This window comes from Bos grunniens, chromosome 3 (genome assembly GCF_055505025.1).
Source record: "Bos grunniens cultivar Pamir isolate PY7600 chromosome 3, Bosgru_T2T1.0, whole genome shotgun sequence".
In the NCBI taxonomy this organism is placed as follows: Eukaryota; Metazoa; Chordata; class Mammalia; order Artiodactyla; family Bovidae; genus Bos; species Bos grunniens.
The window spans coordinates 80692158-80764246 of NC_141167.1; the positions used below are offsets into that span (position 1 = coordinate 80692158).

The 72089-nt window shown below is 36.8% G+C and overlaps 1 long non-coding RNA gene across 1 annotated transcript; it reads left to right on the forward strand.

The window, feature by feature from the left end:
* The first annotated feature begins 4205 nt into the window (after positions 1-4205).
* On the forward strand, positions 4206-59699 carry LOC147375917 (uncharacterized). Its single transcript, XR_015161420.1, has 4 exons — positions 4206-4458; positions 4570-4640; positions 18749-18811; positions 59600-59699. It is a non-coding gene; the product is annotated as an uncharacterized LOC147375917 (long non-coding RNA).
* Positions 59700-72089: the final 12390 nt, after the last annotated feature.

A 72089-nucleotide genomic window follows, 5' to 3' on the forward strand; every position in this document is an offset into this window, starting at 1 on the left:
TCTAAACATCCAGCTATTTAAATCCCTGCCCCACCAGATTCCCTGGAGCACAGAGTGCCTCACTCCACCCTGAACTCCCTCAGGGGTTGTTGAAGGTCAACAGCTATAGCAGCACAGGGTTCAATTTCCATAGTTCAGTTCAGTTCAGTCACTCAGTCATGTCCAACTCTTGTGACCCCATGAATTGCAGCACACCAGGCCTCCCTGTCCATCACCAACTCCCGGAGTTAACTCAGACTCATGTCTTTGGAGTCGGTGATGCCATCCAGCCATCTCATCCTCTGTCATCCCCTTCTCCTCCTGCTCCCAGTCCCTCCCAACATCAGAGCCTTTTCCAATGAATCAACTCTTCACAATAGGTGGCCAAAGTATTGGAGTTTCAGCTTTAGCATCAGTCCTTCCAAAGAACACCCAGGACTGATCTCCTTTAGAATGGACTTGTTGGATCTCCTTGCAGTCTAAGGGACTCTCAAGAGTCTTCTCCAACACCACAGTTCAAAAGCATCAATTCTTCGGCACTCAGCTTTCTTCACAGTCCAACTCTCACATCCATACATGACCACAGGAAAAACCATAGCCTTGACTAGATGGACCTTTGTTGCCAAAGTAATGTCTCTGCTTTTTAATATACTATCTAGGTTGGTCATAACTTTCCTTCCAAGGAGTAAGCATCTTTAAATTTCATGGCTACAGTCACCACCTGCAGTGATTTTGAAGCCCCAAAAAAAAAGTCTGACACTGTTTCCACTGTTTCTCCATCTATTTCCCATGGAGTGATGGGACCAGATGCTATGATCTTCATTTTCTGAATGTTGAGCTTTAAGCCAACTTTTTCACTCTCCTCTTTCATCAAGAGGCTTTTTAGTTCCCCTTCACTTTCTGCCATAAGAGTAGTGTCATCTGCATATCTGAGGTTATTGATATTTCTCCCGGAAATCTTGATTCTAGCTTGTGCTTCCATAGAGGCAGATGCAAATAATTTTGTTGTTCAGTCATTGGCAATGCTCTTGGTAAGTGCCAATTTGTAGTTGAGAAGATCATCAAATCAATTAAAAGACAAAGCTAAACTTGTTCTTGATGGTGTGTTCTTCTCATTATACACCTCTGCTTTGAATTGCTGAAATTTTTACTACCAACCTACCAGGCGTTCTGCTATAATAACTGTGCAAGACATTGAATGTTTACTATATTTACAGTATTATGCTAGGGATTTCCCTAGTGGCCCAGTGGTTAAGACTTTGCCTTCTAATGCAGGGGTTGTGGATTCAATCCCTGGTCAGGGAGTTAAGATCCCATAGGCCTCAGGGCCAAAAAACCAAAATATACAATGAAAATAATATTGTAACAAACTGAATAAAGAATTTAAAAATGGTCCATATTAAAAAAAGAAAAAAAACTTGAAAAAGCTAAGTATTATGATATGTCTTAATATAGATTAGTATAACTAATACTTAATCTTCTAAATAGGTTTTACGATCATCATTTTCCAAATGAGAAACTAAGTGAAATGTTAAGTAGCTTTTCTAACTCAAAGAACTAGCAAGTGGCAGAGCCAGCGTAGGGGAAAAAAATTGCCCCACCAAAATGTCTCTTTGGCATGTGGATTATTTTGGGCTGAAATAAAAAAAACAATCAAGGCCCTAAAGACTCAGGAATAAGCTTTGACCTTCCCCTTAGCTGCTGAAAGAATGTAGATAGAAGACCCATTCAAGGAAGGGAGGCATCTCCATAGGTAACTATTATATGAGCAAGGTGCAATTGAGAGAGAGGAACCTAGCAAAGATCATTTATTAAAATTCTTTTTGTGTCCCATTGTCTCTACCTGACCCAGCAAACATTTGTTTACTAAACATTCGTTTTTCCATCTCCATATTAATGTTCATAAAATTATTTGGGCCTCATTTTGAACTTAAGTGGGCTCTCTTTTGGCCAGTACAATATGGCAGAAGCAATGCTATATAGTTTCTGGGACCACCTTCAATCTTTTGGATTGCCTCCAGAAGAGGAAGGCAATTGACACAGAAAAGAATTTTAATAAATGGTCTTTTCTAGGTTTCTCACTGTTGATTGTACCCCCTTCCTCATATATTTTCTTGTCTTTAGCTGTAGATAATATTTAAAGTGAGGAATATCAGTCACTTAGGTGAGTTACTCAGTTTTCCTAGGTCTCTCTCAGGTATACATATTACTAAGCTTTTGTTTGATTTTTCTCCTGTTAGGCTAGTTTATGTCCATCTAATTCTTAGACCAGCCAGGAAAAACTAAAAGTGCAGAACAAAATTCTTCCCCAATACCAGGATATTAAACATAGACCCATCTAGCTACAAAGGAAACCTTAACAGCCTCATCAAACATTCTCTTCTCTGGTTAACCTATCTTTTCAGTTCTCAAACCTTCAGGGACCTGCAGCCATTGTTTTCCTACTTACAATATGAAGACTGTTTTAAATATGTTATCAAAACTCTATCTTTCATATATGTATGTTGTGTCTGATTAAAAATGTTCATAAAGTTATTTGGCTCTCATTTTGAACATAAGCAGGCTCTCCTTTGGCCAATAGAACATGATAGAAGCAGCGCTGTACCAATTTCTGGAACCACCTTTTATCTTTTGAGCCTCTCTTTGGGAGTTATGAATTAACACATAACAATTCCAAAATACCTTGCGACCATCATCCCAAACAAGTCATCAGAAGGCATTCCATTCAATAATTCCAACTGAGTCCAGACTTCCTGATATCCTGAAGCCCAGGCTTGAGATTGATATTAAAGCTATCTTGGACCCTCTGTTTGAATGTGGAATTCCACCAAGTGACCTAAGTTCAGAACTTTAAGTTAAATAGAAAACTACCTAGCTAAGCTCTGTCCACTGACATCCACAATTGTGAGATATCATAAACTGACATCCAGAATTGTGAGATATCATAAACTCAACTTGATTTGGTCGAGAAGTTTGAGCTCTATGCTATAGTGGTATAATACTTTTGAAAGGTATCCCTGGGATAGTTAATTTTGCATGGGGAAGGAAAGTAATTTACTGAAAGGGTCAGTTAATACAGGTTCTTATTAAGAGTTTGTGATCCTTCTTCATCATTCCAAAAGTAATGGTTAGTGATGTAACATTATTCCCATACGTTTAACAAAGACCCCTAGGAAACTTAGTTTCTTAATATTTTTTGTTGTGCTTTTGATTTTAGTTTTGCTTTGTTTTTAATACATTTAAACTCTTGGAAAGGATTCAAATATGGAGACTTCAATTGAAGAGTAACTCCAAAATTCCTTATAGGAGACAATCAAGGCAAAAGAATACAAAATAAGAAAAATGGGACAAAACATTATACAGTGGGATACTTCCCACATTATGTGATTTTCAATAGTTAATTTTTATCATTTAATTTTAACTTTTTTATGAAAAGCATCCATTGGCAATCATATTAATTTTAGCAATTTTGTCTTTAAGTAATATTTTCAAGATTGAAAGTATTTGTTTCTTCATATTAAAAATATAGTAGGAAAATTTTTCACTGACATACTGCCATTGCTTTTGCAGACTTATTTCTTAAGTTCTATTACATATGTATAAAATGTGCAAGAAGGCAAGAAAAATCAAGGGAAAGTCAGAGCTTCAGAAATCCCATCTGTGCTAAAATATTTAGAATGTCAGTTGTAATGAGCCAAAGTCAAAGTAATTAAGTACAAATGGAGTAAATCAGAACTGTTCATTATCGGTATGTTACTTCCCACCCAAACTTTCTTTAGAGCTGCTTTAAATTTTCTATTTATGTGTAGTTTATGAAATTGTGATTTCTGATTGCTCAGTTTCCATCAGATACATATTCAGGTGCATAATTATTACACTTAAGGAGAATTTATGCAAAATGTATTAAAGTGAAAGAGATTCATAATTTATTCAAAATAATAATTATTTTAATAAAATTAAAATAGGTTTTGGCATCAATTCCAGTGCACCAGGGGTGGGGCTGGAGTTGGGGGGTGGGGTTTCCCCACACCAAAAAAACAATTCTCAGGACTGCAGCTGCCAATATTACAGTTTAACTCAATCCTGACACTATTATATAGAATGAGATCATAAAGGGGAAGTTCTCATGCCCTGGAACAGAGGAAGAAGAAAAATTCCTCTTCTTCCTGGCAAGGACTCAGAAAATGAAAATCATGGACTCTGTTCACTGTCCACTCCCAGCCTCCTTTGATGTTGTTGTTGTTGGTGGTTAATCACTCAGGCTCAGTTGTGTCTAACTCTTTTGCAACCTCATGGAATGTAGCCTGCTAGGCTCCTCTGTCCATGGAATTTCCCAGGCAAGAATACTTGAGTGGGTTGTCATTTCCTCCTTCAGGGGATCTTCCCAACCCAGGGATGGAACCTCTGTCTTCTGCATAGGCAATTGAGTTCTTTACTGCTGAGCTGCCGGGCTTCCCCGAACCTGCTTTCCTCCTCCGTGTAAGTATTCTCATTCTCTTTCCCTGAGGGAACTTGCAAATTTCTATTCTTTACTGATCTAAAATAAATCCATCTTTGCTGGAGAAATATCTAGTAGTCTGTTGGTTTCAGATCAACATTTTGGTGGCCCATACACAGACCAGAGAAGACTCCTGAGGACTCCAACTCTGCTGAGCAAACAGGTGAGGTACCACAGTCCAACCCTTTGTCACTGACTAGTTTTCTCATGGAGGCTGAAGTTTGAAGGTTTGTCATCCTCCTGGATCCTATCTCTTGCAAACGTTTTCCATCTGAAGCTCTCCAGGCTTTATTTGGGATCTATTTAAAGTTTTTGTCCTTCCAGTTAAAGCCTTGTTTTATATGCAAGTAGGTTTCCCAGGTGGTGCCAGTGGTAAAGAACCTGCCTCCAGATGCAAGGAACATAAGGGAAGTGGGTTCAATCCCTGGCTCGGGAAGATCCTCTGGAAGAACTCATGGCAACTCACTCCAGTAGTCTCACCTGGAGAATCCCATGGACAGAAGGGCCTGGCAGGCTACAGTCCATAGAGTAGCAAAGAGTCAGATACAACTGAAGCTGCTTAGCATGCATTTGCAGTTTCTGATTTGGCACTTCTGTCAGATTTGAGATCAGACTGTTTGAGTGAAACGGCCAGCCTTCACCTATTCTCTTTGGAACAGGGGCTGCTTCTCATGAAGGTGGCTAGGTTTCGACCCATTCTTTCAGAAATGGGGCTGTTTCTCTGAAACAGTGCCGGGGGTCTCTTGGAATACTGGCTAAAAAAAAAAAACAAAATCTGCCCTGGTCCCAAGCTGCCTCTTTAAGACTGAATGAGGTTGGCTCACAAGCTATTTGAATTGTCATCAGTGCAATAAACTATATAAGCTGCCTAAAACTTGTTCTTTACTCTAGAGGAAAAGTCTCTAGAAAATCCCAATTACCTAAGTATTTTGAAGGCGCCCCAACCTTACAGGGACTCCAGCCAACATTATAATATTTAAAAACCACAACCTTCCTCTTGTGCATTTCTAACTAAAGGGACTGACTTGACCAAAGGCAATTTAGAATACCAGTGGCCATTATGGGGACTTTTTGAAGTCTCCAAATTTAATTTCTTTAAAACTGAATTAGATTAAAATAGCTCAAAAATGTCTAGGACTGAGTAGAATGCTTATTTCAATTGGTATTTTGAGGCTAAGAAATGTAATCAGAAGTCTAAAATTGCCCCTCTGTAAAATAAGATTTCAAGATTAAATGGAACAAGCAGATGATTAAAGACAGATAAAATGGCTCCAAAGCCTCAGGTTCTTCTACCTGGCTTCTTTGTCTCAGGCTCCAACTTTGGCACCATCTTGTCTCTGTCCCTGGGCTCCTCAAGGCCAGACTCTACCTCCAATGTCATCTCCCTTCCCTTCTCTACTGCCTACACCTCCACTATACGGTCAAAGTCCCCATGTTAATTCCCTCACCAAACTTTCTCTTTCCTCCAAAACTTTTCCCACACCATTTTCCTCTGAACTTGTCAGAACCTGTCCCTTTAAAATTAGGATTTATGAGGATACAGAGGCTAAATAAACTCTCAATTTCTTATACTACCTGGACTAAAGCTGAAGTATGAACCATGGTCAAAAACTTTCCCAAAGGAACAAAAGATCCTCAAAGACTTGCTAAGGAATTTAATTATTCGAATTTAACCTGGTTTCCTGACTTATATAATTCATGTGCTTTTCGGTGAAGGCCAGGCCAAACAGTGAATGAAAATTCCCAATTAGGAAAGTCCTCAACACTTTCTAGAATTACAGCTGATAGACCAGCACACTAACTTTTTATATGATTGGGCTTGGGCAATCACCAGGTAGCTTCATAGAACAAATCCTAAGCTTCTCCAAAGACTGATTGGAACAGAATTCAGGCTTGTACTTAATAGTCTGATGAACCTGTTCATGAATATTACAATTGACTTCAGATTCAGTTGTTGATTCCACTCAAGTAGCTTTTAAATCTGTGTTTATTAATGGGCTGGACTGGGTCCTTTAATCTCTAGTTAAAAGGGCCAGGATGAAATGTGAAAATATGTCCACACCAGATTTAGTTAACCTGGCAAATCAGCCTTCTTGTAATGTAGGTAGGCATCCTCTAAGGACGACCAGCAAAATTCTTAATCTTCAACTCCAGCAATTGAAGGCTTCTAGATGAAACCTTTGACATCTTTTAATCAGCTGTGATGGTACCAGAGCTGATTCTGGAAACACTGATCACTTGTCCCTATCTAATCAGGTACTACTTTCCTTATGAGAAAAATCATCAACTGACGTTGGCAAATTTTACAGCACACTTACCATCAAAATTCAAATAGACCCCTCAAAACCTCTTCTAAGAAATAATCAATACCCTGTAAGTAAAGAAGGCCTTCAAGACACAAAGCTGATTATAGAAGATTACAAAGCTCAGGCTCTCATTGTCCCTTTTAACCCCTGTGATGCTCCCATTTTACCAATGAGAAAACCTAAGAACTGAGGGTGGGAATTTGCCCAGGTTCTCTGAGTAATAAACAATATTGGATATCACACTGATACCCTGTTGTTCTAATCCTAATATATTGTTATCATCCAGTCCTATTGAAAGTAAATTCTTCACTGTAACTGATTTTTGCAGCACATTCTTTGGTATTCCACTTGGTGAGGCTATCAATACATATTTACCTTAACTTGGGAAGGAAAATAATTGACCTGGGCTGTAATGCCTCAGGGTTATACTGAGAGCCCTTATTTCTCATAAATCCTGAAGGCTGGTCTGGATGATGTAAAGTTCCCTGGAGAGTCTGCTCTTACATGGGCTTGTATTTTAGTCAAAGACAAAACGAAGTATTTATATTGACAGCATATATGATTTTGGAGCAGCTTCTGATTTTGGAATGTTGTGGAAGTGACTTGGCCTCCATATTTTCACTGAAAATAAAGTTTAAAATGGTCCTATTTCAGGAAATATTGAATGTAATACTTTTATATGCCACTCTAGCTATTATTTGAGATTCCAGGGCATTCTGCACTTAACTTTGAAAGTTAGGGGAAATCACATTGCTGATAATTCTGGAAGGATTGTGACCTTTAAAGGTGCCAACAGCAGGCCAAAGTTCTATCCTAGTCTAAAAAGATAATTCCTCAAATGCTAATTTAGAAAAAGCAGCTAAAGAAGTCCAACAATGGGCCTCAGAAAAGAGAAAATAAGATTGGAACTCCAACAGTTGTTGGTTTGAGAAAAGAGAAGCTCCAGTTTGGACCATATAACATCCTGGTCCTGCCAGAGACTCTAAAATTCCTGTTTCTCACCACTGTACGTGCATTAAGCCATTGGTCTACTGACAAAACGAAAGCCTTCATGAATCAATATTGGTGGGAAAACATTAACAAGGCTGTAAAAATTGCTTACCTCACTTGTCCAAAATACAACCCAGGGAAGCCTGTTTGTACTGCTCCCAGACACTTTAAGCTGCTTGAAGGGCCATTTGAAATCTGGCAAATGGGTTTCATACATCTTCCTTCATCCAAGGAATATAAATGTGTTTTTTGTCATGCTCAGTATGTTTTCACTGGGCCTAAAGACTTCCCTAATAGCAGTCTCGGAGAAGGCACCCCACTCCAGTACTCTTGCCTGGAAAATCCTATGGATGGAGGAGCCTGGTAGGCTGCAGTCCATGGGGTCGCTAAGAGTCGGACACAACTGAGTGACTTCACTTCCTCTTTTCACTTTCATGCATTGGGGAAGGAAATGGCAACCCACTCCAGTGTTCTTGCCTGGAGAATCCCAGGGACGGGGGAGCCTGGCGGGCTGCCGTCTATGGGGTTGCATAGAGTCGGACACGACTGAAGTGACTTAGCATAGCATAGCAATAGCAGTTTACTAATTGCCTCTTCTGTGGCCAAAGTTCTTTTGAAGTTATAACTCAGGGAACTCAAACAGGGGCTCTGTAACAATCCAGAGGGGTGGGATGGGGAGAGAAGTGGGAAGGAGGTTCAAGATGGAGAGGACATATATATACCTATGGCTGATTCATGTTGATGTTTGACAGAAAACAACAAAATTCTATAAAGCAATTATCTTTCGGTTAAAAGAAAATTTTTTAAAAAATTCATCCCTACCTGGGCAACTTCCCTTGAATTCCATAGTGATTGAGAAACCCATTTTACTAGCCAGATGCTTCAACAAGTCTGAGCTCTTTGGCAGTTTTGGCAACACTTTCACTGCGCCTGCCACCCTCAATCTTCTGGTTTAGCTGAATGCACTAGCAGCATTATTAAGATTCAATTGGAAAAATTTATAGAGGTCCTCCAAATAGCTTGGCCAAAAGCATTGCCCTTGTTCCTTCCTAAATATCAGACCCACCCCTTTTAGAACTCATAAACTCTTACTCTTTGAGATAGTTAAAGATACCCAATGCACTTGTCTTCTGCTTCTTTTGACTATAACTGATTTTTTTTTTTTTTAAGAGAGAGACAGAGATTCAAATAAACAAAAGCCTAATTGCTTCTATTAAAAATAGCCATGTTTTGGTAGATCAGTCCTTTTACAGTGGGCCTTCCGGGACAAAGAGCTTAAGCATCAAACTTTGCAAACTGTATATTTCACCTATTGGAAAACTCCAAAAGAACTTCCTTGCTTCTCATGGAAAAGATCTATATCAAGTACTACTAATCAACATTTGTGTTGCCAACTCCAAGGGATAGACTCTTGGATTCATCTGACGTACATAAAGAAAGTGATGAACCTTGACTACACCTGCACGCAACCTGGTGACCTGAAAGTAAAGATTTCACCGACTATCTTTCTACCTAAAACTGAAGCAGACAACATGAAGATGAGATAGGTTTCCTAAAATATCCAACCAGACCTGTTAGAAACTTGTTACCAAATCTTTGATGATGATATAACACTTCAGATGATCTCCAGTGTTTATAATCTTGACAATATATAAACTTTAGATTTAAAAACATACTTGAGAATTCTCCCTCCTACTCCTCCTTGTTACTCAAATATGACCCTACTAGGTTTCCAAGCTGTACATTTCCCCTCCAATGTAGACATTATACCCAGGACAGCAAGGAGATCCCGGATCAATCCTAAAGGAAATCAACCCTGAATGTTCATTGGAAGGACTGATGATGAAGCTGAAGCTCCAATTCCAATAATTTGGCCATCTGATGGGAAGAACCAACTCATTGGAAAAGACCCTGATGCTGGGAAAGATTGAAGTCAGTAGGAGAAGGGGATGGCAGAGGATGAGATGGTAGGATGGCATCACCGACTCAATGGACATGAGTTTGAACCAACTCTGGGAGATAGTGAAGGACACGGAGTTTGGCATGCTGTAGTCCATGGGGTTGCAAAGAGTCGGACACAACTGAATGACTGAACAACAACAAATACGCAGGAAAAGACTTTCTTAACATTGAGGGGAAAAAAGCTGTTAAAACTAGAAAACTCCACACTTGATTGACAAGAATGCTTTCAGAGAAAGAGCTTGGTCAAAAGAGGGAAATGTAAAAATGAACAAATAGAAACCTAATTAAGAAAATTTGGGAGACCAGAATGGGGAGCTCTCACACTCTGTGACAATAGCTGAGCTCAACAGGAAGAAGAAAGGTTCCTCCTTTTTCCCAGCAAGGACTCAGCCAATGAAAAGCCATGGGCTCTTTGTTTATATAACCTTCCCAACTTCATTTTCATCTCTGTAAAAAGTGTTCTTTTTCCCTTGTCACAAGGGGGATTTGCACACACCTCACAATGGTTGTAGACGCTGAATTGCAATTCTCTGTTGATCCCAAATAAACTCATCTTTGCTGAAGAAATATGTGGCAGTCTATTTGTTTCAGGTCAACACTATCTACCCACATAGCATCACATTCCACAGGTTAAGGGTTCAGTCCTACAAGACTGTCCCCTACTTCCTCCCAACCCTACTTCAATGACAATCACAAGCTCAGGTTGTTGCCTCTGCTTATTATTGACTGGCTTATAAATCAGAGACCTCCAAGACCTCTTCCTTGAATTTGATTACCTGGCTATAGCTCTTATAGAACTCAGAGAATCATTTTATTATTAGTTTACCAGTTTATTATAAAATGATATAACTCACAATTGGGCTTCCCAGGTGGCACTCGTGGTAAAGAACCTGCCTGCCAATGCAGGAGACTAAGAGAAAAGCACTCAATCCCTGGGTGAGAAAGATTCCCTGGAGGAAGGCATAGCAACCTACTCCAATATTCTTGCCTGGAGAATCCCATGGACAGAGGAGGCTGGCAGACTACAGTAATGGGATGCAAGAGTCAGACACGACTTAGCAACTAAACCACCTCCACTACACAAACTCCAGGAAAAAAAGACATTAGGGCAGATAGAAACATAAAACAAACAAACAAACAAAAAAACCTTTAATCAATATTTACTGATAGACATGTATATTATTAGACTTAAGGCAAGTACTTTTTGCTTACAATTATATTTTATATTTTCAAGAAATGCCCAATTATAATTTACATGTGGAAAAATGATGGGAAGGCCTGTCTATCATCATAGAAAAAAATATTTGTAAGGCCACATAGTTATTTTTTTTTGTTTTGTATAGCATACTGTTAAAGAGAAAACCCACAGACTCAGAATACATCATTCATGCTACACTTCATGATACCAAATCTAGATTTAATACCCAACCTAGCTGCAGTTTTGACCTTGTCCAGAAAAAATAATGTGTGTATATTTGTGCTCAATAGCTGTCATGTCTGACTGTTTGTGATCCCATGGACTGGAGCTCCCTAGGCTCCTCTGTCCATGGGATTTCCCAAGCAAGAATATTAGGGTAGGTTGCCCTTTCCTCTCCGGGAGATCTTCTTGACCCAGGCATCAAACTCTCTCTTGTGTATCTTGCATTGGCAGGTGGATTCTTTACCACTGTGCTACTGGAGAAGCCAGAAATAATAATGTTAATCAACTATCTGGGGAATTCTAAAGGGAGGCAATCTACATGATAAAATCCATGCCATCCTTCCCCAACTCACTGCCCCCAAAAGATGCCCTGGCCTAAAAACAAGTGTTTCTTTCACTTTGCTAATAGAAAGCTTCCCCTACCCTTCTTCTTAAAAAATAACCAAAAACAAAATAACCCCAAACTCTCTCATTTTGTACAAGCCCTTGGAGTTTTCTTCCAGTTGCTAAATGGGATGCTGACTGCTTCATGAATCACTTGACAAAGCCAATCAGATCTTCAAATTTACTTGGTTGAATTTTTATTTGTAACAATAATAATTTGAATTATAGATTTTTACAAGAGCATTTTTTCTTAACCAGATTAATGGTATGCATTATTTATAAGAATACTTTTTAAAATATATATTTATTTATTTTAATTGGAGGCTAATTACTTTACAATATTATATTGGTTTTGCCATACATTGACATGAATCTGCCATGGGTGTACATGTGTTCCCCATCCTGAACCCCCTCCCACCTCCCTCCCCATCCCATCCCTCTGGTCATCCCAGTGCACCAGCCCCAAGCACCCCGTATCATGCATCGAACCTGGACTGGCGATTCGTTTCACATATGATAATATACAAGCTTCAGTGCCATTCTCCCAAACCATCCCACCCTTGCCCTCTCCCACAGAGTCCAAAAGACTGTTCTATACATCTGTGTCTCTTTTGCTGTCTCGCATACGGGGTTATCGTTACCATCTTTCTAAATTCCATATGTATGTTTTAGTAAACTGTATTGGTGTTTTTCTTTCTGGCTTACTTCACTCTGAAAATCTTTCATATGAACAATTGAAAGTTTTGACATTTAAAACTTATTTTGGTTAGTCCAGAAGATACTACTACTTACATAAATCCTATTTTATAAATTGGTAATACTTATTGAATGAAGTGCTAAGGAGTTTTTCCTTCTATACCTTAAATTTCTAGCTTCAGGAATATTTTTAGAGAATGAATCTCCATCCAACATTTTTATCAATCGTCTTTAAGTGGGTCATTAGCCCAAAAGTTAAAAAAAATAGTAGGTTTTTAATAACCTAGTTATAATCTTGTAAATAATAACTTAGGCATCATTATGTTTCTGAGTCATTTCAATCAGTCCTACATACTGATGGGCTTTCAAATCAGATTTCCAAGTTCCCTCCCATCCCACTCTGATATGGAGAGCTCTATATCCAGCAGTCTCTCATACATCTCCATTGGAATATCTTTAAGCAATCTCACAAACATGTCCAACACTAAATTCATTTTATCATCCACACATCTCTTACTCTTTTCTTGCAGGTTTTTTTTCTCTCCATTTCCACCAACACTGACTTACTCTTCTTTGTATAATGGTAATTTCTTTTCATCTGAATGATAGCAATAGCTTTTGTTCTTGTTGTCTTTATTATCAGAGTTATATTCTTGTAAGTATATCCTTTACCATAGCGGAGTAATTCTTGATCCTAAAAAAGCTTGTGTTTTTAAGCATAAATCTTTGGAATGACCAATCTCTCCTTCCTTCCAGGAAATACCTAATTATTGTTTAAAATCATCTCATTTTTAATGTCAGTGAAGCATTTTCTAAAAGGGGAAGAATTAATTGCCTACTCATTACATCATGAATGATTTAATTCTTAGAGGATTTAACGTATATTGTCTGTATAATGCCTTTCTCATTTCAATGGTTTCACAGTAGAGATTATTTCGCTATACCTATTTAAAAACATGAACTTTAAAATCAAGCAAATCTGAGCTTAAATAATAGCTCTGCCATGTATTTGCCCATTGGAAAAGTACTTAACATTTTGGAAAACTTGTTTCCTCCAATATAATAAAAGATGATATCTATCTAAAAGGTTATTTTTAGGATTAAATAAAATAATGTATATAATTAGCAAGGATAATCTATATCAGATAGGAAAAACTCAAAAATAGTAGCTGTTTTTATGAATTATATTACAGTTATATTTGCATGTATCTGTCTTTAAATTTCCTAAGGGCATAAACTGTATTCTGTTACTTAATGTATCATAACACCAAGCATGTCACTTGGCATTTAGTAATAGACCCTATGAATCTACATTCAGTAAGTATTACACTGGCTAGAACTACAATTTATAGAGTTAAATGCTAGCCACATTTATTATCAATAAGATGGATAAGAACATTTTCTCATAGTAATTTGAAAAAACTGAGTGTAGTGTTTTAATAGAAGCTCAGATTTCTCTGTGTCTTTGAGATGTGCCTTCCCCAGTGACTCAGATGGTAAAGAACCTGCCTGCAAAGCAGGATACCTGGATTCAATCCCTGGGTTGACATTTAACCTGGAGAAGGGAATGGCAACCCACTCCAGTATTCTTGCCTGGAGAATTACATGTACAGAGGAGTCTGGCGGGCTGCAGTCCATGGGCTCACAAAGAGTAACACAAGAATAAACAACTTCCACTCCACTCCACTATTAAAAATAGGAGAAACAAAATTCTGAAAGTTTTCTTGTCATGAGTGAACATATGAATTTTACATCTTTGTAAAGTGATATTAATGGAAATATTTTATAGTGTAAGAATTCACATAGTGAAAGAATAATTTTCCATCTCTGAATTGAATATTATGAATTATCTCTCAAGAATTAGTCATTTATCTCCTAGCTATGCCTTAAAAAAGGCATGTTTTTTTAGTTACTTTGGGGATCTCACCAAATTTACTTTTGACAAAATATTCATGTATCAATAGCTTCTCTACCAATACTAGAACAAAACATTTTAAAATGATTGTTAATGCATTGCCCTTGGTTACATCTTTTATCTAGAATACATGTCTTTATTCTATAGGCCTATGGCTAAAAATTATAAACTATTTGTCCTCGTATGAGAGCATTTCACCATTTTGTCAATGATTAATTTCTCCATTCAAACTAATGGGAAACAGGATGTAATATCTTACAGATGCAGCACTGTGAAAGATGTTATCCCAGTCTTTTAGGTTTGAATAGCCTTCCATAGGTAAGGGAAAACATGAAAATAAGAGACATTCTTTTTAATGGCATAACCATTACACTTTAAAGTGGTTACACTATACATTAATATTTGACTTGATGTTGAAATGGGTCAGCCCTCACTGTGTACTATGAAATGTATGGAATCAGAATGTAACAGCTCCAGGAAATAGTTTTAATTCTATGATTTCAGTTCATCCATTCTGCAGTTTGTCTAGATCAACTGGAGATACTTATATATCACTGGAGATTGGGGGAGGGGTGTCAGGATAGTCTCTGCATTCTATGAGGATTATATATGTCTTTCTTGATGACACATTAATTCATTGTTTACAAAAGCATAGTTAATCACTATTAAAGGGGTTAGTAGAGCATTAACAATGTGAGAGCTACTAACTACATGTGGCTATTGAACATTTGAAATTGGCTAATATGATTTAAGATATGCTCTAATTGTTACTGTACCTGGGGTTTTAGAGATCTAGTATGAAAAAAATAGAGTGTAAAATATGTCATTATTAATTTTATATTGATTACATATTTAAATGATAATTTTTTTGCTAAATACTTAAATACATTATTAAAAATAATTTGTTTATTCCTGCTTATTTTAATTTGACTACTAGGAAATCAGAAAGTCTGTATGTAGCTCACATTACATTTATATTGAAAAGCACTGGGCTAGAAATTTTGAACTTCATGTAGCTAAGTTAATTCCAATTTCCAGTAAATTTCCAAGAAAGGTGGAGGAGAATTGGTTAAAAAAATATTGTTTATTCTGTTTCTTCTAAATGACATCCACTGTGTGAAAGCTTCCTTAAGATTAGAACTAAGGGAGCTGTTCTGATACTGTTATTTATGACAAAATAAAACTGATGGGCCCATTTCCCCAGTGATTTTAAAGTTCAAATAAAGCCACATTTCCAAGCTAAGGAATTCTTCCTTGCACTGAAATACTGGTAATGTTTACATGAGTTCAAAACTTATTTGGAAAGCTGTGTTTCTGAGACAAATAAGCACTCTTTATGGCTGAATTATCTTGATAAATTGATCTAAAACTCATGAATATTCTACCTTTAAAGGATACCAAGAAATAAGATACAGATGAGAAACAGATGCATAGTGAGCTCTGTTAAATTTTCACACATTCTTTATTTCCATCTTATTTTCCAATATTGGTTAATATATGTGGTTGCAATGAGAATTTATAACAGACTGAGCTTTCTCTTTCTAATATTCAAGCCATATATATACACATATATTTTCATATCCAGACTTAAGACATCTATTGCATACTGCATTGATTTACTTGTGGCAGAATGGAGTTAGTCTTATTAATTCATTGCCAGAAAGCTAGATTTTTTTTTAGTATGTTGCCTTTGATGTATTTTTTACTTAAAATTTAAAAAACATAAAATTCTGCATAATACATAATTCTAAAAATATTGCTTAAAACATTTATTATTTTTTATCTGAAGGGACAGAATATTATATCTAATCTAACATAATGTATATGCATACTCATTGAAGATCAAAAACTGTGCATCATTATTGTTATTATGAAAAGTGTATTGTTATTAATAGAAAGACCCTTTATATACAAATTATAAATTATGACTTAAAAAATAATTATTTGACCTATATGGAATTTGCCAAATTAACCAGTTAACTACTGGAGCAAATCATATGCTAGTCTTAAATCACACAATCACTACTTTGCCCTGTGCTCAATTGCTTTAGTTGTGTCCAACTCTTTGAGACTCTATAGACTGTAGCCCGATAGGCTCCTCTGTTCATGGAATCTCCAGGCAAGAATACTGGAGTGGGTTGCCCTGCCCTTCTCCAGGGGATCTTCCCAACCCAGGGATCGAACATATGTCTCCTGGGTCTCCTGCATTGCAGGCGGGTTCTTTACTCACTGAGCCACCTGGGAAGGCTACCCAAACAAATAAAATAAATAAATCATAAGAAATATCACCAGGCATTTTAAGGGAAAGAAACTATAGTAATCTTCCCCAGATCTGATACAAAAATTGTAAAGTAAACAAAGATGTTTTATTTAAACTTTTTTTTTAAATTAATTTATTTTTTAATTGAAGGATAATTGCTTTACAGAATTTTGTTGTTTCCTGTCAAACCTCAATATGAATCAGCCATAGGTATACATATATCCCCTTCCTTTTGAACTTCTGTCCTATCTCCCTCCCCATCCCACCCCTCTAGCTTGATACAGAGCCCTGTTTAAGTTTCCTGAGCCAAACAGCAAATTACCATTGGCTATCTATTTACATATGGTAATGTAAGTTTCCATGTTACTCTTTCCATACATCTCACCCTCTCCTCCCCTCTCTCCTTGTCCATAAATCTATTCTCTACACCTGTTTCTCCATTGCTGCCCTGTAAATAAATTCTTCAGTACCATTTTTTTTTTTAGATTCCATTATATATACATTAGAATATGATATTTATCTTTCTGGCTTACTTCATCCTGTATAAGTTTCTAGGTTCTAGGTTCATCTACTTCATTAGAACTGACTCCAATGTGTTCCTTTTTAAGACTGAGTAATATTCCATTGTGTATATATACCACAACTTCTTTATCCATTCATCTGTCAATAGACACCTAGGTTGCTTCCATGACCTGCTGCTGCTGCTGCTAAGTCGCTTCAGTCGTGTCCGACTCTGTGCGACCCCATAGACGGCAGCCCACCAGGCTCCCCCATCCCTGGGATTCTCCAGCCAAGAACACTGGAGTGTGTTGCCATTTCCTCTTCCAATGCATAAAAGTGAAAAGTGAAAGTGAAGTCGCCCAGTCGTGTCCGACTCTTAGCGACCCCCTGGACTGCAGCCTACCAGGCTCCTCCATCCACAGGATTTTCCAGGCAAGAGTACTGGAGTGGGTTGCCATCTACTGTAAATAGTGCTGCAATGAACAATGGGATACAAATGGGACCTGATTAAACTTAAAAGCTTTTGCACAGCAAGGAAACTATAAGCAAGGTGAAAAGACAACCCTCAAAAAGGGAGAAAATAATAGCAAATGAAATAACTGGCAAAGGATTAATTTCCAAAATATACAAGCAGCTCATACAACTCAATACCAGAGAAACAAAACAAACCAAAAGTGGGCAAAAGACTTAAACATACATTTCTCCAGGAGCTAACACATAAAAAGATGCTCAACATCGCTCATTATTAGAGAAATGCAAATGAAGACTACAATGAGATATCATCTCACACCAGTCAGTATGGCCATCATCAAAAAGCCTACAAACAATAAATGCTGGAGAGGGTGTGGAGAAAAGGGAATGCTCTTGCACTGTTGGTGGGAATGTAAATTGATACAGCCGCTATGGAAAATGGTATAGAGATTCCTTAAAAAACTAGAAATAAAACTACCATATGACCCAGAAATCCCACTCCTAGGCATATACCCTGAGAAACCAAAATTAGAAGAGACACATGTATCCCATTGTTTATTTAAACCTCTTTTGATACCTTATAGTAAATATCCAGCCACAGGGGGGATATCCAAATCCGGCTCCACATTACAACCTACTGGTAAAGACTTTAACACCTAAGGCTGTTTGGCTCACCTGAGATGGATTCAATCAACACCTGGTCAAAGAGAGGGGCACACCTCTTTATTGTTTAAAAGTTCCTCAGTGGCTCTAATGCAGACCAGTTAGAGAACTCCTAATCAAAGGCAAACAGAAACCTCGTATTCCCTCTCAATTTTCCACCATCTGTTACTGAAGCCTAAATCCTCTGTGTTTGGAATGACCTAATACTCTGCACCTCACCCTGCTGATTTCATGCTGCTAAACATCACTGCTAATATGTTTATATTTTCAAAGTCTCCTTAGGTTACTGACCTGCTAATTACATAGCTCCATCTCAATTCATAATAAAGCCCTAATAGTTGAAAATAAGTTAATATGTGTTATCTTTCTAATTAATGAATTTGCTTTTAAATAATATACATAAGGCTGGGCTTGCTCGGTGGCTCAGACAGTAAAGAATCTGCCTGCAATGCAGGATACCCGGATTCCATTCCTGGATCAGGAAGATCCCCTGTAATAGGAAATAGCAACTCACTAGAGTATTCATGCCTGGAGTCCCATGGAAGACCATGGAGTCACAAAGAGTCAGACACAACCAAGTGACTAACACTTTCAGTTTCAACATACCTAAAGCAAGAATGGGTAACAAATTCTTTAACTTCTTTGAGCATTTCCACACACGGATGATTTTAATGGAAGTTCACTGTTCTGTTGCTGTTAACAGGAAACAACATAGGAAAGATGGCAGGATGAATATGAAGTGAGACTAAGGGGAGTATCATGAGAGGTAAGTTGGAAACTCAGATAATGTAATCAAAGAATCTTGCTTGTCACTATGAGAATTTTCAAACCAAGATACTACTTTATTTAAAACCATTTTGACTATCTATTTCATGAATAGCACTGTGGTAGATAAAATTTAACAAAATGCACAGTCCTTTTCCTTAAAGATTATAGAGTCTTTGTAGAAAAACAAGGAATTTTGAAATAACCATATAAATGTATAAGATAGCAGTGCTATAAGTTCAAAATGTACTATGTGATCAAAAGTCAAATAAATACTATCCAATTGACTAAGTTGATAAGATTATTTAATCACAAAAGGGGTGGACTCTTAATTTGGACAAATGTATAAAAGTGTCACATAAAACTGTGGTCTTCAATTGGCAGTCTCTCACAAGAATTAACCGGGATTACTGTTCAGAGTTTCCACAGCCTTTTTTCCTTTGCCTATGCTAAGACATTGCAGTGTTCTGTTAACTCTGTTTGAATCAGTTTGCCTTGTCCCACTGTACTGACCTTATATTGTTTATTGATTTGAATTATAATATCTCTGTCTCTCTCTGAACAACCTACTTGTCAGCCTTTGAAAGTCTTATTACTGCAGCTTATTTGATGTCAAATTCACGAAACTAAGGGTTTATTGGCTGGTATTTTTATATTTACCCTATGTTGATCCTTAAAAACACACACCTGAATAAGTATACTCCCTTTTTGTAGATGGGGAAACTGGACCTTCAGTTGAGTTCAGTCGCTCAATTGTGTCCGACTCTTTGTGACCCCATGGACTGCAGCACACTAGGCCTCCTTGTCCATCACCAACTCCCAAAGTTTACCCAAACTCATGTCCTTTGAGTTGGTGATGCTGTACAACCATCTCACCCTGTTGTCCCCTTCTCTTCCCGCCTTCAATCTTTCCCAGCATCAGGGTCTTTTCAAATGAGTCAGCTCTTTGCATCAGTGGCCAAAGTATTGGAGTTTCAGCTTCAACATCAGTCCTTCCAATGAACACTCAGGACTGATCTCCTTTAAGATGGATTGGTTGGATCTCCTTGCAGTGCAAGAGACTTTCAAGAGTCTTCTCCAACACCACAGTTCAAAAGCATCAATTCTTCGGTGCTCAGCTTTCTTCACAGTCCAACCCTCACATCCATACATGACTACTGGAAAAACCATAGCCTAGACTAGATGGACCTTTGTTGGCAAAGTAATGTCTCTGCTTTGGAATATGCTGTCTAGGTTGGTCATAACTTTCTTTCCTAGGAGTAAGCGTCTTTTAATTTCATGGCTTCAATCACCATCTGCAGTGATTTTGGAGCCAGAAGAATAAAGTCAGCCACTGTTTCCCCATCTATTGCCATGAAGTGATGGGACTGGATGCCATGATCTTAGTTTTCTGACTGTTAAGCTTTAAGCCAACTTTTTCACTCCCCTCTTTCACTTTCATCAAGAGGCTCTTTAGTTATTCACTTTCTGCCATAAGGGTGGTGTTATCTGCGTATCTGAGGTTATTGATATTTCTCCCTGCAATCCTGATTCCAGCTTGTGCTTCATCCAGCCCAGGATTTCTCATGATGTACTCTGCATATAAGTTAAATAAGCAGGGTGACAATATGCAGCCTTGACGTACTCCTTTTTCTATTTGGAACCAGTCTGTTCCATATCCAGTTCTAACTGTTGCTTCCTCACCTGCATACAGGTTTCTCAAGAGGCAGGTCAGGTGGTCTGGTATTCCCATCTCTTTCAGAATTTTCCACAGTTTATTGTGATCCACACAATAATAACTGGACCTTAAGGGTTAAATAATTAACTCCCAGTCACACAGTTCACTAGAAGTCTGAGCCAGAATTCAAACTCAGGCAGACTTTTGTCACATCCCAACTGTCTACTCTGTTGCCTTGACCCTCCCAGGTTTTCCCCTCAATTCTCTAATTTCCAACCACAGTATTCTTAGTTTACTTTCCATTCAGATGTTTCCCACCCATCATTCACATTTAGTTGCAAGTATGAAATAATATAACATTTTTAACTAGACAAATATATAATTTGGCCTACATTAATATTTTATTTCATTTAGACATACTATTATCTTATTATTTTCTGTAATATGATATAGATCATGGAGCTGTAGTTTCTTCCTAGTAATTTAGTCAATAAGAATTGTGAAGAACTGGAAAGTGCTTCTCAGAAAATCATTTGATTAAAAGATTTGGAACAAGGAAAGACTATCTATTCTGGAAATAAATCTTATTCTTAAAGGCTTTATTTGATTTTATGTGTAATCTACTGGTAGCATCTGTTTTAAAGGCAACATAGTGGTATCCATGCGTGCATGCTAAGTTGCTTCAGTGGTGTCTGACTCTTTGCAACCGTATGGACTGTAGCCCACCAAATGGACTGTAGCCCACCAAGCTCCTCTGTCCATGGGATTCTTTGGGAAAGAACATTAGAGTGGGTTGTCATGACCTTCTCCAGGGGATCTTCTCAACCCAGGGGTCAAAACTGGGTCTGAAGTCTCCTGCATTGACAGGTGGGTTCTTAATCACTAGCACCACCCATGAGCCACACATAGTGGTGTATTTTGCATTAGTCTCTCAGTCGTGTCTGAATCGTTGCAACCCCATGAACTGTAGCCCGCCAAACTCCTCAGTCCATGAAATTCTCCAGGCAAGAATACTGGAGTGGATTGCCGTTTCCTTCTCCACAGGATCTTCCCAACCCAGGGACTGAACCCACATCTCTTACGTCTCTTGCATTACAAGTGGATGCTTTTCAGGTCTGAGTCACCAGGGCTTGTTTAAGTATTAGCATTTATTTTCTAGCTGTGGCAGTTTTAAAACATGACTGTAAATTATCTGACACCCCTCACTAAGTGATGTAACCTATACCAGCTCCCCCTGTATCTAGGTGAGCTGATGACTAGGTCAGTCAATAGATTAAGATTGAAGTGATACTATGTGACATCCTAAATGAGGCCATTCAGCTTCTGCTTTCTTTAAGAAACCACTCACTCTTGGAGCCCTATGAAAAGCCTGTCTAGGCTGAGGATGCCATACTGAAGAAGTCACATGGAAAAACCAGGTAATCATGCCTTGATACCAACTACAAAGAACAAGAGAGTTATGCTCAACAAGCCCTCTGCTGTTCAATTCTTCCCACTGAGGACCTAGAGATAGTGAACCTCTCCCTAGAGATACTCACCCTCCCCATTCCTGTCTAAACTTTTGACATTTGTGAGCATAACACAATTATTTTATGCCCCTAGGTTTTAGATGATTTGTTACACTGTAACAGATAATTATAATATTCAGTTCAGTTCAGTCACTCAATCGTGTCTGACTCTTTGCGACCCAATGAATCGCAGCACACCAGGCCTCCCTGTCCATGACCAACTCCCGGAGTTCACTCAGCCTCACGTCCATCGAGTCAGTGATGCCATCCAGCCATCTCATCCTCTGGTGTCCCCTTCTCCTCCTGCCCCCAATCCCTCCCAGCATCAGAGTCTTTTCCAATGAGTCAACTCTTTGCATGAGGTGGCCAAAGTACTGGAGTTTCAGCTTCAGCATCATTCCTTCCAAAGAAATCCCAGGGCTGATCTCCTTCAGAATGGACTGGTTGGATCTCCTTGCAGTCCAAGGGACTCTCAAGAGTCTTCTCCAACACCACAGTTCAAAAGCATCAATTCTTCAGTGCTCAGCCTTCTTCACAGTCCAACTCTCACATCCATACATGACCACAGGAAAAACCATAGCCTTGACTAGACGAACCTTTGTTGGCAAAGTGATGTCTCTGTTTTTGAATATGCTCTCTAGGTTGGTCATAACTTTCCTTCCAAGGAGTAAGCGTCTTTTAATTTCATGGCTGCAGTCACCATCTGCAGTGATTTTGGAGCCCAGAAAAATAAAGTCTGACACTGTTTCCACTGTTTCCCCATCTATTTCCCATGAAGTGATGGGACCAGATGCCATGATCTTCGTTTTCTGAATGTTGAGTTTTAAGCCAACTTTTTCACTCTCCTCTTTCATCTTCATCAAGAGGCTTTTGAGTTCCTCTTCACTTTCTGCCATAAAGGTGGTGTCATCTGCATATCTGAGGTTATTGATATTTCTCCCAGCAATCTTGATTCCAGCTTGTGCTTCTTCCAGCCCAGCATTTCGCATGATGTATTCTGCATATAACTTAAACAAGCAGGGTGACAATATACAGCCTTGAGTACTCCTTTTCCTATTTGGAACCACTCTGTTGTTCCATGTCAGGTTCTAACTGTTGCTGCCTGACCTGCATACAAATTTCTCAAGAGGCAGATCAGGTGGTCTGGTATTCCCATCACTTTCAGAATTTTCCACGGTTTATTGTGATCTACAAAGTCAAAGGCTTTGGCATAGTCAAGAAAGCAGAAATAGATGTTTTTCTGGAATTCTCTTGCTTTTTCCATGATCCAGCAGATTTTAGCAATTTGGTCTCTGGTTCCTCTGCCTTTTCTAAAACCAGCTTGAACATCTGGAAATTCACAGTTCACGTATTGCTGAAGCCTGGCTTGGAGAATTTTGAGCATTACTTTACTAGCATATGAGATGAGTGCAATTGTGCAGTAGTTTGAGCATTCTTTGGCATTGCCTTTCTTTGGGATTGGAATGAAAACTGACCTTTTCCAGTCCTGTGGCCACTGCTGAGTTTTCCAAATTTGCTGGCATATTGAGTGTAGCACTTTCACAGCATCATCTTTCAGGATTTGAAATAGCTCAACTGGAATTCCATCACCTCCACTGGCTTTGTTCATAGTGATGCTTTCTAAGGCCCACTTGACTTCACATTCCAGGATGTCTGGCTCTAGGTCAGTGATCACACCATCGTGATTATCTGGGTCATGAAGATCTTTTTTGTACAGTTCTTCTGTGTATTCTTGCCACTTCTTAATATCTTCTGCTTCTGTTAAGCCCATACCATTTCTGTCCTTTATCGAGCCCATCTTTGCATGAAATGTTCCCTTGGTATCTCCAATTTTCTTGAAGAGATCTCTAGTCTTTCCCATTCTGTTATTTTCCTCTATTTCTTTGTATTGATCGCTGAGGAAGGCTTTCTTATCTCTTCTTGCTGTTCTTTGGAACTCTGCATTCAGATGCTTATATCTTTCCTTTTCTCCTTTGCTTTTCACTTCTCTTCTTTTCACAGCTATTTGTAAGCCCTCCCCAGACAGCCATTTTGCTTTTTTGCATTTCTTTTCCATGGGGATGGTTTTGATCCCTGTCTCCTGTACAATGTCACAAACCTCCATCCATAGTTCATCAGGCACTCTATCTATCAGATCTAGGCCCTTAATTCTATTTCTCACTTCCATTGTTTAATCATAAGGGATTTGATTTAGGTCATACCTCAGTGGTCTAGTGGTTTCCCCTACTTTCTTCAATTTCAGTCTGAATTTGGGAATAAAGAGTTCATGATCTGAGCCACAGTCAGCTCCTGGTCTTGTTTCTATTTTGTTGACTGTATAGAGCTTCTCCATCTTTGGCTGCAAAGAATATAATCAATCTGATTTCAGTGTTGACCATCTGGTGATGTCCATGTGTAGAGTCTTCTTTTGTGTTGTTGGAAGAGGGTGTTTGCTATGACCAGTGCATTTTCTTTGCAAAGCTATATTAGTCTTTGCCCTGCTTCATTCTGTATTCCAAGGCCAAATTTGCCTGTTACTCCAGGTGTTTCTTGACTTTCTACTTTTGCATTCCAGTCCCCTATAATGAAAAGGACATCTTTTTTGGGTGTTAGTTCTAAAAGATCTTCATAGAACCATTGTAGGTCTTCATAGAACTTGTAGATCTTCATAGAACCATTCAGCTTCATCTTCTTCAGCATTACTGGTTGGGGCATAGACTTGGATCACTGTGATATTGAATGGTTTGCCTTGGAAACGAACAGAGATCATTCTGTCGTTTTTGAGATTGCATCCAAGTACTGCATTTTGGACTTTTTTGTTGACCATGATGGCTACTCCATTTCTTCTAAGGGATTCCTGCCCACAGTAGTAGATATAATGGTCATCTGAGTTAAATTCACCCATTCCAGTCCATTTTAGTTCGCTGATTCCTAGAATGTCGACGTTCACTCTTGCCATCTCTTGTTTGACCACTTCCAATTTGCCTTGATTCATGGACCTGACATTCCAGGTTCCTATGCAATATTGCTCTTTACAGCATCAGACCTTGCTTCTATCACCAGTTACATCCACAGCTGGGTATTGTTTTTGCTTTGGCTCCATCCCTTCATTCTTTCTGAAGTTACTTCTCCACTGATCTCCAGTAGCGTATTGGGCACCTACTGACCTGGGGAGTTCCTCTTTCAGTATCCTATCATTTAGCCTTTTCATACTGTTCATGGGGTTCTCAAGGAAAGAATACTGAAGTGGTTTGCTGTTCCCTCCTCCAGTGGACCACATTCTGTCAGACCTCTCCACCATGACCTGCCCGTCTTGGGTGGCCCCATGGGCATGGTTTAGTTTCATTGAGTTAGGCAAGGCTGTGGTCCTAGTGTGATTAGGTTGACTAGTTTTATGTGAGTATGGTTTCAGTGTGTCTGCCCTCTGATGCCCTCTTGCAACACCTACCATCTTACTTGGGTTTCTCTTACCTTGGACGTGGGGTATCCCTTCACGGCTGCTCCAGCAATGCGCAGCCGCTGCTCCTTAACCTTGGATGAGGGGTATCTCCTCACCGCCGTCCCTTCTGACCTTGAACATGGAATAGCTCCTCTAGGGCCTCCTGCGCCCTCGCAGCCACTGCTCCTTGGATGTGGGGTTGCTCCTCTCGGCCGCTGCCCCTGGCCTTGGATGTGTGGTAGCTCCTCTTGGCCGCCTATGTATTTCTGTGGTATATATTAGGATTATCAACACAGTTGTTGCCTTATATTTGGGACTATTATTTTTTCTTTACTTTTCTTCTTATTACCTTTATTACCATTATACTTCCAATGGTTCCCTTCTAACTCAAGTCATTTGAACCCAATCAGTTCAAATCAATAAACTGAGTTCTTGGATTTGCACACTGATTATTGAACATTTTAACTTTTAAATTACGTAAAGTTTACAATTTGACAGCTGCCAGTCTTTCACAAGTCCTTTAGTGCTACTTATATATCTTCCTATATGGAACAGTTCAGTTTTTTCCTCTATGTCTTCTCCTCCCTCTTGCCATTCTCTTTGACCAAGCTCATCTGCCTACTTACCACTGCTGTACACTCAATGTCTGACTCTCATTGTATGACCTGGGCTTCTATTTCACAGAAAAAGTCATGGTCATAAGATAAGGACTCTGTGTCTCTGCCATCACATGCAAAATGATTGTCCTCTACAGCTAACCAATCTTCCTTCTATTTTCTCTCCTTCAGTTCTCCTTTCTTCTCCTCTTAGTCTTATTTAGTGGGAAAGTAGTTTTCTTCCCTTCTAAGGCTAATTCCTATTTAACATCATAATGGATAAGTTGTGACTAAAATAGATTTGCAATAAGGCAAAAAGAAGAAATAAAGACATATAAGTTAGAAAAAAGAGAAATAAAAATGCATCTATTTGCAAAAGACATGATTTTCTACACAATCACAAAGAATCTAAAAAGGATTCCTAGAAATTCATATATGTGAAATTCATTTTATGTCTGGTTCCAAATAGGAAAAGGAGTACGTCAAGGCTGTATATTGTCACCCTGCCTATTTAAATTATATGCAGAGTATATCATGAGTAATGCTGGGCTGGATGAAACACAAGCTGGAATCAAGATTGCAGGGAGAAATATCAATAACCTCAGATATGCAGATGAGACCACCCTTATGGCAGAAAGTGAAGAAGAACTAAAGAGCTTCTTGATGAAAACGAAAGAGAAGAGTGAAAAAGTTGGCTTAAAGTTCAACATTCAGAAAACTAAGATCATGGCATCTGGTCCCATCACTTCATGGCAATACATGGGGAAACAGTGAAAACTGTGGCTGACTTTATTTTGGGGGGCTCTAAAATCACTGCAGATGGTGATTTCAGCCATGAAATTAAAAAACACTTAGTCCTTGAAAGGAAAGTTATGACCAACCTAGGCAGCATATTAAAAAGCAGAGACATTATTTTGCCAACAAAGGTCCATCTAGTCAAGACTATGGCTTTTCTGGTAGTCATGTGTGGATGTGAGAGTTGGACTGTGAAGAAAGCTGAGCACTGAAGAATTGATGCTTTTGAACTGTGGTGTTGGAGAAGACTCTTGAGAGTCCCTTGGACTGCAAGGAGATCCAACCAGTCCATTCTAAAGGAGATCAGTCCTGGGTGTTCATTGGAAGGACTGATGTTGAAGGTACAACTCCAATACTTTGGCCACCTGATGCAAAGAGCTGACTCATTTGAAAAGACTCTGATACTGGGAAAGATTGAGAGCAGGAGGAGAAGGGGATGACATAGGATGAGATGGTTGGATGGCATCACCAATTCAATAGACATGAGTTTGAGTAAACTCCTGGAGTTGGTGATGGACAGGGAGGCCTGGCATGCTGTGGTTCATAGGGTCACAAAGAGTCAAACATGACTGAGCAACTGAACTGAACAGAACAGTGATATTTTAATGAAGATTTTAAAAATGCAAGCTAATAAAGCATATTAACTTGCTATATGGAGTTACTCAGCAATGACTTCTTAAGTATTAAAATATGACCTAAAACAATTATTTTTATTTTTTCCTAAAGACGTTAATTTAGTTTTTTCTGAACAAGGAATAGATTTCAGAATTATTTGTAACTACAATAAATCACTAAAATTATGTAATTTGTTTCTGGGAATACTTATCATCTTAATTTTTGCAGTGTGGGCCAGGTATCTAACTAAAGGCAGTATCACTCCATGAAGACAAACATTTAAAATGAAGAGGTCTCAACTACATTTTAATTCTCCTTTTTTGCACAATTTGATTTCAATATTAAAGAACAACCCTAATTTTGCTTATAAACTTTTTATAAATTTTGCTTATAAACTGTCTCAGTAACAAATTAACAAATATCACTGACTTTGTTAATTTCATATCAATCTTTTCATTTTATATAGTTTATTTCTTGGATCTGTCTTACGATTACATACTTATATCCCCCCTGTTATAATTGTTTCAATATGATTTAGTCCCTTTTCCATTAAGTACTGAGAGTAACTTTGTGCTTAATCCTCTAAAGCATTTACTTAATACTTTAGTAAAATCTTCCACCAGGATTTGCTTAAGGATGGGAAGTGGTTAAGAAATCAAATTTGCATTTGAATACCCAAGTTAATATAACACTAAAATGTTTTATTATGTTTAAAAGATTGCTTTAGAGTATATGTCCCATAAAGACATTGTCCATTCTCCTTACTAATAACATGTTTGTAAATGTCTGTTTCTTAAAAATAGTAAAAGTGAGAGTCGCTCAGTCATGTCTGACTCTTTGAGGCCCCATGGACTATACAGTCCATGGAATTCTCCAGGCCAAAATACTGGGGTGGGTAGCCTTTCCCTTTGCCAGGAGATCTTCCCAACTCAGGGATCAAACCCAGGTCTCCTGCATTACAGGTGGGTTCTTTACCAGGGAGCCACAAGGGAAACCTAAAATAGTGTTAGTAAATAATGTTTAGTGTGTGTGTCCAATTCTTTGTGACCTCATGGGCTATAACCTACCAGGCTCTTCTGTTCATGCATATCTCCGGACAGGATTACTGGAGTGAGTTGTCATTCCCTTCTCCAGGGGATCTTCCTGACCTAGGGATTGAATCTAAGTTTCCTTTATTCCAGGCAGATTCTTTACTATCTGAGCCATCTTCTTATAATTATTTCAGCACTACCACACTAGATGTTTTCACTCAGATGTTACTCCAGGGATCTGTGAACTTTCTAACAGAGCATAGAAACATATAATTTTTTAAAAGTGACAGCCTTTTGGACTCTGTGGGAGAGGGAGAGGGTGGGATGATTTGGGAGAATGGCATTGAAACATGTATAATATCATATAAGAAACGAATCACCAGTCCAAGTTCAACGCAGGATATAGGATGCTTGGGGCTGGTGCACTGGGATGACCCAGAGGGATGGTACGGGGAGGGAGGTGGGAAGGGGGTTCAGGATGGGGAACATGTGTATACCCATGCTGGATTTATGTTTATGTATGGCAAAACCAATACAATATTGTAAAGTAATTAGCCTCCAATTAAAATAAATTAAACAATTTAAAAAAATAAAATAAAAGTAACAATATGTAGTCTATTAGCAGCCCATTATAAGTAAAAGTGAATTGAAGAAGGATATATATCTTCCTAGTTATATTGAAATATGCAAGATTTCAAGTGTTTTCCACGAGCTGTCTAAACTTAATTTTGTAGAGTGACTAGTCATCTATTGTGTGTTACAAGAACTGCCTCCTTAAGGGTCATTGCAATTATTAAAATGCTGTTTCCTGGAGTGGCTGAGGTCACTTTCTCTCTTTGAATGTGGCCTACTTGGTCAGGGCAGTAAGTACAATTCTCACTATGTACATAGTATTTTTATAGACAAAGCAACCTAGTTTGAAAGAAATTGTTGGATATAGGGAGACAAATAGTTCATCATGTCTATTGAATTTTTATTTTATTGTGAGCTGAAGATATGGCCTGTTCAGAATCATATTCCCCTCAGTACCTAAAACATTTTCTTTCATAATAAATGAACCTTGAATAAAAATAGAATTGGTCCTACCTCCCACATAAAAGCACTCTACTAGTCCTGTTTTCGAAGCACGTTTTTTCTGTCAATATCCGCTAAGACTAGCAACTCAAAACAGATGTTTCTCTCATCAGGGAAAATATCAGCAATGGTGAAACCATATCTTTAGCTCACAAGAATAAAACAGTAAACCTGAAAGAAATGCAACACATCTATTCATCTAGATCTTTTAAATTTTAAATTACAGTTAATTTAAAACTAAATACTTAAATTCTAAATGTGTTATTCTTTTGTTAAATTGGTTTTACAGAACTATGACAATATCTGTTTAGCCTACACAGAGGAAATATAACAAAGTGTTATTATATTTATTCTCGATGTTTTAGCAAATCAATTATGTAAATCAATACATTTTTACTGAATAACTTCTATGGGACAGACAATAGTACTATTTACCACATTTACAGACTATCTTCTGCAGAACTCCTGGGTGCTAGATTTGTCTCAGCAGTTTTCAGTACCTGAAATAATTCCTATATAGAATAAATGGTGAGTTTCATGGCTAAGGACCATCCGATTAAAGTAACTGATTTTGTTTCATTCTTTTCGATGATGTGATTTGTGACTTACCTCTGGCTAGTGTGAAGAATGTGACTAACTCTCTAGCTTTTTGTATTTATCTGGTCTTGTTTTTATTTGGTCTTGTTTTTCTTACATCCTAAGTATCATCATTCACTCAGAACCTAAGGCACCTCTAAGTTGCCTGGTTGTAATGCCGTTCCTTCACTTCAAAATAGTGACATTAAAAATTTGAGATGATGTCAATGTGGAATGTATCAAGCCCGGAACCAATAGCAGGGTTTGCTACCAGGAGCCCCAAGTATACAGATAGTGGAGAAGACTGGCAAACATGGATGCAGACTCTCTTGATCACACACAACCACATGAGTGACCTTCAACTAATGAGTACACGGATGTTATTCCTGCACGCTGCTGGTGTAGCTGATGCTAGATGTACCTTTTTTTTTTTTTTTTTTACTATTTTTCTGTTCATGTTTGAGTACACATTGATGTGATCCAGGAAAGAGGCCCCTTCATGGAGTAAGTGACTAAAACCTAAAACTTTAATGACCTCATTTCCTACACTATCAAATATAAACTCCTCAGAAAAATTCTTAGTACACTTGACAAGGCAACTAGTTGTTTTCACCAAAACTGGTTCATCTTTATTATTAGCAACCTTTAAATATATCATGTTCATTTATTCTACCAATTGATCTCTTATTTATTCATCCATTTATTTGATCAGCATATTTTAATATTTACCAGTTGTATAAGGTAAATACTTATAAAAAACCTGCCATTATACTTATAAATGTAATGTTGACAGTAGAATCCTTCTTCTCCATTATTAATTAGGATTAAAAAAAAATTAACTTCTTGAGAAAATCAGTAATACATAATTCCCTGAGGACAGACTGATTGCAATCCTAAAGTCCAAATTAAATTAATTTTATTTTTATGCTCTTAAGATAGGATAAAAGAGCCTAGAAAATGCTGGTATATTTAATTTATAAAGATTTTATAATGCTGCTACTTAGAATGCATTTTAGTTCAAACAGCTTTGAAGAATTGGAGTGAAAGTTCATTAAAACATTACCCTGGAACACACTAATAACTCAGTATTATCTTTGTTGTATTGAACTGCATTGGTAACCAGAACACATATTTCCAGTAACTTAGGCCAGTGTTCTTTTATGTGAAGATGTCTGAATCCTCATGCTAAGATGTTTAGAGGAATCTCAGAAAAGTTAAAAAAAAAAAAAAAAAAAAAACACACACACATTCTAATTACCTTTAATAAATTCAAGGTAAGATGGGACCAGCTGAATGAAATGATTATTCATGGAAGCAGCTGGAAATTTTTAAAACAGAATATAGAGCTCTGCAACTCAAGCTGGGTGCATTCTAATGACATCATCTGTAAGCATGAAAAATACCAACACCCTTCCTTCCTACAGAATCAGAATGCATTTTCATCAGGATCCCCAAGTAATCTGCATGCACACTAAAGTTTGTGGAACACTGCTATAAATGCTATGGAGACTAAGACAAAGGTTGTTAGTCAGCCCTCCTAGCAAGGACAGATGGAACACTTACAGGAGAAACTGAAGAAACAATATTGAAGTGACATGTTATGGGCTGTTCTTGTGTCCCTCCTCTCTGAAATTTATCTACTGAAGTCCTAACCCACTATTACCTTAGAATGTGTCTATATTTTGCAATATAATTTTTAAAGAGGTATTGAATTAAAATGAGTTCATTACAGTTAGCCACAATTCAGTATGGCTAGTGTCCTTACAAAAAGAAAATTTAGATACAAATGGGTAGAGAAGATATGAAGATACAATGAAAAAAAAAAAAAAAAAAAACAACAACGATGACCATCTACACACCAAGGAGAGAGACATCAGAATAAAGCAACCCTGCCAAGAACGTGACATTAGATTTCTAGGCTTCAGAATTGTGAAAAAATAGAATTCTGTTGTTTGAGCCATTCAGCCTGTGGTTCTTATTCTGGCAGCCTGAGCATAACTCCCTACAAACCTATTCATGAATGTGTGAACAGAGATAAGGATGGTAGAGTACTTCAAGGCTAACAAGGCCGAGAACTACTCCTGCTTTTAGGTCCAAAAGCAGCTGTAACTATTGGAAAGATGCCCTTGTAGAAGCTACGTTCTTAGGAAGTAGAATGCAGCTGCCAAAGAATTGCAGGCTGGCAGAAAAGGAGCACAGAGAACAAATATCACTTATTGCAGACCACTTGTTACTTCCGTTGTTCAAAATTCTTATTCCTTCCATTGACTAAATTAAATTCACAGCCAGAGAGTAAGATGCAGTTTGTACAAGTCAGCATCCCAGGAAAAAAGGAAAGTAGACAATGATGGGAAGTAGATTGGAAGCGGAAGCAGAAATTATGCAGCAGAGTTGCTTACCTTTCTTTCTGTCCTTTTTAGTAACTGATCCCATTTTTATTGAGTAGGGATATATCCAGCTAAAAGACTTATTTTCTTAATGTCCCTTGAACCATGCTTAACTTCCTCTTTAGATATAAATGGACATTGTAGGGTGGAATATCAAGGCGTGCTCCTTCAAAACATACAGGTAGCCGGAACGTTTTCTGCCGTCTATTCCTTTTTGCCAATGCTGGTGGTGCATTTGACTGATGCTCTGACAGCCACACTGGACCATGCAGTGAACTTGCATTTGGAAGTCAGTGCTAAGAGCAAATATATGGAAGGGACACGAGTCTTGATTAAACATCAAGCACCTCAAAATCCCTGAAGTAACTACAGTATATAATAATTTTATGTATTGAAGCTATTGTTACTTTTTATACTGTTTGACATTATAGTGATAGTGTTCAGTGTATGCCACCTCATAATATGCCACTTTGGAATAAGTATCATTTTGAGCTGACAATCAACACATGCAGGAGAGTTCTCTGCTTTCCCTTATCTGCCCAAAAGCTGGGCATGAATTTCCCTTTAAGGGAATCCTATTCCAGAAAAAAAGAGCAATAAATCATCTCAACTGAGGAGCTGATATCAGCATGTTGTTGTTTAGTCACTAAGTCATGTCCAACTCTTTGGACCCCATGGACTGTAACCTGCCAGATTCCTCTGTCCACTGCATTTCTCAGGTGAGAATACTGCGGTGGATTGTCATTTCCTGCTCCAGGGGATCTTCCCGACCCAGGGATCAAACCTTCATATTCTGCATATGTCTCCTGCATAGCAGGCAGACCCTTTACCCACTGAGCAACCAGGGAAGCCCAGGTTTTACTAAAATAACATTTTTCTTCATATGTTTTCTAGTTGCTTTCCCACAGTTTATCATCCCCAAAGCCCAAACTCTCTTTCCTTTGTTAAAAAGATATACAAGTCCCCAAATCTGCTTCCTTGAGTATCACTTGTTTCATGAACTCCCATGCACATAAGTATTTATAAACATTGTGTGTATTTTCTTCTCTTAAGCTGTCTTCTATTAGTTTAATTCACAGCCTCCTAGTCACAGATCTTAAGATGTTAGAGGAAAAGTTTTTCTCCTGACAGTATAAAGCTGGATCTAATTCAAACTGTTACAAAGGTAAAGGTATGGTACCTTTACCTTCAAGAAGCTCCACAAAATAATAAATACATTAATTTCTTAAGAATTAAAGAATGTCTCAGAAGGTTTTCTGAGGTAGAATCATCTCATCAACCTTTTATGTGGCTGCAATAAAATCACAGAATTTTTCTGTCTCATATTTCTTACCTGTAAACCTATAACTTTTCTGGTACACTTCGATAATTATTCTGAAAATATAAGTAAAATCTGAAGAAGAAAATGAGATTAAGGATCAGAATTTGATGATCTAGTCCTAGTTCTTCAACTCTCTGAACCTGGGTAGTTATTCTTTTTGGTTGTTAGTGTTATCAAAGACTAAGTTGCTTTAAATAATTTAAAACCCTCTTGACATTTAATAATTTGTAATAATTACATGATATTAGTTTTATTTATTAAGGATTGTGACATAGGTTTACATCCAATATATGGATTTTAATATCCAAGTAGAATCTAGCTATTTATAAGAATAGTAAATATAATATATTAGATCCATATTAAATAAGCTATTTAAAATTGAGCTTTTATCATATCCACCTGTTTTGCAATACTTAATGAAAATGTGTTTCAGTTATTTATAATTTCTATTCTTTTCATATGTCACTAATTTTCAGGAGACATACCATGATTCTGAGAAAGTAGGATTGGACTAGAGTTCTTAGCTTGTGAGAATAAAAGAGCTACATCCTGTGACTCTCTTTGAGAACAATATTTTTCTATCAACTATTATTCTATAGTTAATAGATATAATTATAAGATATATCATATATATGTGATATAACTTATATAAGATAAAAATATCATTATTAAATTGATATTTTTTTCTTTGCTATGTGCCACTGTAGACATATTACATACATTCTGGTTGACCATAAAGAGCTCAATTGTGTTTTTTCCTTAAAATGCATGATTTTCGTGTGTGTGTGTGTGTGTGTGTGTAATATTGAAAACTGAGAAAGAAATACATAGAGAATATCGTTCAGGAAACTATAGTGAAAGGATAGGGGGAAACCAACAAGATTTTTAGAAGGAAAAATTCTCAAGTATACCAACAAGTGTGTGAACAAAGGATGAGAAGGAATTACGTTGTCAGGATTATGTTCTGCTTCTAATACTGGAAGATCATTAAGGATGTAGATTATAACAAACTGTTTACATTAAAAAGTGATGATAAAACACCTTTACAAAAGGTCACAAGTTTAGATAATAAGCAATAATCCATTGTTGTGTTTGTAAATCATAAGAGTAAAGCTTCTAATAATGTTCTGCTGAGATATTTTGAGTTTGTAATTGATTAATAAATATTTTAAATTCATAATCTATAAGTCAAATTCACTTACTGAGTATTTATTACTCAGATAATGGGTTAAGTGTTGAATGTAAAAATGTTAGATCTATTTTGATTACTATAATTATTTCAAAGATGTAATTACCATGTATCCATAGCTTCTCTGTCCACTGTAACATGAAACAAAACAAAAAAACCCCAGAAAACAAACAAGAACCAAAAATTTTCAGGGCAAAGAAAGGTGTTATTCTTATACTCATCTCCTAGGAGATAGTATACTAAGATGTTTGACTCATATTTCCCTTTTCTTCCCTTCAAGTGTGCATAGTATTTTCAATCCAATAGAACTGGAAAGGTCTTTTGGAGTGCTCCAAGCTTTTTATTCTATGGTCTCTCCTTGTGTTCTATATTGCCTCCCTCATTCCCAGTGGAGAGGGATTCATAAACCAGCAGCATTTATCTTTTTCCTGGAGAGAAAGGTTTTAAAATCATAGAATTACAGAACTTGCATGTGGAAGAGACTAAGATTATATAGTGCAATCCTCTACTGCATTTTCAAATCTCCTCCTCCAGTATTTATCATAAATTATCGTCAGACCCCTAGTTGTCCTCTGTTGTGATATTTTATCAGTATTTCCTTAACTGAGACAGAATCAGTCTCTGTTTTCTGTGTAGCTACTTTATATAGTTCTTCTGATTGAAATCTCCCCTCAGCAACAGAGCAGTCCTCTGTGTGTGTGTGTGTGTGAGAGAGAGAGACAGAGACAGAGAGAGAGAGGCAGGGAGAGATATTTATCCTACATTTTATACAGTAAATTTTTTGGCTTCTATTTTTTTTTTATTGAAATCTATAAGTCATATGAAATACACCCATTTTATTTTACTTTTTCAAATACACCCATTTTAATGTTCCATTTTATGAGTGTTAACAAATACTTATAACTGTATATTATAGCTATGTAAGCACTGTCACTTTAGAGAAAAGCCTCCCACCTTAGATATCTGATCATCCTCGACTGCCTTCATGAGAATCCTGTTAGGTCAGTTTAGCAAGAATTGTTCTTCCCCTTAAAGTCTCCTCTTAGTAACTATCCATCTACTGACCTGCCTCCCCAACCTGCTCCTTGATGTTGAAGCTGAAACTCCAATACTTTGGCCACCTGATGTGGAGAGCTGACTCATTTGAAAAGACCCTGATGTTGGGAAAGATTGAGAGCAGGAGGAGAAGGCGACAACAGAGGATGAGATGGTTGGATGGCATCACCGACACAATGGACATGGGCTTGGGTGGACTCTGGGAGTTGGTGATGGACAGGGAGGCCTGGCGAGCTGTGGTTCATGGGGTCGCAAAGAGTCAGACATGACTGAGCAACTGAACTGAACTGAACTAAAGTCTCCTCTTAGTAACTTTCCATCTACTGACCTACCTTCCCAACCTGCTCCTTAGCTGTAAATTCCCCTGTTTTGGTTCTATTTAGAGTTGAGCTTAGTCTCCTTCTGCTATTACAAACTCCTGACACAGAGTCCAAAAGTCTGTTTTTTATATTCTATGTCTCTTTTGCTGTCTCGCATATAGGGTCATCGTTACCATATTTCTATATTCCATATATATGTGTTAGTATACTGTATTGGTGTTTATCTTTCTAACTTATCACTCTGTAAAATAGGCTCCAGTTTCATCCACCTCATTAGAACTGATTCAAATGCATTCTTTTTTTTTAATAGCTGAGTAATATTCCATTGTATATATGTATCACAGCTTTCTTATCCATTCATCTGCCGATAGACATCTAGGTTACTTCCATGTCCTGGATATTGTAAACAGTGCTGCGATGAACAATGGGGTACACATGTCTCTTTCAATTCTGGTTTCCTCAGTGTGTATGCCCAGCTGTGGTATTGCTGGGTCATATGGCAGTTCTATTTTCAGTTTTTTAAGGAATCTCCACGCTGTTCTCCATAGTAGCTGTACTAGTTTGCATTCCTACCAACTATGTAAGAGGGCTCCTTTTTCTCTGCACCCTCTCCAGTATTTATTGTTTGTAGACTTTTTGATAGCAGCCATTCTGACCAGTGTGAGGTGGTACTTTATTGCGGTTTTGATTTGTATTTCTCTGATAATAAGTGATGTTGAGCACCTTTTCATGTGTTTGTTAGACATCTGTATGTCTTCTTTGGAGAAATGTCTGTTTAGTTCTTTGGTCCATTTTTTCTGGAATTGAGCTACATGAGCTTCTTATATATTTTTGAGATTAATTCTTTGTCAGTTGCTTCATTTGCTGTTATTTTCTCCCATTCTGAAGACTGTCTTTTCATCTTACTTATAGTTTCCTTCTTGTGCAAAAGCTTTTAAGTTTAATTAGGTCCCATTTGTTTATTTTTGCTTTTATTTCCATTACTCTGGGAGGTGGGTCATAGAGGATCCTGCTATGATTTATATCAGAGAGTGTTTTGCCTATGTTTTCCTCTAGGATTTTTAAAGTTTCTGGTCTTACATTTAGATCTTAATCCATTTTGAGTTTATTTTTGTGTATGGTGTTAGAAAGTGTTCTAGTTTCATTCTTTTACAAGTGGTTGACCAGTTTTCCCAGCACCACGTGTGAAAGAGATTGTCTTTCCTCTATTGTATATTCTTGCCTCCTTTGTCAAAGATAAGGTGTCCATAGGTGCACGGATTTATCTCTGGGCTTTCTATTTTGTTCCATTGATCTATGTTTCTGTCTTTGTGCCAGTACTATACTGTCTTGATGACTGTTGCTTTGTAGTATAGCCTGAAGTCAGGCAGGTTGATTCCTCCAGTTCCATTCTTCTTTCTCAAGAATGCTTTGGCTATTCGAGGTTTTTTTGTATTTCCATAAAAATTGTGAAATTATTTGTTCTAGTTCTCTGAAAAATACCACTGGGAGCTTGATAGAGATTGCATTGAATCTATAGATTGCTTTGTGTAGTATACTCATTTTCACTATATTGATTCTTCCAGTCCACGAACATGGTTTATTTCTCCATCTATTTGTGCCCTCTTTGATTTCTTTCATCAGTGTTTTATAGTTGTCTATATATAGGTCTTTTGTTTCTTTGGGTAGATTTATTCCTAAGTATTTTATTCTTTTCGTTGCAATAGTGAATGGAATTGTTTCCTTAATTGCTCCTTCTGTTTTCTCATTGTTAGTGTATAGGAATGCAAGGGATTTCTGTGTGTTAATTTTATATCCTGCAACTTTACTATATTCATTGATTAGCTTTGGTAGTTTTGGTAGACTGGTGGAGTCTTTAGCATTTTCTATGTAGAGGATCATGTCATCTGCAAACAGTGAGAGTTTTACTTCTTCTTTTCCAACCTGGATTCCTTTTATTTATTTTTCTTCTCTGATTGCTGTGGCTAAAATTTCCAAAACTATGTTGAATAGTAGTGGTGAGAGTTGGCCTCCTTGTATTGCTCCTGATTTTAGGGGAAATGCTTTCAATTTTTCACCATTGAGGATAATGTTTGCTGTGGATTTATCATATATGGCTTTTATTATGTTGAGGTATGTTTCTTCTATGCTTGCTTTCTGGATGGTTTTTTATCACAAATGGATGTTGAATTTTGTCAAAAGCTTTCCCTGCATCTATTGAGATAATCATATGGTTTTTATCTTTCAATTTGTTAATGTGGTGTATCACATTGATTGGTTTATGAATATTGAAGAATCCTTGCATCCCTAACTTTTGGACTCTGTGGGAGAAGGCAAGGGTGGGATGATTTGAGAGAATAGAATTGAAACATGTATATCATCATATGTGAAATAGATCACCAGTCCAGGTTCGATGCATGAGACAGGGTGCTCAGGGCTGGTGTACTGGGATGACCCTGAGGTATGGGATGGGGAGGGAGGTGGGAGGAAGGGTCAGGATGGGGAACACATGTACAACCATGGCTGATTAATGTGAATATATGACAAAAACTGGGAGAAGGCAATGGCACCCTACTCCAGTGTTCTTGCCTGGAGAATCCCATGGACGGAGGAGCCTGGTAGGCTGCAGTCCATGGGGTCGCACAGAGTCGGACACGACTGAAGCGACTTAGCAGCAGCAGCAGCATAACAAAAACTACCACACTATTGTAAAGTAATTAGCCTCCAATTAAAATAAATTAAAAAAAAACAAACTCCTGACACACCTATCACCATGGTCCTGAGTAACAAATTCCTTATCATTTAAACAAGTGTTAAAATAGTTTTTTCATTAATATCATGCAGAGATAACTGTTCTGAGCAAATATAAATTTTTTCTAGAATACTGGATTCTCACAGGTTTGTTTTTTAATACTTATATATATGCTAATTCTTTACAAATTTTGTGTCCTGTACGCCATGACATTCCTTAACCTGCCTTTTTATTCTACTATATGTTGTAGATATATTTCAGTAGCAATGTTCTTACCATCTTCCTTATTAATGATTTGCATAATCTCTAGTAGAATTAACCACTCATTCTTTCATGATTCCATATACTCATATTTCTTTGTTTCATTTAACCAGTAACATACCTATTTATTCACGTTTCATTTCATATTAAGTTGTAAGTTCTCTGAAGACAAAGACTGAATATTTTTAACATTTTAAACAATATCTCACAGAACACAGCTGAAAACAGTCATAATTAGGACTGAGACTGAAAGGGGGTAATTGAAAACAAACTTCTCTTAACTCTGTACTGAAGCCTCATTAAAATGTTATTTTTTAAAGAGTGAAGATCACAAGAAAGTCTGTTATTACAGTATTAAAAGAAAGTGAATTTTTCCTGCATCCAAATTAGCCCTTGTTAGTCCAGTACTTTTATAGAAAATGGGACTAAGCTTCAGAGAATTTAAGTATTTTATACAGGTCAATTCAGTGACTATTGACCTAATCCAAGTTGAAATTCGGAGAAGGCAATGGCACCCCACTCCAGTACTCTCACCTGGAAAATCCCATGGATGGAGGAGCCTGGTGGGCTGCAGTCCATGGGGTCACTAAGAGTCGGACACGACTGAGCGACTTCACTCTCACTTTTCACTTTCATGCATTGGAGAAGGAAACGGCAACCCACTCCAGTGTTCTTGCCTGGAGAATCCCAGGGATGGGGGAGCCTGGTGGGCTGCCGTCTATGGGGTTGCACGGAGTCAGACACAACTGAAGCGACTTAGCAGCAGTAGCAGCAGCAAGTTGAAATTAACAAAGACTATTGCAAAATGTGTGCAAAGTTTTGCCTTATGTTTGTTTGTATATATATATGTTTGTTTGTTTTTTTAATGGGGGAGTTCATACATGCACACATACTAGTTTTAGATATAGTAACCAAACAGAGAACTGCTGGTCTATATTATCCCAAACATTTTATAATCAATAGATGAACCATACATTTTTGCTATTTGCTTGTTTTATTTTATTTCTCAAATGACTTCATATTGACCAGCAAGGCCTTTGGATAGAAGTAATCTCAAATTTTTCAATTTTCAATTAATTTTGTGATGTTTTCCTATCTATGAATTACAAATTTTTTTCATATTTTTAACTGTTTATTCCAAAGAATTCATTAATATATGAACTGTATATACCTGTATTTATTTTTAATCTGTGATGAAATAGCAGTTTAATAATTTTAAATAGCTTAAAGGCAAACTTGATGGTTAAATGTTACATGTAAATATCTAATTATGTCTGTGTTCCTTTGAAAGGAAATGTGCCTTACTTTGCTTGCATGAGTTTTCAAATTATTCCTGATTCCTACTGATGCAAAAGTGCTCATCTGGCATGAGAATACAGTGGGTTATCTATGACTTGACGGGCTCAATATTGCAAACAATCATTCATGTCTTATAATTTTAAAGCACTTTGGTCTGTTTAGGAATATTTTTTATGTAACAATGCTCATCAAACATAGATTATAATTATAAATTAAAGAATTGAGGCAATTTTTTCCAGATACTTGGACAATTTTAACCGAGTTGTCTGAAAACTTAAAATTTGAATTACTTAAATATTTATCCCAACTTCTCGCTAATTTGCAGGAGTATATAGAGCCACTTCCCAGGTGGAGCTAGTGGTATTAAAAAAAAAAAACAACTCACCTGCCAATGTAAGAGATGTAAAAGATACTGTTCTGTTCGACCCATGGGCTGGGAAGATCCCCCGGAGGGGGAAACAGCAACCCACTTCAGTGTTCTTGCTGGGAGGATCCCATGGACAGAGGAGTTACAGTCCATGGAGTGACAAAGAGTTGGACATGACTGAGGGTCTGAGCACACATGCACACTCAAGGTAAATCATGCACACACATGGTACTCAAGGTAAATCATTTGCAAAGTGTGAAAGTCCTTAGAAATCATCTAGATCAGTAAGTACTTCTTAGTCATTGGTGGGGGCTGGGGTCATGAGAGTAAATGGTAACACTATTATTTAAATTAAGTAAACTTCAAAATTGCCATCCAACTAGTTACTTAGGTAAAAACAATTTCTCTGGACCTCAAATTCCTTCTTATAAAATGAGAATATTGGATTAAATAAAACCTTAGGGTCTCATGCTTTCTAATAACCTATGTTTATAAGTAATGTAACATATTCAGTTCAGTTCAGTCTCTCAGTTGTGTCCGACTCTTTGTGACTCCATGGACTGCAGCACGCCAGGCCTCCCTGTCCATCACCAACTCCTGGAGTTTACCCAAACTCATGTCCATTGAGTCGGTGATTCCATCCAACAATCTCATCCTCTGTTGACCCTTTCTCCTCCCACCTTCAATCTTTCCCAGCATCACGGTCTTTTCCAATGAGTAAGTTCTTCACATCAGGTGGCCAAACCTGACCAAATATCAGAAAATATCTAAAGATATATTAATGAAGCAAATTTATGAAAAGAATTTAAGACTAGACCATAAATACAATCCTATTTCATTATTTTCAGATCATTGCATTGGAATTTGAGAAAGAGTTCAAAGTCAACAATTATATTCAGGGAATTTTCTTATATAGCAGGCAAAGCATTGCATAAACATATAAAAAGAGATATAAAGGTATGAAAATTAAACATATGTAAGAACAACAATACAAGTAACAAGTAGTAATTATCTAAACAAGGAGCTAAAATTTTATTTCTGATGTGATTTTAGATGAAGAGAGTTTACCATGGGCTGAAGAGAAGGAGAAAAGTTCAGTATAGTAAGAGGTGGTGTGAAGGACAGGAATGAAGTCAATGTTGTATCAAAATGTAAATATTTGAATGTAAGTGTTGTTGGAGGTGGTCTTCGTGGCTCCTTCTTGCATCACGATTCAGTTTTCCTGTCCCCTTCATCCTCAGTAACTGCTGCTTGCGTGCTTGCTACGTCACTTCAGTCGTGTCCAATTCTTTGCAACCCTATGGGTTGTAGCCCACCAGGCTCCTCTGTCCATGGGGATTCTCTAGGCAGGAATACTGGAGTGGGTTGCGGTGCCCTCCTCAACTGCTGCTTAGGTAGAGGAAAAATTGAAAATTAAGTGTAGACCTCAGTGCCTCGTTGAAACTGGATCTATGTAATTCTACTCCAAATGTTCTAAGTCGCAACTAGGACTCGGACATTTTCAAGTGCTTTGTACAGGTTTTGGGCATTGAAGGAGTCTTAACTGCCATTCTTCCAACTTCTCCTAAATTGCAATATCAGAAGTAAGATTTGCATTTCTTCACTTATTTACTTTTAAAATGTGTAAAAATAAGATTAATTTATTATTGGCTCAATGTCCTTAATTATTAATTCAAATTTATGGATTCAAATATCAAATGATAAAAAGTATGTTATATTCTTATGGCTCAGCTTTAATAAGAAAATTGTGAAATTTATGAGAGTCTGTGTTCCTGGGACAGAGAAGGCAATGGCAACCCACTGCAGTACTCTTGTCTGGAAAATCCCATGGACAGAGGAGTCTGGTAGGCTGCAGTCCATGAGGTTGCTCAGAGTCGGACTCGACTGAGTGACTTCACTTTCAATTCTCGCTTTCATGCATTGGAGAAGGAAATGGCAACCCACTCCAGTGTTCTTGCTTGGAGAATCCCAGGGACCGGGGAGCCTGGTGGGCTGCCGTCTATGGGGTCGCACAGAGTCGGACACGACTGAAGCGACTTAGCAGCAGCAGCAGCAGTGCTCCTGGGAAACAGTGATGGTTGAAAAATACTGCCATCACTGTATCCAGGAAATGGCATATTGCAAAGAACCATTCTTCCCTAATGATTACCTAAGACTGGCAGATGGTCCTGTGCTTTAGCCATGACAATGCCAGATGAAAATCTTTGAATTCTCATGTTTTATTTCATAAAAGATTAGCCAAATTGTTTGTGTCTACTGACCAATCTGAACATAATACCCTCTAACTGAGTAATTTGACTGAACTCTCCTTCCCCCAGGTCCCTGAATTTTGGGGTATTATTGATTTTAGGCAAGTATTGGGAGATTAAGCAAGTATTGGAACATGGAACAATCCTTATTTTCCACTTAAAATGTCCTGTCAAACTATCTGATTAGCTTATCCCCTCAAACTCTATCCTTTCTATTTTTATTTACTCTGCCTTTTCTGCCTGACCTTTGAGATGCATACAGATCTTACCGTGTAAGAATTTTCCATATTACAATAGTCCACGTTCCCTTCTTACAATCATCTTTTGGAGCAAACTCTCTCCAGAGAAGGCAATGGCAACCCACTCCAGTACTCTTGCCTGGAAAATCCCATGGACAGAGGAGCCTGGTAGGCTGCAGTCCATGGGGTCAATAAGAGTCGGGCACAACTGAGCGACTTCACTTTCACTTTTCATTTTCAGGCATTAGAGAAGGCAACCCACTCCAGTATTCTTGCCTGGAGAATCCCAGGGATGGGGGAGCTTGGTGGGCTTCCGTCTATGGGGTCGCACAGAGTCGGACACGACTGAAGTGACTTAGCAGCAGCAGCAGCAGCTCTCCTTATTGAAGTTCAGATTTGTTTTCTGCTTAATAAATATAACATCTTTTTTCCATTTCACTAGATATTCAAAACAAATGAACTTTATGTTTAATAGATAAAGATAGGAAACATGGCTTTTATATTTAAAAGAAACAATCACAATTCTTTTTAGAAAAACCTACCTACATGACCCTTCATTAACAAGGTAACTTGATCTAAACTTAAACATTTTAACTTTCTTGAAGACTAAGTTTCATCAGTAGAAACAATAATTATATTTCCCAGTATAATAATGCTCTCAGACATTAAAATCTGCTAATGCCATGTTTTAATGGTACCAAATGTCTCCAATTTCAGACATGCAAATGTTGTTTTTATAGTTTTTTTCCCCTTTTCTCTTCTGTCACTCTGGCATGTCTCTGTGATGGTGGATATCAGTACATCTACCTATTGCAGCTTCAGTCGGTTCTTTAATTTACTTTTTAATGTGCTCTACATTTGGAAACCAGACAATAAAACTGTGAGTGATCTTATGAAAGTAAGGAGTTACGTATGGAATTCTAATATGAGGAAGTATAAGGAATTTGGTGATAGAATAATGTGACCTTGAGGGTCATAGGGCAGTTATCTTAAAGACTCCTTTTTTAAAATATACAGGCATACCTCATTTTATTGTTTTCCCATCATTGTTCTCATATCCTGCGTTTTTTGTTTTTTATAAAGGAAAGGTGTATGGCAACCCTTTGTTAAGCAGGTCTATCACCACCATTGTTTTTCCAACAGCATTTGCTCATTTCATGTCTCTGATACATTTTGGTAATTCTTGCAATATTTCAAACTTTTTCATTGTTCATAATTGTTATGTTGATCCGTGATCAGTAATCTTTGAAGTTACCACTCTGACTCACTGAAGACTCAGATAGTGGTTAGCAATTTTTAACAAAGTAAATTTTAATTGAAGTATGTATATAGCTTTTTTAAATATAATGCTATTGCACACCTAATAGACTATCATATAGTGTAAACAAAATTTTTATATGTACCGGTAAACCAAAAAAATTGTGTAACTTTCTTTATTGCAACATTCACTTTATTGCAAAATAAAAGGCAGAGGACCAGAGATCAAATTGCCAATATCTGCTGGATCATCAAAAAAGCAAGAGAGTTCCAGAAAAACATCTATTTCTGCTTTATTGACTATGGCAAGGCCTTTGACTGTGTGGATCACAATAAACTGTAGAAAATTCTGAAAGAGATGGGAATACCAGTCCACCTGACCTGCCTCTTGAGAAACCTATATACCAGTCAGGATGCAACAGTTAAACTGGATGTGGAACAACAGGCTGGTTCCAAATAGGAAAAGGAGTATGTCAAGGCTGTATATTGTCACCCTGCTTATTTAACTTATATGTAGAGTACATCATGAGAAATCCTGGGCTGGAGGAAGCACAAACTGGAATCAAGATTGCAGGGAGAAATACAATAACCTCAGATATGCAGATGACACCACCCTTATGGCAGAAAGTGAAGAAGAACTAAAGAGCCTCTTGATGAAAGTTAAAGAGGAGAGTGAAAAAGTTGGCTTAAAGCTCAACATTCAGAAAACGAAGATCATGGTATCTGGTCCCATGACTTCATGGCAAATAGATGGGGAAACAGTGGAAACAGTGGCTGACTTTATTTATCTGGGCTCCAAAATCACTGCAGATGGTGACGGCAGCCATGATATTAAAAGACATTTACTCCTTGGAAGGAAAATTATGACCAACCTAGATAATATATTAAAAAACAGAGACATTACTTTGTCAACAAAGGTCCGTCTAGTCAAGGCTATTGTTTTTCCAGTGGTCATGTATGGATGTGAGAGTTGGACTATAAAGAAAGCTGAGCACTGAAGAATTGATGCTTTTGAATTGTGGTGTTGGAGAAGACTCTTGAGAGTCCATTGGACTACAAGGAGATCCAAGCAGCCCATCCTAAAGGAAATCAGTCCTGGGTGTTCATTGGAAGGACTGATGCTGAAGCTGAAGCTCCAATACTTTGGCCATCTGATGTGAAGAACTGACTCATTTGAAAAGACTCTGATGCTGAGAAAGATTGAGGGCAGGAGGTGAAGGAGACAACAGAGGATGAGATGGTTGGATGGCATCACCAATTCAATGGACATGGGTTTGGGTGAACTCCAGGAGTTGGTGATGGACAGGGAGGCCTGGCGTGCTGCTGTTCATGGGTCTCAAAGAGTCTCGGACATGACTGAGTGACTGAACTGAACTGAGAATCAAACCCATAAAATCTCCAAGGTATGCCTGTATGGCTTAGTTTTGTCCTTTTCTTGTCCTCTTTGTCCTCCTCATCTCATGCTCATCCTCTTCTTCCCTCTTCTGATTCATGTTAGTATGGTTGTTAAATAACTGAGTTGAAGATATGTAAATATTTGAGGTTCTATGTCTAGTTTGGTTGTGGTTAGAATATTTAATTAATTATCCTCAATACTAAATCAGACCACTTTCCAATTATCATCAACCAATATAAAACCATAGAAGGGTTCCAACAGAAAACAAGTCTGGATTATCTATTTCAGTGACACAACAGCTATTTATTTGGCTGTAAATTTATATTCCTACCATTTATTTTATGTGTTCTCAGATTCAGTGCATTCAAATAAATTTGTATTCTCCCTGACAATGCAGGTGACCCCGTATGACTCTATCTGTATTTCTGAGAGAAATATAAATGTATTTCACCACATTTATATTGCCTTCAGGGAGTCCTTTTATTGATATATATGTGTAGAGTATTACAAATGGGGTTGCTCTTTCCTAATCCTTTGAAAGTTGTAGCCAATGAATATATATAATAACAGAATTGCAGGCTTTGCTACATATTACTAAAACACACATTTTTCAAATAAATGACACTGCTATATATGGTTGTTGTTGTGGGTTACAGTCTCCCTGAATAGTCATCATTTCTGTTTGCTCAGAGCTTATATTTGTTGAAGAATGAATTTCTGAAATTTGTTTTGTCTCTTTAAGAACTAGTAGAATCGTCCAGAGGAACAGAAATGTTCAGAGTTATAGCTGTTGGAAAATAGTGTGATATAGTTGAAAGAATATACATGGGTTATATAGTTCTGGGTCCAAACTCCAAAACTCAACAGTGTCTCTGTGACCTTCAGAAAATCACTTAATCTCTCTTATCTTCAGTTTCTTTATCTTTAAAATGACTCATTTTATTTTATTCACATAGGGACATTTCGTTTTCTATGAGAAATAAGTGAGATGACCTTTTAAGAACTACATGGTGTTCTCCCCAAAATGCCACTTTCCTTCTTTCTCCATTTTTCTTTAAAGGAATATATGCTCTCTGATGCTAAAGAAACATGATTTGCAAACAAAGCTAGACTGGCATTTTCTTGGAGGCTGGCTCTTTGGATGTTTTTAAAAGCAAACTCAATTTAAGGGACTAATCTATGGCCTGTGTTTCAGAATTCCCTATTGCATGATTTAATCTATGGTAATACTAGGTATCTGCTGTAACAAATCAACAATGAAATCTCAGTAGTTAAAGAAAATGCAAATTTATTTCTTACCCAGGTAAAGTCAAAGGGAAGAATGGGGAGCTCCACTCTGTGCAGCTACTCACGACTCAGGCTATGTATGTTCTGCCATATTCAACCTGTCACTCATTAAGTTCACCCTTGGGATCAATATCAACCCACACATGGGAAGATTAAGTAAATGGCAGATTTGAAAGTTTATTAAGCCTGGAACTGGTAATCTTAACTTCTGCCTACTTACTACTGGCCCAACCAAGAAACAAAAGTAGACGGGAAATGAAGTCACAGCCTGGGAAGCCAATGCCAAGAAGCAATTCTACTCCATGGAAGGGGAGAATAAACCATTGATAGAGCGATAGCTGCCTCTTGTCTTCTTAGAGAAGCATTGAGAATTGCTTAGGAAAGCATGGTTGTATCAAGTAGCAGAAACTGAGCAGCATTGCTGAAGGGATCTCTGCTAGTCTAAAGAGAATGATGAGGAGTATAACCTTGGTCAAGGAGAAGTAATCATTGTTGAAAAGGAAGGATGAGTTTGAGTTTAGCATGATAGAAATGGATTAAACTTTTACCTATATCATTCAAGTCTGAAAAAAATTAAAAACCATGTCCAGGTTCTTTGAAAAGAGATTCACAACTACACTATTAAATGAATGAAACAAACACATTGATCTCTAAATTCCCTAGTGACTCAGACAGTAAAGAATCTGCCTGCAGTGCAGGAGACCCAGCTTTGATCCTTGGGTTGGGAAGATTCCCTGGAGAAGGAAATAGCAACCCACTCCAGTATTCTTGCCTAGAGAATTCCAAGGACAGATGAGCCTTTTGGGCTATAGTCCATGGGGTTGCAGAGACTTGGACACAGCTGAGTGACTAAGTTTCACTTTCATAAATAAATATAGCAGCATGATATATTCAAACAATTCTAGATGCACCAAACAAACCTATTTTGAAAAACAAAATTGTCAATTAAATGTAGAACTTGGCTAATCAAATTTTATTTATAAGTCAGTGTTTTTGTCATTTTTGTACTTTGGGTTTACAGTTATGAGACTATAAAATTAAAGCAGTTGAATTACCTAAAATAAATGATAACTTGTAAATATGCTTAGAATTTTTATTGCTCAAATTTTCTCTATCAGCAAATAGCAACTCATTGACCTCAATAAGAGCTAGAATCCATTTAATAATGATTGGTCTTTCAATAATTTTAGCCCTGATCTCTGAGCTTAAACCACCTCCTTATCCATTTCTTTATAGTATTTCCATTAGGCATTTTACTGGCATTTGCAACTCAACATACAATAACTGGAACAGCCAAGCTGGGTGCTATGCTGCACTGTACATCTTCTTCAACCCTCATGTCTATTATGCAATACATCTTTTAAAACATCTCAGGAAACTATCCTTCCCTCTGCACTCACACTGTCCATTGTCTCAGATCAAATTTTCCTTATCTCTAAAACCAATTAATGTGGATCTTATTTTCTGCTTTCTACTCTTCCTCTCTCCAAATCAGAATTGTTATCCAAATCATGGAAATCTGATCCAATTGGACTAATCATTAACCTGATTGTGTCCCAGTCTGCTTTTTATATTAAAACTATTCAATGATCTCCAGTGTTTATAGGATGAACTTCAATCTCCTAAGCAAGCTAGACGAAGATTTACATTCTAGCCTCTGTTTATCTCTCAAAACGCATTATGTAATTATGAATAATTGTAATAGATATCTTCTACAAAAGGAAACTTCAACAAGTCTGTAAGTATTTGAAATCGTGAACTTGTAAAGATTACCCAATATTTTAAAAGGAATATTTTATAGTACAATTATCTATATAAGGAAAGATGTGAAGGTTGTATCTATTTAGGAATGTATATCACACAGGAAATAAAATAGTAAAATAAAAGAAGAAAAGATGGTTATGATTATGTATGTAATCTGATTGTATTTAAATTTTGAACAGAGTATAAAAAAGTTACAAAACAATAAGTAAGCAATTTTGATGTACAAAATGGTACAAAAGAGCTCAAAACATTTCACTCCAATATATGCCACTTTAGCATATTGGTTATTTTCAGGGAAAGGCACTTGAAAAACACCAGATACAGAAAGATACTTTCTGACCTCCCTTTTCTTCCTAAATATATGTCATAAAATTTCCTATAAAAAAGATGGATTACCTTTAGCAGGAAGAAAGAAATGTTCTTACCAACAGACTGAGAGTCAATGACAAAAAGGATTTGTACAAACAAGCTTACTAAAATAGTCCTTATCTCCCATTAGTTTCCACCATATATTTCCTAATCCCTGCCCCGAAATGAACTGCCCCTAGTCCAAGTCTCTAGGTATTGTCACATCCCCACAATTTATCACTCTTTGTTTAAAAAGTTTTAGAGCCAAATGGCTTCTTAAAATCTTCATTTTGCTTTTGAAGGCTCCTTTGTGCATGCAAAAATATTAAACAAAATTTGTGTGCTTTCCTTCTGTTAATCTGTTTTATGTCAGTTTAATTCTGGGGCCCAGCACAGAACCTGGAGGGTAGAAGACAGATTTTTCTGCCCTGCAGGGCATATCAATGAACAAAATTAAGAAATGCAAACTCTGAAACTCAGGAATAAATGACTGTGTGGCTGCATTAATTATATGATGCCTTTATTTTTTCAAGATATACATAGAAAATGGGGCCCTCCTGCATTGGTAGGGAAGAGGGACCTTATTCTTATCGATCTTCTCCCTGAGATGACCCCACTGCTGCATATACATGCAAGCAAATGAGTCCAGGTGTCATCATGTTTACCTTTAATAACTGGGCAATGAGTGAGTTTCTTCACCTGTCACTAGTCATATGCATCTAAGTTCATTACACTGAACCTTTGTGTGTGTAACTTTAATTTAAAAAATGAATTAAAAAATCATTGGCAAGATTGATGTGCAAATCTAGTAAAATAATATAATTTTAATATAAAATAGCATAAAAATTGTTTAATTTTTAAAATTAATTTATTTATTTTAATTGGAGGCTAATTACAATATTGTAGTGGTTTTTTCTATACGTCGACATGAATCAGCCATGAGTGTACATGTGTCCTCCCCATCCTGAACCACCCTCCAACCTCCCTCCCCACCCCATCCCTCTGGTTTGTCCCAGAGCACTGGCTTTGAATGTCCTGCATCATGCATTGAACTTGTACTGGTCATCTATTTTACATATGGTAATATACACGTTTCAACACTATTCTCTCAAATCATCCTACCTTCGCCTTTTCCCATATAGCCCAAAAGTCTGTTCTTTACATCTGTGTCTCTTTTGCTGTCTTGCATATAGGGTCATCATTGCCATCTTTCCGAATTCCATATATATGCATTGATATACTGTATTGGTGTTTCTCTTTTTGACTTATTTCACTCTGTATAGTAGGCTCCAGTTTCCTCCATCCATTGGCAGATGAATGGATAAGAAGTTGTGGTACATATACACAATGGAATATTACTCAACTATAAAAAAGAATGCATTTGAGTCTGTTTTAATGAGATGGATGAAACTAAAATTTGTTTAATATTTCAAAGCATGATACAAGTTAGCATCATGCATATGATCAAGCTATTATTCTTATCACAAAATTATTTAACTGACTCCTTATATAGAGTGCTACAGGCATTATATGTTCTTGACATTATACAGAAATTAAAACTAATGTTCCTGTGATTCTTTCCTCACCATAGAAAGGTAGCCATCTAATTGTTATAGCAGAGACAGTAGTGTAAAAGTAGTGTTAAGTGATTTCTTGGAATGCACTAGTGCTGTTAGTCTTCCAAAATGTTTCCAAATATCCTTTTACCACATTTGGATAATATATTCTAAGAGAGAGATAGAAGAGTAAAACCAATATTTGGCTAATAGATTACAAGTATAATTTCAATAGAGGATTAAAAGTTAGAAAACTTTGTATATCTATAACAATGGATAGATTGTTATGGCTTGACTTGAAAATTATTGCCTCAATTTACAATCCAGACAGTATGTCCACGGACAGAAGAAATCTATAGGGAATATTGGGGAAATCTGTAATAAATTATGCTTCTACTAGATATTTAATTAGAAATTTTACCTAAAATCTATTGGAGTTTTGCCAGTTAGCCATTAGGCTTTATCCCTCTTAGAAGCCATCCTAAAATATAATGCTCTGATCCCCTGCAAGATACAGAGTGAGATTCTGAATGTAGAATGTTAGAGTGAAATTTAAATGTCCTTGAAATCAGAATTTCAAGCACATTTTTCAGGCTTTAAGAACTTTGTAAATTTCTCTGAGAAGTTAGCAAATTGATGTCAAAAACAGTCCTCTTTAGTCCCTTTTAAACTACAACCCACTCCCAGCTTGCTATCCTATTCCTAGCAAAAGTATCATTTTATATTGCTAAAACACATCTATGTTTTATATGGAACTCCTCATATGATCCCCATTACAGGATGAACTCAAGACAGTGAGAACTGTGTCCAATGCATGCCACCATCTGCTATCTATTTAATAAAAGAGGAATCTTTCTATCGATGTCTGGCAAGAATTTTATGTCTCCACCCTAGAACTGTTATGTTAGACTACCTCAGGATGGCTCAAGACTCTTCAGTTTCAACAAATTCCCCTTGCCTTTTCTACGTTCCCACAGAGATTTAACATTTCTTTCCTCTGAGTTTCCACTGCCTTTCATGTATGTAATATCAATCATATCCATTATTTTTTCACCTGACATTTTTTATGTATTGAAATTATTTATGACTTACCTAGCAAACTGTAAAATATGTGAGGGAAGAAGTACTTATACCAATTTATGAATATTTGAAACAGAACAAACCCAGTTCATGAGACAAAGTAAGCTGAAAAACAGAATGGACTTAGCCATATCTTAATGTGTAAAGAATGACTGGAAAGAAAGAGATGCATTTGAGGACCATGGCATATAAAACATTATACTAGTTGTTAAAATAATAACATATAAATTATATTGTGAGTAAAACCCATTACACTGTTTCAGAAAATCTATGTTGAGAGAATAGTGAGAAATATGCTTAGAATGATGGATAGCATTAAATGAGATAAGGAAGAGCACTGATTGCAAACCTGAAGAATTTTAACTTTAACCTACGCACTGAGAAACTATTGATTGGAAAATAATATATTGAAAACAGTGTTTTAGGAAACATCTAGTGTTCCAAAATACAGTGTGATAATGTGGTATAAATTGGACACTGAAGAGAAGTTAGAAACCACCATAAGAGCCCAGAATAAGAAAATGGTAGAATACTATTATCATGAACTTGGGCATTGTTTATTCCATATATACAATTATATTTTAAATATATATATATTTTTTACTTGTACACAGTATAAATATATTTTATAAAGTCTAATCAGTAACAAATAAAATATTTTAAAAGTTTTAGTGGAACATTACTCTTATCATCTTGTATTAAGATGATAGCATTCAGAAGATGACTAAAAAATTTTATTATGATGTCTTATCTAAACTCTTGTGGGCCAAAAATATATATACTCATAAGAGCACATTAAACAAAACACTATCAGCTTTTAAAGAATTAAAAGATGAAAAATTGCTATCAGTTTGTAAGCTTAAAGAAACTTTTCATGAAAGGAATCTTGAAGGATTGGAAATATTTTTAATTAATATTAGAATAATGTTTATCATTTGACTTATGCATAGTAATTATGAAAACATTGGAAAATTCAAAAAGGTGATTTCTATAAGAGTAATAAAGATAATAGTCATCCAAACTCTTGAGAAGTTGGCTAGGGAGATAAGGTTCTTTATTGATGTATGTTCTCTTGATAAATTTGAACAGTATACCATTGTATTTTCAGCAAGAATGTGAGTACTATCAGGAAGGGGAGAGAACCATCTCTTTTGTCTATATCCCAAGAGTTATAAAATAGGTGGCTAAATGTATGAAAGAAATTAAAGTTAATGGAGAGACTAAAGATGTAAATTAAAAAGGTAAGCAAGTGAAATAACAAGGTCCTACAGGAAATGAGGGGCAGAAATTTGCAGAGACAAAAGAATAAATTTTAATAAGTAGAAGGAATTTTTCCTTCTTTTATAAATGGAGGCTTTTTAATAGTATTGGGTGTGCTTTACTGAAATGAGTAAATAAGTAATCAAATGGAAACAGAATAAGTGATAGAGAAGTAGAAAAAAAGAATTAAAAGGCAGAAGTACTTTTTTCAAAAATAGTTTGGAAATGGAGATGATATCCTGATTTGAAATGCTGGATGTTGAACAGATTCAGGTGAACATTGGCTCTGATGTGTAACTGTAACTCATTAAATTGGGACAAATCTAGGGTTGAGTTTTAAAAGCTAAGAGGTCAAAAGATTAATGGTACAGCATCATTTATCAAATTATGAAAGTTAAAAATGTCTGTAGGCAACTATCCTTTTAACCTATTTAGGTGAATTGAGTATTTTATCAGAGCTGAACATTACCTTAAATATCACTTAGTCTGCCATACATACAAATTGAATTGGCCTCCTGCTCATAAGATTTTCCCAGAGGCCAACCTGTGCGAATTTCCTGTTGAAGTGGGCATAACTGGTTGATCCAGGGCCAGAGATCATGACTCAAGAAGGGCAGCACAACCTCTTGAGAACTTGTCTTTAATGATGGAACACAAAAGTTGAGTAACTTATAGACCTGAAAATGTTAATGACAGTACTTGAGGAGAAGGGCTATGAACACTGACCTATAAGCCAGTGGATGTTTGTTATTTTCAGCCAGCAGTATGGTAGCTAGTAATTGCATATGTTTGAAGCTAACTAAGAATAAAATATGAAGAGACTTGCCCAATGTCACACATTGCCTGGATGGCAAAGCTACAAATTTAGGTTACAATAGCCATTAGAAATTATTATAGATAGATATTAGAATATTATTCTAATATATTCTAATGTAATATTATTCTAATATAATAATATTAGAATATTATTATAGATATATATATAGAAATTATTATAAATAATTTTATATAAGCGAATGTTATATAAGCTGCTTTTAAAAAGGCAGAGGAACCAGAGATCAAATTGCCAACATCTGCTGGATCATCGAAAAAGCAAGAGAGTTCCAGAAAAAACATCTATTTCTGCTTTATTGACTATGCCAAAGCCTTTGACTGTGTGGATCACAATAAACTGTGGAAAATTCTGAAAGAGATGGGAGTATCAGACCACCTGACCTGCCTCTTGAGAAATTTGTATGTAGGTCAGGAAGCAACAGTTAGAACTGGACATGGAACAACAGACTGGTTCCAAATAGGAAAAGGAGTACGTCAAGGCTGTATATTGTCACCCTGCTTATTTAACTTCTATGCAGAGTACATCATGAGAAATGCTGGACTGGAAGAAACACAAGCTGGAATCAAGATTGCCGGGAGAAAGCTCAATAACCTCAGATATGCAGATGACACCACCCTTATGGCAGAAAGTGAACAGGAACTAAAAAGCCTCTTGATGAAAGTGAAAATGGAGTGTGAAAAACTTGGCTTAAAGCTCAACATTCAGAAAACAAAGATCATGGCATCCGGTCCCATCACTTCATGGCAAATAGATGGGGAAACAGTGGAAACAGTGTCAGACTTTATTTTTTTGGGCTCCAAAATCACTGCAGATGGTGACTGCAGCCATGAAATTAAAAGACGCTTACTCCTTGGAAGGAAAGTTATGACCAACCTAGATAGCATATTCAAAAGCAGAGACATTACTTTGCCAACAAAGGTTCATCTAGTCAAGGCTATGGTTTTTCCAGTGGTCATGTATGGATGTGAGAGTTGGACTGTGAAGAAGGCTGAGCGCTGAAGAATTGATGCTTTTGAACTGTGGTGTTGGAGAAGACTCTTGAGAGTCCCTTGGACTGCAAGGAGATGCAACCAGTCCATTCTGAAGGAGATCAGCCCTGGGATTTCTTTGGAGGGAATGATGCTGAAGCTGACACTCCAGTACTTTGGCCACCTCATGCAAAGAGTTGACTCATTGGAAAAGACTCTGATGCTGGGAAGGATTGGGGGCAGGAGGAGAAGGGGACGACAGAGGATGAGATGGCTGGATGGCATCACTGACTCAGTGGACGTGAGTCTGAGTGAACTCCAGGAGTTGGTGACGGACCGGGAGGCCTGGCGTGCTGCGATTCATGGGGTCGCGAAGAGTAGGACACGACTGAGCAACTGAACTGAAACTGAACTGAAAGTGAATGTTGGAAAGGACTAACAATAATTAGCAACTAGACTAGAGCTGATTTTTAGATTATTGCAATTTTATGAAACCTTAAATAGTTCATCCAGGTTTGGTCTCTCCTTTGGGATCCATAACCCACCTGGAATACTTAATATTCATTGAACCAGAACACCCATAAAGATTGTACTCAACAGAGTCAGACACGACTGAAGCGACTTAGCAGCAGCAGCAGCAATATTGTTAATAAAATTTAAAATATTACCATTACTTCCAGCAAAGGGATTAGTATGCCAATAATCAGAAGGAAACAGAATATATGTGAAAATTTATATAGAGAAAACTAGCATTTATTAAGGGTTTATGAATACCAGATTGCCTACTATGCTTTAACAATATCTGACTGAGCCTCTGTGTTTTTTCCCACACGTCACTTGGACAGATTCTGGAAATTTATTTATCATTATTTAAAAAATCATTTATTAGTTTTAGCATGACAAATATCACTCTGACAACAATATTTATTTTTAAGTTGAGCTATATGTTACTTTTAAAGTAATGGATTGCTTAAAAATATCTATACTTGAGACAGTTATGTGTATATATGTATATTTATCAGTCTTTTTGTTTAATGATAATGCATAACATGAGCTTTAATTATGATGAGAAAAGTAGAAATAAATCTATTTTTGAAGTTTTAGGCGTGGAGGCTGTATTATACTGTCTGGTGGACTGTTGATACGCAGCTTGCTGGTTGACACAAAGACAGTTACGGATCTTTTGGAGCAGAAGTTTCTTCAAATGAACTCACTGAGCTAAATTTTCAGCTGTTGGGTGTTAGTCTGTATCATACAGAATACAGGGAATCAGTGAAAGATTGACAGCTGTAAGGATTATCTAGGAGTCAGAATTCTGAACACATAAAATAGGTACTAAATGAAAATTTGAGACATAGCAGGGTGTTAACTAATAGGGTGAAGACAAAATAAAATAAAAATCCAAAACCTGGACAGCCAGATAAAGAAAGTTCAGTTAGTTAAGAAATACAATGTAAGATTTGCTCTTTGAGGAAATGGGCAACTGCATCTGGATCTGAAGTACAGACTAGTGACTGAAAAGCACTCAAGTGAAACAACCAGAGTTTGAATTCAGTTTCCTGGGTAACCTAATTAATTACAAGTCATGTCTCAAGGGGTTCTTGTGAGAATTAAAGAAAGTAACATGTACAAATTTTTTGGCATATTATTTAAAATTATTAACTATTGTTATTCTAAATGTTGTCATTGTTATTATTATTAGCTACTTCATCTGTTTTCAATAAGGCATCTCTTAGTGAAGTGTGTATAAAAGAAAGATATGACTTTCCATTATAATCCTCAATTAATTAATTTATGATGATATTTCTACCTATTTATTTTCATATACACAGTATTTCTCATGGGAAAATGGAAACAGAAGTGGACTAGAAAACTGAACAAAAGCTTTTCAAATAAACAAGATAGTGAATTGCTTTTCAAAAATCTCAGCTAGATTCTTCCTGTCAGTAACACTTAAACCACAATTTTTAATTGAATGATGACATATGGCTGATGGTAGCTCAATAACAAAAACTTTGAAATATATACCCTCTTAAGACAGTTTTTTTCCTAACAACCTCATTTATTATAATTTATCTAAAAGAAAAAGAAAGAAAGTGAAGTCGCTCAGTCGTGTCCAACTCTTTGCAACCCAGTGGACTGTAGCCTACCGAGCTCCTCCAGCCATGGGATTCTCCAGGCAAGAATACTGGAGTGAATTGCCATTTCCTTCTCCAGGGGATCCTCCTGACCCAGGGATCAAACCCGGGTCTCCTGCATTGCAGGCAGACACTTTACCCTCTGAGCCACCAGGGTCTAAAACCTCTGCAAAGTGAATTACTAAGTTTTCTATAAAGAATATTTTGTCACACTATAGTCTGAAATACTTTTTTTTTTTTAATTTATCCATTATATCATTTTTGGCTGTGCTGGGTCTTCATTGCTGCCCATCTAGTTGGCAGCAAGTAGAGGCACCCTCTAGTTGTGGTGCATGGCCCTCCCATTAGCAGTGATTTCTCTTGTTGCAGAGGACAGGCTCTAGGTGTGCAGGTTCAGTAATAGGTATGGTGCATGGCTTAGTTGCCCTGGAGCGTGTGGAATCTTCCCAGATCAAGGACTGAACCTATGTCTCCTGCGTTGGCAGCAGATTCTTGACCACTGGACCTCCAAGGAACCAGGGAATCCCATAGTCTGAAATATTCTGCAGTTTGGCCAAGTCATACCTTCTCCTTTATGGCACAGTATGTTTTTGCCCATTGTCTTTTAGTCACCAATGTTAGCGTGACCTACCAACCTTTATAGTTTTCCTGGACCTGGGGTTTTCAGTGCTAAAACTATCAAAGCTATAGGTAAACTGGGATATCTGGTCACCCTAATTCACTTAAATTGGAAATTTACTATTCATAGCCCTGGTTCTGGATGACCTGTCTGAAGTCATTCCACAAATTATAAATTGTTGTTCAGTTGCTAAGTCATGTCTGAATCTTTGTAGCCCCATGGAATGTAGCACTCCAGGCTTCTCTGTCCTTCACTATCTCCCAGAGTTTGCTCAAATTCATGTCTGTTTAGTCAGTGATGCCATCCAATCAACTCATCCTCTATCACCCCCTTCTCCTCCTGTCTTCAATCTTTCCCAGAAAATTATACATGATCATACTTAACTTTCTATTCCTGATCAGTGACTCCTTCCCCAATTTACATATTTTTCCACACGGTTTATAGTTGATGTTGATTTCCTTTTCTAAACCACCATCTTGATAGCCCACCTTACTCTTTGCCAGGGAGACATCACTGACTCAGGGAAACATCATTTCTTGATCAAAGTGAGTATGAGGCCCTTCATCTGGGAACCACTATAGTAAATATTAATCCTACCTTGAGTGAGAACAGAGTCACTTCAGTCTGTTTCCATTCAACTATCTGTGCATCAGCTCCTGCTTCCACAAATAAAAGCATTCAACCAAGGCCTGAAATTTGGTCCTACTCCATATTTCCAACTACTTCCACCACCTCAGCAGCACTTAGGTTTGCTTGACAATTCCATGACTGTTTTCACCTGGGTCTCATTTCCTCACCACTTTGTTTGTAGTGAGTTTTAAAGTACTTAAGCAAAGTTACACTTGTTCTTTCCATTCCAGTACAGCCCACAAAAGAATGGTTCTCTGGACTCTCCTGAGTCCAGGGAGTCTTCATGTCAGCACCTGTTTGGGGACTCTGACAATGCATCCATTTTCCTTTAAATAGCTCTAATTGCTGTTGCTGATGCTTTTAAATGCCACATGATTTGTTGGCTAAAATGTTTCTTCTTCTTAGCAAAACACCCATTGCGAAAAAATCTTTCATTGTGGGTTATTATACACATTTCAGCACTAAACTGAATTTCAACATAAAAATGACACCTTTTCAGAATATTTCTGAATTTGAAAAGCTATTTTTAATAGCAAAGTCAATGTATAAATCAGGCTATAATAAGAATTGTAAACACAATTCAATATCAATGTTTATGGAATATTATGTGGCAGACAGTTTTACATATATACACACATGTATACATATATACATGAATTATCTCTTGCAGATTTTAGTATCATCTTACAAAAAAAGTACTAGCAATATCTCCATTTTCTAGCTGAGGTAAATAAAACATGAAGATTGAGATGTAAGAATATAGAGTTTGACCTCTTAGAATAAGATTTCTCTTTTCCTCCCTTTCAGAAATTACTTTAGTCAAAATCTCTACCAGGTTTCTTTAATCAAAGTCTATATTTGTGTAAATTTTACAGAAGGCAGAGAAATACAATATTAAAAATATTTAACAGCAAATACTTTACAGTGAACTGATAATAAATTCTGGTTTTTTCACTAACCAGCTCTGAAACACTGAAGAAATTATTTAACATTTGAAGGGATCAAAGTGGCCTCATCGATAAAATACAGCTGATTTGAGGAATTTTTGTGAGGATTAAGTAAGTAATTACATTTATATGTATATTTTATAAACACATATGTATAAATATTTATATATTGTGTGTATCTCAATACTATTCTAAACTTCAGTCTAGCTTGTAAGAACTAGAAGGATTTTAATAATAAGCTATATACTTTTAGGCCAATTGATTGCACACTATAAGTTTGTTTTGAATTATAAGAAAATTTTAATGGTATTACTCTAAAGGAAGACTCGGACTAGTAGACTAAATTATTTTAAATTATAGAAAACATTTACTGAAGATCTCATTTTAATTTTTAATTTGAGATTTTTATTAACTCTATTATGTGAAAGAAACAGTATGAGACATGATAATATATAAATGATTCAGATATAGTCTCTAAAATTCTATAAACTTATATAGTATAACATTTCCTATGGTTTTATTTTTATCAGATACAGACTTAAAATTACTACATAAGAAGCACAGAAATTATTTTTTCACAGATTCACACAATGATTAAAAGGTAAAAAGCTGATTTCATATTCAGGCAATTCAATTCCAGAGTCCACTGCTTTCCAGCCCATATGCAAGTAGCTCATGGTCTAATTTTGATTTGTATGTGATAAACGTAACATTTTATTATGTCCATTTTTAAATTGAGAGTATTGAATCTCAATGATATTGACTCCCCCAAGGTCATGCGATTTCTCCTCTTTTTTTTTACTTGAACAAATAAATGATAGCCTAAAATAAAAGGACTGTTTTTGTTAAAGAAACTCAGGAACCTCTTTTGAGTCTTAATTAGCTGGCTCTGATTTAATCCTGTAAGGGTGGCTCAGTGTGGTAGATCTAAAGGGTATCCCTATAATTCTGGAGGATGAGTCAAGAGCTGGACTGGGAACATGTTTTGAATCTTGACCTTGGTATTTTCTGGCAAACTGGAAGAGGTTAATTTCCTCTGAATTAAATGTTTAGTACTCTGCCAATCCAAATAGAAGCTTATCCTTGGGAAACACCAAAATATAACATTAAACTGACTTCATATCTCTACCCATATGGGCTTCCCAGGTAGCGCTATTGGTAAAGAACCTGCCTGCCAATGCAGGAGAGAAAAGAGACCCAGGTTCAATCCCCAGGTTGGGAAGGTCCCCTGGAGAAGGAAATGGTAACCCACTCCAGGATTCTGGCCTGGAGAATCCCAGGACAGAAGAGCCTGATGAGCTATAGTCCAAGGGACTATAAAAGAGTCAGTCACGACTGAGGAACTAAACAACAAACAACAACATTTATTTTATAATTTCTCTGATAGTCTCTTATAAGATACCTGATAATCAAGCTTTAACCATGAGGCTAGAGAGCATCATCTATGTTATAAAAGAACTTATTGGAACTTCAAAAAGTAAAAATAGCTAATATTATTATAAAACTTAAAAATTCTAACTTCGTTTCTTCTTTGTGTATTTCTCTCATTCTAAAAGTTAGTCATCCTTTAATATACAGAATCATTTAAGCTTGAAAGAACTAATTTAATCATGGTCTACATTCTATAGGACATATGTAGACCCACCCTTAATCCTGAAATCCAAATGTTAATGTGACGCCAATCACAGGCATGTGAAGAAACTTGTCATGTTGCAAATTGGAAAAGAAGGAATAATATTTATGACTAGGTATGTAAAGAAGCTGCTTTCCAAACAACACTCTTTAGTCTTGAAAAATTAAATCTCAAAATACTTCATTTGTAAAAGAATTTTTTCAATGTGCTGCATTTTTCTATTAATAATAATGAGAAAGAAAAAAGATTATTTAGAGTATAATTTCAATATTAAAAGACTGAGACAGAGAAGACTTTTATTTAAGTAGGTTGATATGAACTCATTTAGTTATACTGCAGAGAAGAAAGTTATTTTAGCAAAGGTCATTGTAAAGTTTAAAATCCTTGAAAAGAAAAAAAAAATGTATTGGAATTTATTAAACTATTGAGAATGTTATTTATATTCTGACCTAAAGTGAACCAAAAAGATGTGGTTGTGGTAATACAAAAGTATGTTTTCAAACCAGACAGCAGTCTAGGGAATGACAATATTTGCTTGGCTAAGAGACCTAACCTAAGAGAAATTAAGTTGGTGCTTGACAGTTATTTCTGTTAATTAATTAACAACTCATATAACTGCCTCCAATGCAGGAAATACATTCAGTCCTGGGTTGGGAAGATTCCTTGGATAAGAAAATGGCAATGAACTCCAGTGGCAATGCACTCCAGGTATTCTTGCCTGGGAAATCCATGGACAGAGGACCCTGGTGGGTTACAGATCGTGGGGCCACAAAAGAGTCAGACACAATTCGGTGACTGAAAACAAATAACATACAATAAAGAACTCTAGACTTTGCAATATGTATGCTTAGACTTGAATTCTGAACTTAAGACCCATCACAAAATTATAATAACACTATTTTGCAAAATATTTGATTTCCTTGTTTCTATCCTATTCATTTCAACCAAATTCTTCTGAAATATTCTGATGTAACAGAAAATGATATGAGGAATATTAAATTTTTAAGATAGATGAGGAAATTTATTAAAGAACATCTACTTTGTACATCAATACACAGTGTTCAACTATTTTGTTATATTAAGAGCTGACTTTCCTATAGTCAGGAATAACTCAATTTCAACTGTTTTTTCCATTCAAGTGCTCAACTGTTCTTTTCTTGAAAAGGGATTGAAGTAACATTGTCTGCTAGTTTTTCCCCACGGTAAAGTCACAGAAAGACTGGCATTATTTGAGGGAGAATTGTATATTCATTTTCATATTCCTTTCTTGCCTTACCATTGTTCATCATTGTCTTGCCAATCACTAAAATGTCAAAAATTGCATTACTGACAAGAGCCAGCAGGGGGCACTAACGATCATCTGGAACAGGGATCAGAAAACCAATAGGTGCAGCAGTAGGTCTTAGATCCCTCCCTAGCTATCCATTCACAGCCTATGTGCTTGGTAATTATAAACAAGCATTACAGTTCTTAGGAAAAAGAAGAATCCAAAAAAAAAAAGTTCCCTAAATGTCAAGCTTCCTAAACTAAGGTGGGAGACACAACTATGTCTAGGAGCATATAAAAATGGTATGAAAAGAAGACTACAAACAGGAACTCTGTAACAGATGAAGATACGAAGGGACTATGCAGTAGTAAAAATATTCATTATACCATGTCTTACAAGCTTTTTTACAATCAATATATAGAGTTGTTCAATTTGCTTTTTTATAACCAGTTTATAAAGAATTGTTTTTTCTTAAGTCAGATGTTATTAAGAAATAATTTGCATAACTTAAAATGCATGATATTTAGAGGTACAAATAAATAAGCTTTGAAAAATGTATTCAGTTAAGAAGACTTCCCTGGTGGCTCAGATGGTAAAGAATCTGCCTGCAATGCAGGAGACCCAGGTTCCATCCCTGGGTAAGGAATATCCCCTGGAGAAGGGAATGGCAATCTATTCCAGTGTTGCTGCCTGAAGAATCCCATGGACAGAGGAGCCTGGTGGCCTACAGTCCATGGAGTTGCAAAGAGTTGGACATGACTGAGTGACTAACACACACACACACACACACACATACACACACACACACACAGAGGAACCTATAACACAATCAAGATAAAAACAGTTTCACCAATTTAAACATTCTTCCTGCTACTTATCCTGAATACCTTTTCCCTACTCTTAACCCTTGTCAACCACAGGTCTGGTTTCTGTTCCTTTAGTTTTTTTTTTTTTTAATTTTTTTATTTTTTTGCCAAATATCAAAATGAATCCACCACAGGTATACATGTGGTGTATCTTTACACCTTTAGTTTTATCTTTTCCAGAACCTTATATAAATAAAAGTATAAGCAGTATGTACTTTTTCTGTGGCTTCAATCACATAACATAGTGCTATTGATATTAATTTATAGTATGGCATGAATCAATACTTTAATTGCTAAATAGTATTCCATTGTTTTGCTGGGAAAAGATTGAAGGCAAAAGGAGAAGGGTGCAGCAGAGGATGAGATGGTTAGATAGCATCACCAGCTCAATGAACATGAATTTGAGCAAACTCTGGAAGACAGTGGAGGACAGAGGAGCCTGGCGTTTTGTAGTCCATGGGGTCATAAAGAGTCAGACACAACTTAGCGACTGAACACAACACATTCTGCTATATACATATTCCAGTTTATCTGTTCACTGCTTGACAGACATCTGAGTTGTTCCCAGTTTTGAGTTATTAAAAACAAAACTTGTATAAATATTCATGAACAGGTATTGATGTAGATACATTTTCATTTCAATAGATTAAATACCTGGAGTAAGAGAGTTAGATGAATGTGCAAGGGTTAAAGTGAACTTTTAACTGCAAAATTGTTTTGCAAAGAAGCTCTACCACTTTGATGTTCCAACCAGTTCCAGTTGCATGTTTACTTGGCTGTTGTTTAATTTAAGCCATTCTATTAGGTCATGATAGTATCCCATTCTGGTTTTGATGTTTGATATTAAGATATTTATTTTTGATATTATATATATTGATTTATATTTGATATTAAGATATTTGATATCTTAATAGCAATACTAAATATTTTTATTTATTTAATATGATCCATTGGATCATATAAAAAGCAAGAAAATTCCAGAAAAAAACACCTACTTCTGCTATATTGATTACACCAAAGTCTTTGACTGTGTAGATCACAACAAACTGCGGACAATTCTTCAAGAGGTGGGAATACCTTACCTGCTTTCTAAGAAATCTGTATTCAGGTCAAGAAGCAACAGTTAGAACTCGACATGGAACAACAGACTGGTTCCAAATAGGAAAAGGAGTATGCCAAAACTGTATATTGTCATCCTGAGTACATCATGAGAAATGCTGGGCTGGATGAATCACAAGCTAGAATCAAGATTGCTGGAAGAAATATCAATTAACTCAGATATGACACCACTTTTTTGGAAGAAAGTGAACAACTAAAGAATCTCTTGATGAAAGTGAAAGAGGAGAGTTAAAAAGCTGGTTTAAAACTCAACATTCAAAAAACTAAGATCATGGCATCCAGTTCCTCACTTCATGGCAAATAGATGGGGAAACAATGGAAACAGTGAGATATGTTATTTTGGTGGGCTCCAAAATCACTGCAGATGGTGACTGCAGCCATGAAATTAAAAGAAGCTTACTCCTTGAAGGATAGTTATGACTAACCTAGAAAGCATATTAAAAAGCATAGACATTACTTTGCCAACAAAGGTCTGTCTAGTCAAGGCTAGGTTTTTCCAGTAGTCATGTATAGGTGTGAGAGTTGGACTATAAAGAAAGCTTATTGCCAAAGAATTGTAGCTTTTGAACTGTGGTGTTGGAGAAGACTCTTGAGAGTCCCTTGGACTGCAAGGTGATTAAACCAGTAAATCATAAAGGAAATCAGTCCTGAATATTCGTTGGAAGGACTGATGTTGAAGCTGAAACTCCAGTACTTTGGCCACCTGATAAGAAGGGCTGACTCATTAGAAAAGACCTTGATGCTGGGAAAGGTTGAAGGCAGGAGGAGAAGGGGACGACAGAGGATGAGATAGTTGGATGGCGTCACCTTCGTGATGAACATGAGTTTGAGCACACTCTGGGAGTTGGTGATGGAAAGGGAAGGCTGGAGAGCTACAGTCCATGGGGTCACAAAGAGTCAAGCACAACTGAGAAACTGAACTGACTGAACTGAAATATTTTTAATGTGTATATTTATTTGCCTTTGTATTTGTTGTTGAATGAGGAGTCAAATATTTTTCCACTTTATTATTGGCTTCTTTTTCTTTTTATTATTGAGTTTCAAGATTCTTTATATAAGCTGGCTGGAAGAACTTTATTACATATATGTTTTGCAAATATTTGAGATAGTCATATCAATTTCAGTTTAAATCTATGAATATAGTGAATTACATTAATTGGCTTTTGAACATTGAACCAACTTTAAATTCCTCAGATACAGTTCACATAGTTATTAAGTACTGTCCTTTTTATATATGTCTGTAATTAACTTGCTGTGTGGGTGTTAGTCACTCAGTCGTGTCTGTCTCTTTGCTACCCCTTCTCCAGGGGATCTTTCTGACCCAGGGCTTGAAGGCGGGTCTCCTGCATTGTACGCAGATTCTTTACCATCTGAGTCACCAGGAAAGCCCAATACTTTGTTAAAGAGTTTTGGCCTGTATTAATGAGGGCTATTGGTCTTCAGATTTCCATTACTTTTTTGAGGTATAGAAGTGGTATTTTTACCATTAAAAAATTGGAGTATAATTAATTTAAAATGTGTTAGTTTGGGGTGTACAGCAGTGTAATTCAGTTAGTTATTTTTCAAGTTATTTTCTATTGTAGATTATTCAAGATACTAAATGTAGTTCCCAGTGCTATATAGTAGATCCTTGTTATTTATCTTTTTCATATATAGTACTGTGTATATGTTAATCTCAAACTCCTAATTTATCTCTCCCCTACTACCCTCTATTATCCCGTATGGTAAGCATAAATTTGTTTTCTGTCTGTGAGTGTATTTCTGTTTTGTAAATAAGTTCATTTGTATCATTTTTTAGATTCTGCATGTAAGTGATATCATGCTATTTGTTTTTCTCTGACTTACTTATTATGATAACTTCTAGGTTCATCCATGTTGCTGCAAATGGCATTATTTCATTTTTTCTTATGACTGAGTAGTAAGATTAAGTGTGCATGGTCAGTCATATCTGACTCTTTGCAACCCCATGGAGACACACACACACACACACACACACACACATATATATATATGTTGTGCTTAGTCATTCAGTCATGTTTGACTCTTTGTGACTCCGTGGACTGTAACCCACCAGGCTGCTCTGTCCATGGGATTCTCCAGGCAAGAATACTGGAGTGGGTTACCATACCCTTCTCCAGGGGATCTTCCTAACCCAGGTCCCCTGCACTGCAGGCAGATTCTTTACCATTTGTGTCACCAGCGAAGCCTAAGAATACTGGACTGGATAGTGTATCCCTTCTCCAGGGAATCTTCCTGACCCAGGAATCAAACTAAGGTCTCCTGCATTGCAGGCAGATTCTTTACCAGCTGAGTTACCAGGTATAGTTCTTTATCACTTCATCTGTCAACAGACATTTAAGATGTTTTCCACATCTTGGCTACTGTAAATAGTGCTTCTGTGAACATGGGGGTGCATGTATCTTTGCAAATTAGTCCATATATATGCCCAAGAATTGTAAGATCATATGATAGCTCTATTTTCACTTTTTTAAGGAACCTCCATGCTTCATTGACACCACCAGTTTACATTCCTACAAACAATGTGAAGAGTTCATATTTGTTTTAATATTAAGATTTTAATATTAAAGTACTGCTGGCTTCATAAGCAATAGATGGGAAGTGTTTCCTCCTATGTTATTTATTTGTTTGCTTTTGCTACAGTTTACTTCTTGTAACTCTTTTCTATAGATTGGGAAATACTGAGCTGCATACCCAATAAATTCACTAAGTGTTTTTATCTGTCTTATCTATGAAAAACTGTCAAGTTGAAGAATTTTCCATCTTCCAGTGAGCCCATTCTTCTCTAAGTTGATTGTTAGTCTTCTATCTTATACTGCCTCCATAAAGTGCTCTATGACCAACTGCACTTTTTTTGGTCAACATCTATCAAAAATATTGGTTCTAATTTTTGGTATCTATTTCCAAGATGTGTCTTGATAATCATTAAGTTGAATGAGTTTATTAGATATTTGCAAATATCACTTGGTATTTTTGTATGTCTTTTTTGCATCCTTCAGATTATTAACAATATTGACAAGTACTATACCTATTACAAAAATTTGTTTCAAAGACTTTCTCTTATTAAGTCGAATGTTTTGCCAGTTTGACTTAGAATTGCCCTGATATCTTAGACTAGCCAAACTTGATTCATTGCACCTAGATTCAAGGACTGTCAACTGTATAGTGAAAAGCTCCTCCTACATTTTAATTCCCTAAGCACTGATGTGTTTGGTATAAACTTTTTCAAATATTTGTAAGGCGATTTTTATTCTAAGTTACCTACCATCTTAATGTATAAAAAAATTTATGCTAAGAAAATAGGATTTCCACAGAAGAGAGCTAAAAGAAAACAAAATACAGAAAACATTTTAAGATAGGTTGCTGCTGCTGAGGCACTTCAGTCGTCTCTAACTCTGTGCGACGCCATAGACGGCAGCTCACCAGGCTTCCTCGTCCCTGGGATTCTCCAGGCAAGAACACTGGCGTCTGCTGCTGCTGCTAAATCACTTCAGTCGTGTCCGACTCTGTGCGACCCCATAGACGGCAGCCCACCAGGCTCCCGCATCCCTGGGACTCTCCAGGCAAGAATACTAGGTGGGTTGCCATTTCCTTCTCCAATGCATGAACGTGAAAAGTGAAAGTGAAGTCGCTCAGTTGTGTCCGACTCTTAGCGACCTCACGGACTGCAGCCTACCAGGCTCCTCCGCCATGAGATTTTTCCAGGCAAGAGTACTGGAGTGTGGTACCATTGCCTTCTCCAAAGATATGTTGACAGTGACATAAATCTTCACTTTTAGCAAGTGGAAATCTAGTTCTACTCTCAAGTTAACATTTTAAGCCAATAACAATGATTAATGACATTTAAGAGAGTAACTAAGCATATATCATTATGACTGAAAGCAAGAATAAACTTGACAAAGTAGAAAACCTATTACTGCATATTTAATAATTCAGATATTTATTTCCATACACTTCACCTCTTTCCATTATTCTGATACCCCAAAGAATTGTGTATCATGCCTCATATTTCATCAGAATAGCAGGCATGCTTAGCAAAATCTTGGAGAAATAGCAAAGCTCATTCTTATTCAACAAAGAAAATTTACTTTAGACTTGTTTACTTGAGATTTATTGTTCATAAGTCAACTATACTTATAGTATGGAAAAGCTGTTCATTAAAGCTGACAAATTAGCAGCATGTGTTTCTCATAATCATAATGTACCTAAAAGTAATAGTCATCTTCCTATATTCTATCATGTGGCCAAGATGCATTTAAATCTTGGTACTCACAAATCTTCATAAGCAGCCTAGTATACTTATAAAATAAATTATTTTAAGTCATGAACAATAATATGCATTTATATGTATTTACTAGCAGACTGAGCCAAATCTACAAATGAATAAAACACATATTTACCTTTGTAGATCATGATATAATGCAATGTTTGAAATGAAAACTTCACTAGAATTGCAGAGTCTCTATTTGCATTAATTTTATAAATGATAGACACAGTTCTCCATTTGACAGGTCTAAAACTATCATCCAGCAGAATAAATGAGCTTTACTCCCCATTAATATTACATGGTTTGAGAAGGCATCCTCTCTATGAATATTTAAAGACTACAGCACATATTTTAACAATATAACATACTCAATACATTATATTTCTTGAAACAAGTATATTCATTTTCCATACAATGTATAAAATATATAGATCATTGTATTACATAGATTTTACAGAGCTCACCACTGAAATTTGTTCATCTACAATAATATCAATAGTGAAAAGTGACACAGGGCAAATTTGATTCTTGGTTTCTAAACTCCAAGTCTAACATTTCCACCTTTGTAGCTCGATGTTGAGAGGAAAATGGGGGCTTCCCTTGTGGCTCAGATGGTAAAGTGTCTGTCTGCAATGCAGGAGACCCGGGTTCAATCCCTGGGTTGGGAAGGTCTGCTGGAGAAGGAAATGGCAGCCCACTCCAGTATTCTTGCCTGGAAAATCCCATGGACGGCGGAGCCTGGTAGGCTACCGTCCATGGTGTCCCAAAGAGTCGGACAAAACTGAGTGACTTCACTTTCACTTTGAGAGGAAAATACAAAGCATGAAATCATTTACAGGAAGCATTTGCCCAAACAGAAACAGAGTATAAAGTTGCAGTATAAACCCACTTTAAGAACTCTTGTTTGTATCAATGTAGCCAAATAAGTTACTTAAGAGTTAACTGTGGTAGAAATAAAATTTAGATACATTTAAATTCTTCCTCTTAAATGACTTATATCCACAAAATACTCCTAACATATCTCTAAAGCTCTTCAGCAAATGGTTAAAAAAATTTCAAAATTATATGACAATTAAAAAAATCACACCTCAAGCAAAGGATTCTAGTAGGTCATTTACTCTATGAGTTCATTTCAAATAATAGACTTTAAATTCTGGGTGAAAATGTGTGTGTGTGTGTGTGTGTGTGTGCCTGTGTGTCTGTGTCGTGTGTGTTAGTTGCTTAGTCGTGTCCAACTCTTTGCAACTCCAAGGACTATAACCCACCAGGCTCCTCTGTCCATGGAATTCTCCAGGCAAGAATACTGGAGTGGTTGCCATTTTCTGCTTCAGGGATCTTCCTTATCCAGGGAGCGAACCCAGCTCTCCTGTACTATAGGCAGATTCTTTATTGCCTGAGCCACCAGGGAAGCCCTTGGTGAAATATATATTTGGTGAAAATGTATTTGGGTCATATAAGTTTTTTCCAAGTATTATGTAGGACAGATAAAAAAATTCTTCCCAAGCTTCAGGAAGGCTTGTTTTAAAAATAATGCATTCTCTCTGAATTCTGAATTGAATTCAGAGATGAAACTATGGAGACGTAAATATATAAACCTATGGGATTATGTATTACTGTGAAATTATATAATGAATGGCCTGGCATGGACTGAAGTATACCGGATCAAGTTTTCTGTGTTTGTGCAGCAACGTAGATTCTGTGATGGCATTATCCTCTTTTCTTTACCCTCTGCCACTGTGTCATATGTTCCCTTCTCTGCCTTTACCACAGTATTGCAGGTCTCCTCCCTAAAGGCCATATCACTCTCAATAATTTGTATCTTGGCATCTTTATCCAGTCACATATTTTTACTTACTATTTACATGTTGGTTATTCCAAAACTATGTGAGGTTTCAGCCCTGGCTTTTCCCCCTCTATCTGAAAGCTTGCCTAGGAAGTCTTGTTTAAGTCAAAAATCATAAAGCAAAGAAGTAATTATGCCAGGACATATCATGTTAAAGGATGCACAAAATAAATAGAAATAAAGCCCAGATGGTCAGAGAAACTGTTCAAAACTATGGTGGCTTGATGCACTACTTACAACCCCTTACTTCAAAATCAAATGCTGGATTCTCTTTTTAGTTTTGCCTTTTTTCATAAAAGAAAAATGCTCTTTAGATTTATTATGGTTAGTGATAACAGGAACTAATGTAGATATTTCATAAAAGTGAAATGAATCAAAGATAACTTTTAGAAGTAAAGGGTACATATACCCTGTCCTAGAAGGCATTTCTAAACTTCAGACTCACAGTGTCTCTGAAACACGTTTAGCCTGTGTTCGTTACTCAATCATGTCTGACTCTTTGCAACCCCATGAACTGTAGTAGCCCACCAGGATTCTCTGTCCGTGGGATTCTCCAGACAAGAGTACTGGAGTGCTTAGTCATTTCTTTCTCCAGGGGATCTTCCTGACCCAGGGATCAAACCTGGGTCTCCTACATTGCAGGCAGATTTTTTACCAACTGAGTCACTAAGGAACCCCTATTTACCCTGATGCCTTGGAAATATGACTTTGTGTCTGAAATTATTTTATTCCCTTTCTATCCAAACTTTCTCTTCCTTTTGTCTTCCAAGCCTACAATCTGGCTTCCAAATCAATACTCCCTTAAAACTTCACAAGAAACACATGCTCTGCTAATTTTACTACCCTAATACTTCAAATCAATTTTACTTTTCTCTAACTTATTTTCCAAATTTCAGGTATTTCTCTGGTTTTTGATCATTCACTCACATTTTTAACCTGCTTTGTAAATTTTAATTGGTTTTGAAAATTTTGGATCAATGAAGGCAAGAAGGGATGATATTCTCTTCTGAAAGGTTTAATTTTAATACTATTACTCAAATGGGATGCTGGTGGATCACTTTTACCCAACGAGGCTTGGTTTTAAGTTATACTAAGACTGGTCCATTTCAAAGAACCATTACATAGTTCTTTTTCTGAAGGGCAACTCACCACTCTTTAGGTGAGTGCATAGCCATTATGTGATTTTAACTTTAAGCCCCTTTAATTTACTAAAGTTCATCAAACTTGGCTGGGTCTGAACTCTGACCCCTGTCTCCCTAATCCAATATGGTTCTGAAAACGGATACTCAGCTCTTCTAGCCCCCAGCTCTGCAGTCTATTGGATTTATTGGAATCTTGTCCTAACACTCAAGTTAGGAGCCAGCAAATAACATGAAAGGCAATTGGACACACATGTTTAGGCCCAATTTCTCTGCAATTTCCTCCCCTCTGGAGTAAATGAACGCACTCACTCTCAAGAGAAAAGGTGATGTAACAGAGACCAGCTCCACCC